At 34.1% G+C, this 72,089-nt stretch overlaps 6 protein-coding genes across 6 annotated transcripts; 3 read left to right on the top strand and 3 right to left on the bottom strand.

The window, feature by feature from the left end:
* Positions 1-6,092: 6,092 nt before the first annotated feature.
* LOC110719388 (AT-hook motif nuclear-localized protein 22-like) lies at positions 6,093-8,601 on the top strand. Its single transcript, XM_021898316.1, has 2 exons — positions 6,093-6,671; positions 7,072-8,601. The coding sequence occupies exon 2, from the start codon at positions 7,117-7,119 to the stop codon at positions 8,062-8,064; it is 948 nt and encodes a 315-aa protein (XP_021754008.1). The 5' UTR covers positions 6,093-6,671; positions 7,072-7,116; the 3' UTR covers positions 8,065-8,601.
* A 5,848-nt stretch (positions 8,602-14,449) lies between these two features.
* Positions 14,450-17,723, bottom strand: LOC110719259 (putative cyclic nucleotide-gated ion channel 8). Its single transcript, XM_021898154.1, has 6 exons — positions 17,133-17,723; positions 16,836-17,048; positions 16,269-16,576; positions 16,043-16,154; positions 15,666-15,902; positions 14,450-15,554 (listed from the first exon to the last, which is right to left on the bottom strand). Exons 1-6 carry the CDS (start codon positions 17,697-17,699, stop codon positions 14,835-14,837), a joined length of 2,157 nt encoding a protein of 718 aa, XP_021753846.1. The 5' UTR covers positions 17,700-17,723; the 3' UTR covers positions 14,450-14,834.
* A 3,283-nt stretch (positions 17,724-21,006) lies between these two features.
* LOC110719386 (protein DETOXIFICATION 56) lies at positions 21,007-22,649 on the top strand. Its single transcript, XM_021898313.1, has one exon. The coding sequence runs from the start codon at positions 21,054-21,056 to the stop codon at positions 22,533-22,535; it is 1,482 nt and encodes a 493-aa protein (XP_021754005.1). The 5' UTR covers positions 21,007-21,053; the 3' UTR covers positions 22,536-22,649.
* Positions 22,650-22,768: 119 nt separating this feature from the next.
* Positions 22,769-31,688, bottom strand: LOC110719387 (ATP-dependent Clp protease ATP-binding subunit CLPT2, chloroplastic-like). The gene is made up of 5 exons (XM_021898315.1): positions 31,320-31,688; positions 31,186-31,221; positions 30,982-31,091; positions 24,168-24,347; positions 22,769-23,171 (listed from the first exon to the last, which is right to left on the bottom strand). Exons 1-5 carry the CDS (start codon positions 31,550-31,552, stop codon positions 23,011-23,013), a joined length of 720 nt encoding a protein of 239 aa, XP_021754007.1. The 5' UTR covers positions 31,553-31,688; the 3' UTR covers positions 22,769-23,010.
* A 19,300-nt stretch (positions 31,689-50,988) lies between these two features.
* On the bottom strand, positions 50,989-54,017 carry LOC110719155. The gene is made up of 5 exons (XM_021898059.1): positions 53,739-54,017; positions 53,286-53,559; positions 52,168-52,223; positions 51,537-51,777; positions 50,989-51,458 (listed from the first exon to the last, which is right to left on the bottom strand). Exons 1-5 carry the CDS (start codon positions 54,015-54,017, stop codon positions 50,989-50,991), a joined length of 1,320 nt encoding a protein of 439 aa, XP_021753751.1.
* A 7,951-nt stretch (positions 54,018-61,968) lies between these two features.
* LOC110719385 (ACT domain-containing protein ACR8-like) lies at positions 61,969-65,180 on the top strand. Its single transcript, XM_021898312.1, has 7 exons — positions 61,969-62,300; positions 62,653-62,698; positions 62,813-62,927; positions 63,028-63,095; positions 63,243-63,812; positions 63,914-64,018; positions 64,332-65,180. The coding sequence occupies exons 1-7, from the start codon at positions 62,239-62,241 to the stop codon at positions 64,692-64,694; spliced, it is 1,329 nt and encodes a 442-aa protein (XP_021754004.1). The 5' UTR covers positions 61,969-62,238; the 3' UTR covers positions 64,695-65,180.
* Positions 65,181-72,089: the final 6,909 nt, after the last annotated feature.

The raw sequence follows: 72,089 nt of genomic DNA, 5'->3' as shown, positions 1-72,089 counted from the left end.
AGCTGTAATTTGCATTTTTTTTAATGGCTACAATTGACAAATTTTCCTAAATTTTCATATTTTTTGTAAGGAAAAGTTATTGTATTACCTTTTGAATAAGGGCTAATTTCAAAATTTTAATATATTTATCATATATAATTGAAGTTGTATGTTTACAAAAACATATAAAAACAAAATGTTGCAATTTAAAAAAAAAAAAAAAAAAAATCAGATCGATTACTTCGTACTTTGTAATTCAAATGGTTTAGGCCTCCAATCCCGTTCCTTCTTGTAATTACTACTATCCAACCACAATAGGTCAATATTATTTTAGCAAAATTTAATTAGGTAGGAGCTGGAGGAACAAGAATAGATAAAGAGAAAGTCAGAACCACCACAAAGGGAGAAAAATAGAATAAGGAAAAAATGATTAGTGAATATTAATAAAGATAATTGGGAGATTAGGATAAATCATAAATAGGCTTATTTTTATTTGGCTCTTGTATCTTTTATATAAGAAAGTTGAACTTCAGTTGATAATCAATTTACTAGGTTGAAAAATTAATATATAGTAGCATCTGATCTGAAGGTCAAATATATCAAATATTTTGCTTAAATTGGTGCATTCTAACATACTACTCAATTTGTCCACTTTCCATGTTATTTTGGGCCTTTTGGCTATTATTGTTTTGTGCCCCAACATGCACAATGCTCACTGCATATCCGATGAATGTATTGACTAAATTCAAAGAGCATATATAAAAACTTAGATAAATGATCATAATTACTAAATTCAAAGAACACATAAATTTATACAAATGAACATAAACCCTAAAAAAACATAAGAGTTAAAACAAATTAACATGAACCTCAAAAGCAGCAAAGAACATGTAGTTTTAATTTAGTCAAAGAACTTATCTTATTTTCACATTTAAACCCATAGAACATGTAATTCAAACCCAATATGCATACATTGTAGTGAAAAAAAAATATATCGGTTCGAAAATGTATAATTTAAAATATCTATAAAGCAAAGATCATATAGCTCAAACCCTAATAACATATTATTTTTTGAGAACAAAACTTAATAACATAATTTGTTTTGACTGAATTTACCATGAGCACTATGCACCCAGGTACAAAAAATAATTTGCCCTTGCCCAAGGCTTATGTAATTCATCGTGCTACTTAACATACATATGAAGTATAAAAAACTACTACGTAGAAAACATATATTTCGTATGAGAATTAAGGTTGATATGGTATTTAGAAGTCTCCTTCTACCATACACGCTTCGCATAATTTTATATTACTTTGATTACTTTAGGTTTTGTTTAGCTTGTAAGTTTATTTTTGCTCATTCGATCAATTTTCTTAGAACAATACACAAATATAAACTTTAAATTCCCTAGTAAAATACCGCATCATAAATGAATTTTTCGGACCCACAACTAAATAAAGTCTTAATCTCAACTTACAATTATCAAATTTAATAATCAACCACTTTACAAAAAAATTGACTACATTCCCATGTGTTACATATAAAAAATTACTCTGAAGGAAACTTAAAACCCGAAATTTCTATAATTCTACTCATTTCAGGTATAAGTCATAATAATTCCACTTTCAAAACCAAAGATCAAAGTGGTAAATTTTATTTTATTTTATTTATTTATTTATTTATCTTTTTATAGGAAATCAAAGTGGTAAATTAACGTACCACGGCCAAGTACATAGGAACAAGATGATTATTATTAAAGGGTCAAACTAAGTGAAGCGCAGAAATTCATACAAACAGTGAAATCTATTTGTTTTGTACTCTTTTTTAATGATACGACGTTTGATGTGATGTCTATTCATTCATACGACAGTATATACTCACCTATCAATGTTACTGACTACCGGTAACTAACGTACAATGTACTATATCATAGGGATTTCAGGGAGTTACCTTGTATATCTTACAGAAAGTTTATTATTAACCAAGTTGTCAAATCTTAATTAGCTCCATATTTCATCCACCTTTCCTTTCAAAGTTGAATATTAAGCGTAGGGTATAAGGTAAACTCATGCTGCATTCATATTTCAAGCCAAATAGTCTTGTGTCAGGGGATGTTATCAGAGCTAACGTAATCAAAGGTCACGAGTTCAATCGTCATCTACACCCACCTTCAAGTAAAATATTTCGCGTTGGGTACGTGGGGAGCTCATGTCACATCCACACTTCAAGCCAACATGCTCTCATGTGAGGGGTGGTTTAGAGTGTATAAACTAATCCTGACTTCAACCATAAATTTAAGCTTTTAGTTAAATTGGTCTTTTAACACCTAGTGATTGTTTAGCAGGTTGAGAATATTGGACTAGCCACCCTACTTCCAAGAAAGTCTCCAACGACACCTAGAAAACCCTAATGAGGGCTATAAATACTTTGGGACATCTCTAAAGCATGACAGAACGTTCTAAGCTAATGTTCTAAGCATTCTACATTGACAGGCTTATTGGTTATAATGCTACTCATATACTCCCCTCGTTTTTTAATATTTGTAACACTGACTTTAATATTGTTCACATTTAGATTCTTAAAGTTTAATTACTTTTTTTTAAATGTTCTTATGAAAAGTATTGTTAGATTAATCGTAATGTATATTTTTAAATATTATTTTTTGTTAATACTTTTCAGTATATTTTGGTGTAAACTGAAAAGAAAGTCGTAAGGTCAAGTTGTATAGACGAAATTTGATCTCATCTCATGAGTACAATAATTATTCAAAACTTTAACCAGCTTCGTACTTGCCAAATCAATATAAAATATATTTAAAATTAAAAACACGTGTATAAGTCAAACGGTTGTTACGAGTAATCATGAACAGTTGGAGTAATTTTTTTGTAAAACTTTAATTGCGTTGTTTTGACTACGTGGTTAGTCAAAAATTAGCGCAAATTGGTATGTAACGGGGTGGACAATCAAAGAGGAACGCGATAAGATGAAAAATAGAGGAATCAATCAGGTGACGAGTATTTAAATGTGGGTGTGGGTCCCACCTTCAACTTGCTGTTGGTGTACAGACATCAGACTTGCTTAATGTGGGCTCCACCTGCGCTCTCATCAGCCGTCCCAAAGGGCCCCACCTCCGCCCCCCTCTCAACATCCATCTCTATATGGTTTATGGTAGGACTACATTTATTCGTCAAACTTAATTTTGTCATTGACTCATCATTTTTATTTTATCACTTCTATTTTATTTAATTAACCATTTATGTTGTCGCTTATTATTTATTTTCATTCAACTACTAGAATATTACAAAACAAATTATCATTCTTATATTCTTATAACAAAATCTTAGGTGGGAGCGAGTGGGAGTCGTAAGATGAGGAGATTAACGACCAACGGTGTTAAAAGAGAATTCAAATTTCTATCTGAAATAAATCTGTAAATATATCTCCTCTTATAATATATATATATATATTCATTTATTTATTTATTTTAAAGTAATAAAAGTAAAATATTAAAGTGGTACAAAAATAAATGCGTAAAATTGTGAGAGTAGATAAACTGAAATGTTAATCTTAGAGATTAACCAGGACTTCCTCAATGTTAAATACATACATATTCATTTATCATACACTATAATTTTCTTAAAAAATGTTATCCAAAATGACTTTAAGACTTTATAAACATAACATATTGACTTACAAAAGTAATAGAATCAACTTAGAACTTAACCAACATATGTAACAATTTATTGTATATTAATGAATGATAGATGATGATAATGATTGAGAAAATGCTTAACATATGTAAAACTTATGTGTATCATCATCACACAAGTACCATTGATAGCTTGCTTCAAAATAAACTTAGATGGAGCTCCTAACCCTATCAAGTCATCTTACAAATCTCACCATACACCCATGCATATTAATTATGGATCTTTATGTACAAAAGAACTAATAAGATGCGATTTTTTAAGTTCACAAGTAACCTAGCTATGAGGATCATGAAGAACTATAATTCTAAACTCATCACCAAGCTTAGATTTTAATTAAATTCAAGATCACGATGTCTCGATTACATATTTTTTTACTATGTTACACCTATAAGTCCTCGCTGTTATACTTTCATGTTTGGTTTAGCAAAACTACTTACTACGTGTACATATTTCACAACCAATTGACGATGATATATGTTCATTAATTTGGAGCATTATAATCTATGTTTTAGAGTATATGTTCTTTTGAGAGAAGGATAATGTATATCACGCTTTTACATGTAGGATCTAATTTATGTTGATAACTCTATAAGCAAATATTTGAACTACTTCGTATTACTTTAGGATATAAACAACGATTGACTAAGATATTGACAATTTGTTTTTCATATTCTTTTAGTTATGTAACATACCCAATATCTTAATATAAAGAATAAGCTATAGATGATATATTGTTCAATATTTCAAAGTAAAGATCCAAGTTTCGTCTTAAACAAAGTTACGATTTTTCAAACTACTTTATCCATGACTAAAGAACAGACAAGGTCAAGCATGCAAATTTATGGAAGTAACTAAATTTGACGACAATATATTCAAAGAGAAAGTAGATTTGGGATTAAGTAACTCTAAATCGAATAATTTTTTGCTAAAGTATATACAATATTCACACTTACACTTAACACTAGCTTAATTAGCCCTATAATTAAAAGGTATCTAAAAATCAGGTTATTACCATCTATTTTGAGATCGTTTAATTAGAAACGAGTGCACGATTAATTTTATAGACACTCTTATGCCCTATTAAGTCTCACCCAATAATAGCTTCTCTTAGGCAAAACTTGTGGTAACGTGTTGCTTTTAGTTATTGGGTACGGAGTAACAAGTAGGTATCAACTAGTATCAGGTAAAGGCCAGTTGTCAAATAGTTGATGAATGATAGTATCAAATTAGTGTTCGCAAAATCGGAACTATAATAAGCTACAATAAAAGCTATTTATCTAAAATATATATTGACAATTGCTACTCGCTATATATGAATGCTAATATATACAAGTATAACGACGTTGTCATACGTTATCCAAGCGCTTTCTCTATTAGTATCTACTACCTTGCCAAACGTTCCTATTTTTTCCGACTAGTGTTTTTGTCCTAGGCAAAAAAAGGCCTTAAAGAAAAAAAGCTACCTCCAAACAAGGCCTTGAAGAATTTTTTTTCACAGATGTCATGACATCTACCAGTACCCAACCACATAGAGTATCCAGTTCGGAATTTTAAATTTTTATGATAAATTCCTTATTAACTCAAGTCTAGGACGATACTTCTTATTAGATAGGTGCTTATTAGCTTAATTAGTTTCCTAGAGATGGTAATGATGAATCTAAAATGAACGTGTTAGGAAGCTTTATTTGCTTAATTAAGTGTCCTTGGGTTAAATAATGGGCACACATTGAATTATTAACCTAAAAACGTTGTTTCAAATTAAAAATATCTTACTTTAATGGATGTATAACTTACACTGATTAGACTCTTGCATGATTGGTGAAAGATATTTTAGTACATACCTGGCCTCGGCCAAATATATATCAATAGGGTCATTGATGAAGAATATATGATCAAATTTATTAGGTTGAGTCGATTGAGTCTGATAACGGCCATAAGTCATATAAATACAGTTTCTTTTAGGAAAATTATAGATGATCAATAAGTGTATAAATTTTCAATAGAGTTAGTAAGGGTAAAGCCTACTTATTTAGGCTACAATCGCAATCTCAATAGAGAATACTGCCCTATTGGCCACTTTGGGATACAACTAATTATCATGTAACCTTTCTTCAAAAAAAGTTATCATTTAAACCATGTAATCATTACACTCATTGATTATATATCAATTTAGGGATCCTACACTCTTATTTCCTACTCAACATCTCCAAAACCCTTTTATATCAATCATCTCATTAACAATTAATGCTAGTCATGTACTTGTGAGTAAGCATAATTCCAAAACTCGACTTGCACAAGTAGGTGCATATTATATGCGTGCCGTTTCAGTCGCCAACACTATTAACAATACTTTGTATATATACAAACGGAACCAACGAACACTGAAATATAATTTTCAAAATGTAAAATGATGCTAATTAAGACTATAAATAAGTTGTAATTTCAAGCCATCAATTTATTTGTAAAATGGAAAAAAAGAAAGTCAAACAATCTAACAAAAGAAGAAAAAATCTAGTAAAATGAACAAAATCAAAAAGAGGCAAATAAAACCTACAAGAGGAGGATATAGTTGAATGATGGTTTAGAAACTATTGGCCTATACACTCTCATGATACAACTGACATAGACAGCAATATTATTAGAGAAGAAAAGAGGGAGGCGCAAGACTTGAAATTAAATGGACCCCATTTATTCTTTACCCTTTTTTTTTATTATTTTTTTTTATTTATTTTTTTATATTTACCAAAAACCCAACCTCCCCATCATATCATTAACTCATTTCTCTCTTCCTCCTCTCTTCATCTAACCCTAACCACCTCTCTCCCAAAAACACCCATACTCCCTTCATCCTTCCATTTCTCTTCTCAAATCTTCATCTTCTCTAGCCAATCCATTCGGTTCCGTTTCGGATCGATTATTGTATATTATTGCTCCTTTCAGACTTGAGTACCTAGCTACAATTTTCAACTTCAAATACTATGGTGAGTTTATTATAATCTTCTTCTTCAATTCTTCTATGCTTCAATAGAATAAAAAAAAAAAAACACCTTCGAAAGCTGTAACAAAGCACCAAAGTTTAGCTAGCTAAGCCAGCAAAAAGTTAGATAAACCCAAAAAAAGTTTGTCAAAAAAGTCTTCTTCTTAGCTTATATTGCTTTGATTGATATACTCATATATATTACATACTATACATCCAACCCATCCGTTGTACTTCCACTAATTTAAACTTCCTTTCCGCTCCATTTCTTAACCTTTATACCTCCACTATGTTTGCTAATCACCCACTAATTATACTTGTCAAGATTATTTCTTGCCTTGTTTAATTTCTTAATTATATTAATTATTACTTTCTACAAAGTACTGTATTTCCTTTATTTTCAGTTCTTAACAAGTTGATCTAGCTAGGTAGGCTTGAGTAATAGTTGGATGAATATGGACCCGATTTCGGCATCGGCACATGGGCACTCACTTCCACCTCCTTTCCATCTCCACCCCCACCAATTCCACCAACTCCAACCTCAGAACAACTCCGAATCTGAACTCTCCCCCCGCCTCGGCGGGGTTGGTAAACGAGAGCGAGACGATGATACTACGAGCACCACCGATAATACCGGCACCGACAACCAAGATTCCAAAGATGGAGGTGGAGATCATCATAATATGATGACGAGGCGGCCGAGGGGAAGACCTGCTGGGTCTAAGAACAAGCCTAAGCCGCCTATCATCATTACTCGAGATAGCGCTAACGCGCTCCGAACTCATGTTATGGAGGTGTCCGATGGTTGTGACATAATGGAAAGTGTTGCTACCTTTGCTCGCCTTCGACAGCGAGGTGTATGTATTCTTAGTGGAACTGGGACAGTTGCTAATGTGACTATACGCCAGCCGGGTTCGACCTCTAGTGGCAACGGCGGTCCTCCCGCCGTTGTCACGCTCCACGGGAGGTTCGAGATCTTATCATTGGCAGGGTCGTTTCTTCCACCTCCTGCTCCGCCCGCTGCTACGGGGCTTAGCATATACTTAGCGGGCGGGCAGGGACAAGTTGTGGGTGGTAGTGTGGTGGGGCAATTGTTGGCTTCTGGTCCTGTTGTTATTATGGCTGCTTCTTTTAGCAATGCTGCTTATGAAAGATTGCCCTTAGAAGAAGACCAAGAAGGCGGTGGGCCTATGGGAGGAATGCAAGGTGGTGGAGGTCAACTTGGCGGCGGTGGTGGTGGTATGGATCATCAAGGGATGCCGCCGTCAGCTCAGCAGTTGCTTGGAAACGATCCAAACGGAGGGGCCGGGTTGTTCCAAGGGATGCCGCCTAATCTGCTTAACTCCGTCCAAATGCCTCCGGAGGGGTATTGGGGCTCTGGCCGACCTCCATTTTAAATATTCCCTGCAGCTGGAAATATTTATCTGTAATTTGAACCGCAAATGTGACAACTAATTGTGGATGGGGGTGCTGGTCACGTGATGAACGCAATGCAAGGACGGTGCAATACAATGAATGAATCACCAAGAAAAGAAAGGTCAGTCAAGTATTTCGCTTGGAGAAAACTCTTTGGTTAATTGTTGGTAGTGCAAGCTAAGTAGCTATCAAGAGGTTCATTTTAGGAATTTTTCTTTTTTTTACTTTTCAAATTTTACTTACATTGTAGGTAGAAGATGAGTGCTGATCGATGAGAAAAAACTGTTAATTGCCATGTGTTTTTAATTTTATTTTTGTTTCTTTTTGGGGAGATTTAGGTTTGGTGCACCCATTGCTGCAATTTTTTTCTCCTTACTTTTAAGTTGATGGTAGTTTGTTGGTCATTGAAGTTGGTGTTTAATTATTTTTGTGAGATTGCATGATGCTTTTATTAATTTTGATTGAGGATGATATATCAATGTACATTGTTATTCATTGGAAATTATTCTTGGTCCAAAGCTCATTTACTCACAAATTCCAACCATAATCAACATCCTTTACATATTTGTATTCTTCCTCTAACTTTCCTCTTAACAACCTACTCGTATTTGATCATTGAACATTAATAAAACAAGTTGAGAAAAAACAAATCACATATTTAAACCACACGACACTCCATCATATGAGAGCAAGGATTGTCCGTTGTCCCCAATAATATAATAACACGTACACACCACCAGGCCACCTCCCATCTATATCCGAATTTAGTTGTCATATTACCGACTTCAGAGGGGGGGGGGGAGTAAAAGAAAATAGGTACCAACATTCCTTCTTTCATGCATGAATGTAAATCCATATGGTGGAAGATAAGTAGAAAAATAAGAAAGGGTAAAAGACCTCCGAGAAAAGGGGGTGGAGTGAAAGTGTGCGCAGAGTAGCATTAAAAGCAAACGAAGAAATCAATGGAAGTGAGTGAGGAGTATAGGATGGCTGATAGATTATTCCATTTACGAGAATGAATGAAAATTTAAATTTGAGAAAACATAAAGAAGAGAGAGAAAGCAGTGGCATGCATAAATGGGTTAGTCGACAAGATGGTGAATGAGGATTGTGGGTGCTGAGTTGCACGTGCACTGCCGTTACAGTTAAAACAGATGAGAGCTCCTTTTCGAGGTAGTCAGGCTATGCAACCCCAGTAGTAGAAACACCTCTAAAAGGGCGGATTGGAATTCAAAGAGTATTGCTTGCTTCAATCTTAAGTGATTACCCCACTTTTTAATTTCCATCAATGTTCCTATTCCCCCTATTTCTTGTTTTTGGCTCTATTCCTATACTATAAGCTGTCCAATCTTTTGGATTTCATGTAGGAACATTGCGGAGTTAAACTTTATATTAAGGGCCGGGATAGTCTTATGTGATATTGTTCATCTGTTTTGTATATGTTATTAGGAGATTATAAAGTTAATTTATTTTTCATTTTTTTAAATTTAAATTTAAGGAAAAAAAATTGTCAATTCTATTGTAAGTTATTGTGAGATTGTTTTATAAGTTGAATTGAATTAATAAAAGTAAAATTAATATAAGACACCCTTAATAATCAAATTAGATGCATGGTTTTAATACTAATTATCAATGCTATACCATTTAAGTATTGTAAACACACGTGGTTATGTACGAGAGCATGACATTAAGATCAAAATAATGTAAAATATGTTCTATTATCACATAAAATGTCATGTTCTATCACATATGTACTTGTTATTCATTTTATGTACTTGTGTTCTTTTGGTGCACAATGAACATTAAGTGACATTCTTTTACCCGATGTGGTGCATTTGTGCCAATAGTCTAGGCGTTGATTAACAAAAATAACCTAAAGAAGTTTTATATAGTATATACAACATTATAAGTCATTATTATGCCTTAAACATAGGCAGATAGCATATATTTGTATAAATTACAATTTAGATTTATCTATAGAAAATTAAGTTAAACAAACAGTCATACGAATCATAATTGTCAAGATCGGGATCCTACTTTGGATCGAAAGGGGTGGTAGGATCGAATCGGTAAAATCGGATCGTAGGATCGTAAGATCCTACAAAAACTCATAAAAGGGGTGATTAAAAACTATAATACTACTTGGTACATGTGATTCGGAGTAAAATTGATGCTAAAACCAATAATTTTGAAATATTTAGCCATGTTTAAGACAATGCTACTCAAAAAATAATTTAGATACAAAATTATCTAAAAATCTAGTAAGATCAGATAGGATCTGGTAGGATAGTACGATCCTACGCAATCCTATCCGATCCTCCCATAACTTGGGCTGAAATTCCTCGCCATTTAGTTAATTTGTAGGATCGGGTGGGATCGTACGATCCTACCGATCCTATACGATCCTACTACGATCCCACCTTGATTGCGATTTTGCTAACGATCCGGATCGTTTGGTAAAAGTTGGATCTACGATCCGGATCGCGGTTTTAACAACAATGACATGAATCATTATACGTATAAAGAAATTTAGTCTAATTTCAATACTTTAAGCTAGTAAAATAAAAATAAAAATAAAAGAAAAAATAATAAAGAAAAAGAAAAAAATAAAGAAAAAAAATAAAATAAAGCTAGTAAAATCAAATTTGGATTGGAAGAGTGCAAAGTATGGAGAAAAAATAAATCAAAGGGCTCACATATTTGATGTAAAATTATTAGGACAAAGTCATATACTGGGTATGATCCAAGTTGATTATTCATCATTAATTTGATAATATACGGATTGGTTTTATCACCTTTGGCTTTGATAATATTTGATTAGTTGTGTTTCCATTAACATGAAAATTGATCTTCAACTTTTGATGTGATATATCACATAATTAACCACCAACATATCATTAGTAAAATGGCTATCATCCATAACCAAAATAAGTAGATGACCTATATATATATATTTGATCTTATGTGCATTAAGAACATTTAATTTATTAGCCAAGATATTTTTTTTTTTCCGATGAGCTCTATCACCACGTATCACCATTGAACTCACAGTTTAAGCAGTGCTAATAATAGTTAGGTTCATTGTAAGCAAGGTAACGAACAATATTACAAGCACAAAAACTCAAAAAGTTTACTCGTTAATGGACAATGGTAGTTCTTCGTAATAATCACGGTGAAAATTAAAATCTCATATCAAATCTTAGAGATCATTCTAATAAAACCAATTTGTTAAAATCTCATATCAAATCTCATTTAGAGATCATTCTAATAAAACCAATCTGTAAAAATCTCATATCAAATCTCATTTAGAGATCATTCTAATAAAACCAATCTGTAATACATCGAATAGTTTATGAGACGTTGTAAGTAAGCTCATATCTTTATCTGTTTAAGTGACCGAGAAAACGAACTCACCCGTGTCCGGAGTTATTCCTAAAAAGTAACAGCTCTCCCATCTAGCACTGTTAAATTTCAAACCGAAATCGTTTAACTGTCCAAAATCAATCGACCCAAATGAGAACTGAACCGATTAAAAACCAATTTTTTAAAACCGAAAACTGATCCGAACCGTATTTTAGTAAGCCCGAAACCGAACCAATCTGAATAATGTTAAATCGTATAAGAATCGAACCCGTTAAGGAATCGAACCAATTCTAAACCGAACTCAAATAAAACCGAACCGAAATGAACTAAACCGTTTCTAACCCGAAACCGTTTGAACCGCGATAAAAACCATTTACACCGAACCGTTAACAAACTGTAACGTGTTTGCACCAAACCGTGTACAAACCGAACCATTTATGAACCGAACCATTTATGAACCGAACCGTTTATGAATCAAACCACTTACTATAAAGGGAAGATTATAAATCACGTTAAAATGATTTTATATAAAATCTAATTATGCACACATGTTTACTACAGATGCGGAGTACATTATTGTTTTCACTGACTTTTTTTATGTAATTATGGATTAAGCAAAAATAATCTTTGTCTTCTCATTAAACAACATCATCAAAGTGCTACATATATATTGTACTCAGAATTATATTAGACCAAAGCTGGCCTAATCCAATTCTTATGATGTACTCCTGTTATTGTAATTCTCAAAATTTTAGAATAGATGATTGCATCCTTTGATCTTTCAAAAGAAAATTAAAGTCAATACAAAAATTATAATAAAGAATAGGATATTTTGGTTTTTAGCACCACACAAAAGTATGAAAATGGTTTTTTACACCTCCAAAAAAAAAAGTTTTATTTTAACACAAGATAAAAAATTAAAACTTTGAAATTACCACCATTTAACATAAAGTTTGACGGAAAAGTGAGGTGAGTCCCACAATTTTGTTTTTCCAACAATTTTCACACGACATTCTCTCTGATTTCTTTCTCTCTCCTCTCTTTCTCCTTCATTCTCTCTGATCTCTTTCTCCTTCTTCTTTCTCTCTCCGTCTGTTTTTAGCAATGTCCGACGAATTAAACAGCGAAAAACCAGCAATTCGAAGGCTTGGAATTCGAGGGTAAAGATCCGAGTGTGTTTGTAGATGAAGATTCGGCTATTTTAGGCTGGAATTCGACAATTTTCGCTGCTCAAAGTCCGTCGAATTCGCACCCAGATCCCGGTGACTTTGCAGGCAAAAAACCGGCCAAGTTTCGGCAGTAAAATCCGGTGATTTGGAAAGAAATAAGGGAGTTAGGGTTAGGGTCATTGAACGCCGGTGATTTGGGCAGAAATCCGGTGATTTAGGCATAAGGCATATATCCGGTGATTTAGATGTTCTGATTTTTTTTTTCTTTTCCTTTTTTTTTTTGAATTTTTTTTCTTTGAATTTTTTTTATCTCTGCTATCGCTGCCTTCCTCTCGTGCCTCCAGTTAAGGTTATTGAACGCCGGAAAGTGTCTGGTGGTGGTGGTGGTCCTAATGACTATGAGTACTGGGTATGATTTCTAGGTATGATTTCTCTCTTTCTCGCACTCTAATTTTTATTTTATTTTATTCAATTTTTTAGGCATCAATTTGTTGATTGGCGGTGGTCCTTAAATTTTGTGAAATGCAGAGGTGAAAATTGGAGGAAAAACAAAATTGTGGGACCCATCTCACTTTTCCGTCACACTTTCCGTTAAATGGTGGTAATTTCAAAGTTTTAATTTTTTATCTGGTGATAAAATAAAACTTTTTTTAGGGTGTTAAAAACCATTTTCATGCTTTTGTCTGGAGTTAAAAACCAAAATATCCTAAAGAATATGATTAATTAATTCATCAATTGAAAAATAAACTCCAAATATTCTAGCTTGAAACCAACCGACCCAAATGAGAACCGAATCGATTAAAAACCGATTTTTTGAAATCGAAATCTGTCTCGAATCATATTTTAGTAAACCCGAGACCGAACCGATCCGAATACTGTTAAACCGTATAAGAACCGAACCCGTTAACGAACCGAATTGGAAAAAATTGAACCGAAAAAGAATCAAACCGTTTCTAACCCAAAACCGTTTGAACCGGGATAAAAACCGTCCATACCAAACCGTTAACAAACCGCAACCCGTCTGCACCGAACCATTTACTACCCAAACCGAATTAAAATCGCTTAAGAATAAACCGAAACTAAACCGAACTGATAATAATTTGAACCGAACCAAAACCGACCCGTAAGGCACTTGAACCGATTTCAAACTGACTCATTTTCAAACCGAATCGAAACCGAACTGTCAAACCGTTTTGACAGTGCTACTCCTATCAAATATGAGTCCACAAACTCCCCACTTGAATGGAACATTTGAACAGTGAAATTTGAGGATAACAAATTAATTTTGTCACTACTAATTGACGATGTATGTGCTTAAGCTTAAGCGAGTTGACAGTTGAGAATCAAAGGATTGGACGAAAGTTCTTAAAATTCCTAGCCCAAACATACTTCTATTTCTAAAAGAAGACGGGCCCACTCATGAAAAATGGTCCATTACAAAATCCATTAGAACAATTATAAATCTTGATAGTACCAATAAATATTGTTTATTTCATCTTTTCTTGAAAAACTAAAATCAAGCAAACTTTCTATTTAAGAATAAAAAAAGTTATAGAGCATTAGGAAAAAGTCATTGTTATTAAGTATATAGGGACAAGTTGTATTGTTTTTATTTTAAAAGAAACAATAGCTTTTTTTTTGTCTTTTAGTAAAATAATTTAATAACAAAAGAATTATTGAAAAAAACGTGACTTAAATGAAGTGGCAAATAAATTTAATTAATCATGTAAAGATAAGTTTTTCTGAAATGCATAATTGAGGAGAACAAAATTTTGCGATAGAGAGATTGTGAACAAGAAGGAAAAAAAGGTGTGGGATTGGAGAATAGAAAATGCGAAGAATAAATTAGGGGGTGTTTGGAAGAATTCAAGTAGATTATATGCAAGACGTCAAACAAATTTTGTTCCTCACGATTTAACCGAGTAAACCTAAATTATAACAAGATCAGGAGTCAAATTCTTCGTTTCACCTACAATCGTCAAGTTCATATGCTTTATCTCTCTTTGAGGCCTCTTTAAATTTCAATTATCTTTTTTTTCTAGGCAATTTCCTCTAGTCATTTCAAAATGTAACACACAAACGATAGAGTACATTCAATATCATCTAATACCATTCAAACTATATAATTAACTATACAATTTAATTGACCCGAGCAAAACATAGTACAACTCTACACATAACAAAGATTATACTGCTAACTAAAACAATGACTACAAACCTCAATCAATGTTGGAAAAGTCAGGTTCAGGAGGCTTCTGCAACGCCAAGCCGGTGGTGCTGTTCCCACTACGAAGTCTATGAACCCCACGAAGAGCATTCCTAGCAAACCTCGAGGCAAAGATGGTAGCACCAAGGCTAGAACCACTATCATCACCCTTGGCTCTACGCTTCTTACTTGACCTCTTTTCCTGTTCCGAATAATCACCATACTCCTCTTCCTCCCCTTCTAATCGTCGAAGCTCAGCTATCTTCCTCCTCATGTGGCGTCTCCAAGCAGCTTGTATAAAGCAAGCTGCCCACGTCCGCCACTGCTGAGAGTAGAAACGGAAGGTGTGCTGCACCTGTTTACTGTGAAGCCTTCTAAACTGACCTGCAACAAATTTCAGCTCCTCTGCTCTTAAGGCGAAGGCCTCTACTTCTGTCAGAGCTTTCACAGTTCTTGTTGACAGTGGTAAGTTTATGCTGGATTTTGGGTCTAAGGCCCATGTTAAAAGCTCTTCACCACAGAAGTCTCCTTCCTTTAACAATCCTCGGTTGTAAAATCCACTTCTTCCACCATCTGTTGTTACACTTTCTAGGTGTCCTCTTATGATGAAGATCATTTCGTCGACTGGATCTCCTTCTCGGACAATGAAGGTGTTTTCGGTGTATAAGCTAGGCTTCAGTCGCTCACATATGGCATCGAGCAGTCGTTCATCCATATTTGCAAATAAGGGAACCTAAAGATACCACCAAGCACAATTGAAATACATATTAAGTTGAAGTTAGAGCTACCAAAATTCAAAGAAATCAGTCCGACAGTTAGTATAGTTGACAGTTCAGACACTTACTCTTCTGACTAGATTCAAACAAAGATGACGTTTTATGTCCCTTCTAAGATCTTTTGGCAGACTCTGAACCAAGCTTTCTTCATCAACTCCTCGTGTTTCTAACCACTTGTATTGGTTATATCGTCTAACTCGTTCCCTAAGAACTTGTGGAAGTAAACGATGATGCATCCATTGCTCTGAATCGCGCCTCTTTATTCTCATCTCCTCTAGCCTAACAGTAAGCGATTGAAGATACGTCTGCAAACGACAGCATGAGGTTACAGAGTTAAAAGTCACATCTCTTTCATGAATTACGCCTATTTGGCTTAATAATGTGTCATTTTCAGGTAAAACTGACGAGTGATCGAACAAAAAATCGTGTACAAATTAAGAATTACCTGCATGTTTCCAATCAGAAGTGCAAAAAGAATAAGTCCGGATATAGCAAGACATATAGAGAATATAATTTCTCCTGGATAGGTACTAGTTTGTAGCCCTTGACCCAATGTACTGCAGAAATTGATGTTTTTGAACTGTTAGTGCAACAAATTTACGAGTTCAAAAGTAAGGCTAAATAGCTAACATATTTAGCGGAACCAAAAATGTTACGTGGTCGCGAATAACCTTAGATTTTGAAGACCCCACCAGAGGCAGTAGCAAAATTTATTGACAAATGTTTGAGATTCGACGATTTTAGAGGATTGTGCTTGTGTATAGATTCCAAAGTTGAAGTTTGAATCTTCTTCCTCAACTGAGCACATCTTATTAAGAACATCGACACTAATATTTTTCCACACCTCAAAAGTTGCCATATCATGATTCCCACAATACAAAAAATCGTTATCACATTTATCACCTTGACTTTGACATGCATTTTTCCAACATGTGTCTATACGTTCCACAGCAAATAAATACCATAGCGCCCCGGCTATCTGCAATGATGCGTAAAATACTTAGCATATAGCCTTCAACACTAAAACAAAAAAAACATGGCCATTGTTACCAAATTCACCAATACCCCCACAAACTACAAATTGGTACATGGTACATGGTTTAGTGGTACACTTTTAGACTAATTTAACAAAATCAGGTAGCGAATTGTCTTCCCATGTCTGTTCCACGTACCAAAACGTACCACAACAAGACTAGAACGCACTTACAATGATTGTAATAGCAAATGAACGCACTTACATGACTAGAGAGCAAGTACCAAAGCAAGTAATAAGCAGCCCCAAGCCAAGCACTTTCAGCAAATACACCAGCAGTCTTTTTCAAGTCAGAAGTCAGAGGATAAAACCTGGCAAATCTAAAAATGTATTGTGCAAATACAATTATTTGCAACCATTTTTTTGTCTCTAGTATACCTTTCCCTTGAGCTTTAACAAGGTATTTTAAGACCACAATCTGCACAACCAAGAACGACGAATCAATGGTGTAACATTGCCTCTATTTGACAGCATCAAGAAATATTACAAGTACATATTATACCTGTGGTAAGGGCAGAACAGCTAACAAATCTATGATGAAATAGCGCAGTAGGTAACGTTTAGCAATTTCTCCGGTATCAATCACAAGCTCACCACGTCCAAAGACCCGAGAGGATGGTGCAATGTATGCAGTACGGAATTGAAAAGCCATGTGAATAAGATAGAAAGCATCAATCATGGTACGCAAAGTCGTAGTTGTAACAGCTAACCCATAGTCCATGCCTAAGCAATTCTTTTGATGTTCAACTATAGGTAGATAAAAGAACAAAGGATCTATAGACACTGCAATGATGCAAGATATAACGAAGAATCGATTCCATAGAAGAAGAGATTTATCTTGAGGATCAAATACTTTCTTGTCAGACACTTTCAGATCTTCTGGAAACACTGCTCGAGTAACCCCTGATCTTAGTGATTTACCAAATGTCCTTAGTCCACGAGGTTTCATCATTCCTATATTAAAAGACCTTGTTGAATTTTGGGACTTATAAACACTACGTTTCAGTCCTTCTATGTTGAAGGCGAAACGATTTGTAGAGTCATTGTTCTTTGTTGAGAATGAGTCCATTTTATTCAGTCTGTCAAAACATAAGAAATCATTATACATGCCACAGTTTTAAGTAAAATCAAGACTAGTAAAATTATGTCTAAAAAAAGATGTTTATATATTTGATATAAAACTTGTTTCAGAATCATGGTAACAAAATCCAACACGAACAATTAGTATAAGAATGATCAATGATGCTAAAGCAGAGCAACCTATAGCTTAAGTTGATAATGAACATAAAATCCAACAAGATAATGAGTTCACATACCTTATGAATTTTTCTCTTTGACCATTCATAACCTGCGACTTGTAAGCCGACATATCTAAATTCGTGGAGAAGAAGATCAACTAAAGCAAATTGAGGATGTAAGCTCTTTATAAACTACAGGAAATTGTTGAATTTGCTACTGAATATTTGTGACTGTCAATACTTCAGTCGCGAAACTAATTTTTACGACTGCCTATATCAAATGTCACCAACTTGACAAAATAATCCTGCACTAGAATTGTACAAGTTATGCATAGCAAAATCGACTAAAAAACGTACAGGAGAACCTTATTACAACAATTTGAATGACTCGATGTCTAGACATTGTGTCGCTTTTGGTTGAACACATTCATTTTAACATAAAAAGGTGTCATAATGACACAATTGCAAGAGTAATATATGCTCTATCATATGAGCAATGTGGAGTATGCACAAATGAAGGAGTCGGGAGCTTCTTCGATTTATTCGATTTCTAGAGAAGCCGTGCCATTTTATTTAATAGTTTTGTTGTCAAAATTTTGTGTAACAATAAGAAATAAATTACGTTGAATTGAACATAACAAATGTACATGTGCAATATATAAACAAACACATTACAATATATAAACAAACACATTACACAATACAAAATTGTAAGTTTCTTTATCTAAAACGTGACTAAATTTTTTAGTAATAATCGTTAGCATAAATTATTTGATTATCTCAGGACATGAAAGATAAAATAAAATCGAGAGATAGAGAGGCGCAAAACCTTAATATGTAAAGGGCATGATTGAAAGATTACGGCACCAAAAATTCAACACCAGAATGAAGAGGACATAGAGATGTTAGAGAGAAATTTTCTGGAGATGCAGGGGGGGAGGAAGGCAAGGAAGAATCTGAGAGCATTTTTAGCAAATTAGTTAGGACCTTTTTTTATTACTTCTATTAAAAAATAAAAAAATAAAAAATCCTCACAATTTAAAAATTTATTAAAGACAATAGCAATACTCCATTCAAATAAAAATACTCCAAGTCTCCAAATATATATATGTTGTACTCCTTTTTTTTTTTGTTTTTTTGTTTTTTTTTTTTTTTTTGAGGAACTCCGTAGTTTATTACGGAATATTAGCTTAGAGTACTTTGTGTTGACCTAATGGCTGGTGGTCCTCTTCCTTTCACTCGGGTTTTAATTTTAATTCCAAGCAAGAGTAAAATCCCCAATTCCCCTGCTAGCAAGATTTCTCCTTAAAAAATAATAATAATAATAATAAAAATAAATAAACTTTTATGTTGCCATCACCGATTCACCCTAAAAGGTTATCAAAGGTTCTAAGCTAACGAAATACTTTAAAACGGGATATGAGTCAACTATATCATAAAAATTATGTGCGAGTAGCAATTTTTATTTTCTATTCGTTAGGTAGTTAATCCCTCTGTTTTTTATTACTTGTTCTATTTATACTTTTTGCACTATTCATTTGACTTACATGTTTGTGATATTTACATAAGAAAAATTATGAAGTAGTTTTTTTGGATACTAGCTGGAATCGTCTCAATAAATAGATTATTAATTTTCAATTGTTATAATTTATATCTATTGATAATTAAAGATATTACTAATCAAAGATTTACATCGGTATACAATGAAGCATGTAATAAATACGGAGGGAGTATCATATTTGTTCTTGCTCAGTTTCATGGAAGACGTTTTAACGAACTAATTGCCTAGTTGCCTTGAATGGGTGCAACTTCTTTAGTTCTTTATAATGGCAAATGATACACCCTCTTTCACACTAATTAAAGTTAGAATATTGGATTGGATATGTTATCAGCATTCAGTCGATCATCAAGTGGGGCTGCTTTTTTTTTTTTCTTTTTTTTTTTCTAAGCTTTCTTGATTTGCATTATTTTATAATTTTATTTCCTGTTGTTTATGATTGGAAATTGAATGTCTCGAATAACAAACAATTGGACAAAACAAAGAGGTCAAGCTTTAACTCCACCAAAAAAAAAAAGGGCAACTTTAATGGCCAATCAATATATCAACTAGGGCAAAAATTACTTAATTTTGTCCTTAGTCAAATTATACTTGTTGGCCGTGTTCTCTTTTCTAACATCTATCCTTATAATTATTAGTGTGATACGTATTACATAAATTATCATTTAGTTTTAAGAGCATGAGTTTTGTGATTTTAAACAATTATATAGTACGGAGTATATTTTACGAGTGATGGGATCTCGCTAAGCAAATAATTAAAATAATGGAACCCGTGTTCCTCATTATCATTAGATATATAGCACTATAGCAGCAGCGATGGTTTTGTGAATGTGTAGAGAAAACAAAGGAGAGCAAGTTAATTAACTAGATAAATATTTCGAGATAGCTATAGGTTTTATCTAGAACATATTATGTAGAATCCCATATTATAGGATTATTTTGCAATAGAATCATGTAGAACTCTATTATTGTGTAGAGTGTTCTAGAGGTGGGAACGTTCTAGCTCGGAAAGTTGCATCCTTACGGGTGAAGGTGGCCTATAAATAGGCAGCAAGGTTCATTTGCAAACCAATTGTGTATTTGTGTGAATGCGAGTAGTCTTTTTTCTATACTCTTGTGTTCTCACACTGAGTGAATAAGGGAAACTCGTCATTCAGGCTTGTCAAAAGTGTGCGCGCATAAAAAGTTACAGGATTTGTACATGTACACAATCTTACATATTACTTGTGGGCATGCTAACGGCACAAAGGAAATAATCTTCATTTTTGGAAAGGAAGAGATCACTAATATTGTAAAAAGTTGAGCAAAGGAACTAGGGAGGTATTTTTGGCAATGGCCTACTTATGATTCATCTTCTGTCATTACACACTTGATGATATAATCTTCATGCATTATTGTATTCCCTATTTTAATTCCACAATGACACAATCTAAGCTATCTTTTCTTTATTTTTTACACAATTTCTTTACCAACTAGAAAACCATCACAAAACTCATGCACTCACGCTTAATCATCCTTTATCTGACCACATCCCCACCCCCTCACTATCTCCCCTTGCTTATTTATCAAAGTCTATTCCACTAACTTTGCCATACCATACCATCCGCACCTTCAATCTATAATAACCATGTCTACAACACCACCGCCAATACCGAAACTAGAATCGGAAGATAATCATCCATCTTTACCTCCTGCAGCGGCGTCATGGACAACATACTTGGTCCAAGATGTTCCTGCTGAGCTAAGGAAGCAAAGGGGGATGGCGGTCCCACTGGTGATGATGAACTTAACGTGGTTCATCAAGCAGGCAATCACGGTAGCCTTCTTGGGGCGACTTGGTGAACTACAATTGGCTGGAGGTGCACTAGGATTCACGTTTGCAAATGTCACCGGATACTCTATACTGACGGGCTTGTGTGGAGCCATGGAACCGATATGTGGTCAAGCATATGGTGCACAGAACTACAGACTACTTCATAGGACCCTCTTCATGGCAACTCTTTTGCTGCTCGTTGCCACCCTTCCAATCTCTATCCTTTGGCTGAATATTAGCAAAATTCTTCCTCTTTTTGGGCAACAAGAGGATATGGTAGCTATGGCTCAACGCTATCTTCTTTATCTGCTCCCTGATTTGATGGTGAACGCCTTTCTTTGCCCTCTGAAAGCATACTTGAGTGCTCAGGGTATCAATGTTCCTATTATGTTAAGTTCTACTCTTGCTGTAATTTTCCATGTTCCCATCAACATACTTTTGATAAAAGCAAAGGGTGTTGAAGGGGTAGCCATAACAGTCTGGATAAGTGATCTTCTGGTAACTTTACTGCTCGCATTCTACGTGTTACACATGGAACTGAGGGGGAGAGAAAAGTGGCAGGAAGGGGGATGGTGGGATCAGGGTATCAAAGAATGGCGTGCCTTGCTCAGCTTATGCGGGCCGTGCTGCCTGACAACCTGCTTAGAGTGGTGGTGCTACGAGATCCTAGTCCTCCTCACAGGGAGACTTCCTAATGCTAAGGAAGCCATTGGGGTGCTTGTAATTGTGATCAACTTCGATTACTTGCTCTTTTCGGTGATGCTCTCCCTTTCTGTAAGTGCATCAACCCGGGTGTCCAATGAGCTCGGGGCAAACCAACCAAAAAATGCTTACAAATCAGCCTATGTGTCCCTCATAACAGCAGCTTTTTCTGGATGTGTGGGGGCCATGGTCATGGTGGCAGCCCGGGGTTGGTGGGGCTCACTATTCAGCCATAGCAAGGGGGTAATCAAAGGGGTAAAAAAAATGATGGTCTTGATGGCTATGATTGAAGTGGCAAACTTTCCATTGACAGTTTCCGGAGGGATTGTCCGAGGAACAGCAAGGCCATGGCTTGGTACATTTGCAAGCCTTGGTGGGTTCTACTTGCTGGCTTTACCTTTGGGGAGTGTCTTGGGTTTCAAAGCAAAGCTCGGGCTTGGGGGTCTTTTCTTGGGGTTCTTGGTAGGTGCATCAACCTGCTTGATTTTGCTACTGGTGTTTATATCAAGAATTGATTGGGCCAAAGAGGCAGGCAAGGCTCAAATACGTGCCGCAGCCGGCGAAGAGTTTTTGTCAGATGAGGGCTCTGTCTAGGAAAAAAGAGAGAATTTTGAAGTTACAGCGTGATACAATTGATCAGCATTCTAAAACAGAATTCAGACAACACAAAAAATGTAATTTATCTGACTGAAGGAAATCAATGGATTTAGCAATGATTTAATCTTCTATGTCCATGAATCACTGCCATATGTAGGATACAAATGTAAATGTAAGAGACAATTGTATGAAATTTCTATATACTAAACCCAAAAAGGTACAAACAATTGTAATTCGGATTTTATAATTCATAAATTTTGGAATAATTGACAATCATGATTTTCCCATCTGAAAATTTTTCCATTGAGGGGATGGTAGTACACAAAAAGCATGTGGAGTGAAGGGACTTTCCGCAACTGAAGAATGAACGAAAAGCTATGAATTGAGCACGTTACATGAACTCAGTCACCATTCACATGCTCTCTAAGATCAAAGAATTACAATGTTAGCAACATCGAAAGTTAAATATGAATTACTTATCTTCATCAAAACCAGGTTTAGAGCCTATTGATTTAAGCTTGTTGGCCTTCTCGTCATCGAAGCCTAGGGCAGCCAATATCTTATGGCCAGGAGATTCCTCCTCAGACCATATGCCAAGAAGTAAATCAATTGTCGTAATTACCCCATTTTCATCTGCGTAGAGGACAATGCCTAACGAGTCAGCTGAAGTTCCATTTCTTTTTTCTTTGTTTAGAATCAGCAGTCTAAATTTTTTTGATAGAAAAAGTTCATAACAGAAACATAAGGTTATCCATAAACAAAGGTGAAATCAACATCCAATAGATAGTGGTAGTGTGTCGTCAGTACTCACTACTTTTTACAGGTGCAATCCACAACAAAAGGATATTATAATCGACCCCTTTAAAGATTTGGTTGGAAAATCAGATAACGACATAGTTGAACTTCAGAAGTAATACCAAACAAAATTTACAACATTGCAGTAATTATCATATCTATTGGCAAATATTTTACGGAAGAACAATTTTTGGGCAAGTTCCCTTGAGATTAGTCTCACTAATACAGCTGTTTCTAATAGATACTTCCTTTGTTCTTTATTACTTGACCTATTTCATTTATCACGCTTGTCAATACACAAATCTACCCCATCAATATCTTAAATTCTTGTTAAGTAAAAATTATAACAAATACATATTATGATAGGATGTATTGAGATAACTCAAACAAGATCAATATGATTATGTTTTAACTTATGCATAGATCACAAAAAACACTCATAGATGAGTGTGTGAATAGTGTATAAGTCAAACTAGGTCAAGAAAAAAAGAACTGAGGAAGTAAGTGACAGTTCATTACAAAACACAGATCCCCCACCAGCCAGTCGCCGTCACCAGTAATTGACAGCTACATCACTAGCCTTTCCCCATGACCCCATTTTTCCCCCTCTCCATTAAGCTTCAATCAAACCAAGCAACGAAAGAAGCTATCTTTTTATATAACTTTATTGGTCATCAAGTAGCAAACTTTAAGCTTAAAGAGATTATTTATTATTGACAACACTAAGACCCAGTATGCCATCATTTCAGCAAATCAGTAACATTTAAGATAATTGTAACACCAGTACAATCAAGCATGCTGAAGAGCTGCAAGATAATTGGACAAAATGCATACCCGATTTCACCTTCTGGTTCAATGCCCAATCAAGTGCTCTTTGAGCGGATTCAGTCAAAGGGGGATGCTCCGGGCTGAAGAAGTACAAATCACCTTTTCCAAGTAATTTTATACTTTCCTCTTTGACCTTAGTGAGTGTGATTCCATTTTCCCTTAAAAACCTTGAAGCAGGACTAGTTCCTGCAGAGAAACAAAGGTGAAGCTCCAGTTGTAAGAGCCAACGAAAGATGAGTACTTTAAATATTTAATGAACCTAAAAAATTTTAGACAAATTGATGATTACAGCTTATGGCTATATCTCAAGCTAAAAAGATTGTTTTGCATTTTTTCTATCTTATTTTAAATTTGTTTATCCAATATTCTATGGAAAAAATTAAAAAAGAGGGAGATAATATACCAGAAAAAAGCTCCTCACAAGAGTAATAATGACAACAAAGATACACTTACTAAGAAATCGCAATGTAAAGGGCAAGAACATTTTGAAGGAAAAATAAATCAACTGATTTTCTGAGTAGCATTCTGCAACAACTTAATCCTTAGGAAAAACTCCTGAATAATCCTCATAGAACATCTTCGAACTCAAGAACAAACACTGTTTACTGATATGAACAATTTCCAGTTCAAATGCGATAGACAGCAGTAATCAACCCAGGATCTCACCATTGCGGCATGAAATTTGTGATAGTTTGGTCCTTCAGCAATTACAGAAAACGAACTCTTAGATCAAGGCGGAAGAAACCAATTATCTGCAACCAGCTCAACATTGTTGCCATCATCTGTGGCTGCACTCTGGTTTACAAAAGCTAATCCTATTAAATAGCTTATGTGTCGAATTCAACATACACAGTTGATATTAGGAATCAATCAATCAAAGCCTTAATCCCATAAGTGGAGTCGGCTACATGAACCAAAATTGATCATTTCAAGTAGTCATCCACAAAGATCTTCCTCATCCATCCCTTACGATCCAATGCTTCATCCTCATGCAAATCCATATACTTCATATCCTTCCTAACTCCTTCCAACCAAGTCATTTTCAGTCTACCTCTCCCTCGTTTAACCCCTCCATGGTCCCACTCTTCGGACCGGTGCACCCTCGGGTCTCCGTCTTACATACCCAAACCAACGCAGGCGATTTTCCCTTAGTTTGTCTGCAATGCCTGCCACACCTACTTTTTTGCGAATAACCTCATTTCTGATTGTATCTCTTAGAGTGTTCCCACACATCCACCTTAACATGCGCATTTCTATAATCTCCATCTTTTTAATGTGCTTCTTCTTAGAAGCCCAACATTCTGTACCATAAAGCAACACTGGTTTTATGGCAGTCCTGTAAAATTTTCCATTCAACTGTAAGGGAATGTTTCGGTCACATAACACTCCCGTAGCTGCTCTCTATTTAAGCCACCCCAACTTGATCTTGTGGGCCACGTCTTGATCAATGTCACCATTTTTCTGGATGATCAACCCAAAATACTTAAAACATTCACTCATGGTCAATTCCTTTCCATCCAAACTCACCACTTCATCACTTCTCCCCCTCTCAGTACCAAAGCGAGATACCAAATATTCAGTCTTACCCCGACTTAGCTTAAACCCTCTAGATTCCAACCTTTGCCTCCATTGCTCTAACTTGGCATTAACCCCATCTTTAGTTTCATCCACCAAAACGATATCATCCGCAAACAACATACACCATGGAACCTCATCTTGAATTGGTCTAGTTACTTCATCTAAAACCGTTGCAAAAAGAAAAGGGCTTAATACAGACCCTTGATGCAATCCAATTGTAATGGGGAAATCTTTTGTCAACCCTCTACATGTCCCACATTTGTTGACACATCTCGATATATATCCTTAACCAGGTCCACGCACCTTCGTGGGATACCTTTCTTCAACATTGCCCACCAAAGTACCTCTCTTGGCACCTTGTCATATGCCTTCTCCAAATCAATAAAGACTATATGAAGATCCTTCTTCTTAACCCGATAAAACTCCATCATTTGTCTTATCAAATGGATTGCTTCCATAGTAGATCTTTCAAGCATAAAACCAAATTGGTTATCCGAAATATTTGTGCATGCTCTCAACCAATGTTCAATCACTCTTTCCTACAACTTCACAGTTGATATTAGGAATTAGGAAGACCGAAAGAATTGTCATCACATCCATACGGATATTCAACTTCATGATTATAAACACCTAACTCAGCTAACAGCTTCGAAGACAGCCACTGCATTACGACCTTTTGGGTTGATACTTGTCTACTTTTCCTTATAATTATAGTTTCTACTTTATTACCATTACTTTGCTTTTGTTAAAGGTAAACGAAGCCATATAGGATAACCAAATCAACCAGAGAGAAAAAGGCGCAATAAGGAAACACGGAAAATGATATCCTGCAGAGTATAATAACTACAACATAAAATCTCTAGAAAATGACCTTCCCCCCCCCCCTCCCCTCCCCCCCTTTAGATCTAATGCTCAATACCCCAAGAACCTCAACTTCTCATCAAGCATTAGTATTGAGTACAATAATCTCCAATTTAACAAAAGACGCTTGAAGCAATCCTTGAATAAATATACAGTACAACGATCCAAAATTTGAATAGTGACATTCATAGCATGTTTAAGCTTATATTCTCATACATCATCTTTGTTACTTCATCTGAAGCCCTTTCCTCTCTAATTAGACTATTGTATTAGGAAACGGACCCAAAGTTGGAATTTACTTTGCTTATATTGATATACATAATATCAATAGGAAACTTTCAACGTCCCCACCGCCAATATAATCTAACCTCCAAAGTTCAAAGTTCAAACTACCTTCACCATGTATATCTCCGGTAGCTCTAACTTTAATGCATAAAAGGGCCAGTTGGCACACAAGTGTCCATAAAAGAAAAGACATTCGATAACATCTTTTTCCTAGGCTGGTGTTCAGTTCATTGTTTTCCAATATCCTTTTCCCTCTATACATTTTCAGTTGTCTCCAATGTCCTCCAGCCTGATTCCCATAACCCAGCCCCTAAATGTTAGATTCACCCAAACACCTCCTACCCTTTCTTCACTAAAGGCATCATCATTGTACACCCATGACCCACTGGCATCGCAGCTTTGCAAGCCGATTTCATCATCACAGCCACATGCCCGCATCCATTACCCACCATACAAATTCAACCTCCATTCGGTTGAATGAATCTGTCGATAGAGATCAAACAATCAATTTCAACTGAGGTAGTGTTGTACAGCAAGAGGTGCAAACAATGGCACCATCATCCCAGAGATTATAAGAGTTATGTCATATAACCACCATGGATGGGGCCATGCACTTCGCCATAATAGAAGTTTTGACAGTTATGGTTACGGTGGATGTGCAAAGGAAAACTAGAGAGGTGAAAAGAGCAGCATAGTTTGGTTAATATGAGGGTTTCAATTCCCTTCTCAAACCAAACACTAACTATGGAATATAATTCTTCCCCTACCCAGATCCTAACTAAACTATTAGGGAATCTAGAGATTATTTTCCCAATCCTCCACATAAACACACACCCCAACACACACATTTCCCATTCTCAATCATTTCCCTTTCTCCCACCTGAATAAAAAAATCCCTTAATTTTGAGCTACATTGAGTGATAAGGTATTTGGGAGTGTTATTTGAGAATGGAGACTTAAGTTAGAGATCCATGCACAAGATCCTTTCAACCCCCTCCATTCATTTAAAACTATCAATTTCAACTGAGGAAATCTCGAACAGCAAGAGGCAAACAATGGCATCACCCCAGAGATTATAAGAGTAATGTCATACAACCACCATGGATGGGGCCGTGCACTTCGCCATGATGGAAGTTTTGACAGTTATGTTTATGGTGGATATGTAAAGGAAAACTAGAGAGGCAAAAGCAGTGGCATACTAGAAATTATTTTCCCAATACTCCACACACACACAGACACAAGACACAAATCTCCCTTTCTCCCACTTGAATCATAAAAATCCCCTCACTTTTTGAGCTACGTTGAGTGGCGAGGTTTTTCGGAGTGTTATTTGAGAGTGGAGACTTAACTTTGAGATCCATTCACAAGATCCTTTCTCCATCCCCCCTCCCCTAAAAAAAGCTGGTGAGTCCCATGAGATCAAAGACTGTGGCATTCCTAAACATTCCTTGATTGACAAAAACCACATATGTGTAAATCCATCACTTTGAGATTTCTCCTTCAATAAAAAAGGTGAATAATACTTTTTCCATGAAGCATAATTGGCTACTTAAGATGGAATTGTCTCTACTCAGTCTCTTTACTTATCTTCTTAAGGTTACACATCAACTCAATACCTAGATTTCTCCTATATTTTTCATTTTTCTACTATTCTTAGATGATCGGATCAATTCAATGACAGTAACCTAAGAATAACATTAGAAAAACTATATGGATAACAAGTTAGATACCTAACTAAGCCTAACAAAATCAGCTCAAGCTAGTTAGCCCTAAATTTCAACTTGGTCAAGTTAAAGAGCCTATGTTAATTTGGTAGAAATATCTTCATTTTCTGACACATTAATATAAATAACCCTGAATAAACACCCATGCATTTAGGCTCTAAAAGTTTAATGCTTATTCTAGTTCCCATAATATTTGAAATTTAAAAAATTACTAAAATTTTGAACAACGAAGAAAAGGTGTTCCAATGTCGGGCCAAAACAAGTTGAGTCACAGCTAAGATTATCTCATTTACACCCTTAAGCCTAGCAACAACCAAATTGACTCTAATTTCTATAAAACACATTTCTTCATTATATATTAGTTACAACACTTTTTTTGCCTCTAGCGTACTACTTTGGCTATTAGTCTATTATTATCTCAAACTACATTATAAGTACAATTAAGAAAAGCTAACATGTTAACAATACACATTAAAACAAATCTAACAAGATTCCACTTGACTAAAATTATTTCTAACATACCAGTGAGCAATGACTATGTTTTGGGTCTAAATTTTCAAGAATCAAAGTGTTGCAACTACAATGTAATATCGAACGGAGAATTACAAAATATGAGTTAAAGTGGGGCTACAAAAGCAAGAAAAAAATGAGTTTTGTATTATTTTATTGAATTGTAAAATGGCAAACCGCTAATTGTTTAACCTTACAAATAACATTAATAATCTTAATACACTAATGCCTCATCTTAAAGGGATTTCCAAGCTACTATAAGAGTTGATGGCTAACTGGCCTTCTCAATCTTCATCTTTCACATAGCTTCTTTAGCTTTCTCCTATTCCTGCTTGAATTTGATGCAATTAGACCACATATACAAGTATCATTATCGTTTAAATATTGTTGAGAGGGTGTTTGGTTCACTAAGTGGTATGGGTTTGGAATCAAGAATGAAATTATGCTTGCATGGGGTTGAAACTTATACTTAATACCGTGGGTTTGATTTTGTCAGGGAATGAACATTTTTCTTTTATTTGACACCCAAAGGTATGGTATAAGTCACACCCAAATCACCCACCTCCCCCCTTGGGTACTTAAACCTCACACCTCGGACCTAAATTACTTACTTTTGAACCAAACACCCCCTAAAAGCACATATATAAAAATTCCACCGCATGGCCCACATCTACATATCGTCAACTTCAACCGCAAGAAATCACATTTGGTTCTTTAGCGTCCTTGAGACCTTAATGCAGGACGACGATTAATTTTGACTCTAATGTTCTAACCTCTTTTTCCCTTGTATTTCATTTTCCTAAAACTGCCTATGACAGCTTTAGACAATTTCAAATTATATTTTTTCCTCTTATTATTGCCATGATCCCTTTCTCTAGGAATTAGAAATCTAAGGCACTTGATAAGTTGAAATTGATGAACAAAAAGACAATCACCACAAAGGAACCATTTCCATTAGTATGAGTATGACCCTACACATCCATCAACTTCTCCATAAACTACAAGCTAGTAAGCAAGCCACCAAGCCCTAATAAAAGCAAGCTTAACAAAGGAGTGATATTCTAATAATCTAATTAAACCAGTAAGCAAAGATAATAGCGATTAGTGACACTATTCAAAAATTACTAAAAAAAAGATACAGTAATAAGCAAAGATGAGGACATGGAGCAAGCCAATGCACACTCACAAGCATTATTTATGCAATCGGATAAACAAACAAATTTGAACAACAAACTTTAGTGTAGCATATCACTAACATATGTTATTAGTTATCCTAGCTTCAAAAGGCTGATGAGGCAAAAGGTATGACAGCTTAACGTTCCATACGGTACCCAAGAAAGGTCTTTGTTCTTAGCTGCTACCTAAAACTACTAACACTCATAAACAATCAAAAAGCCTTAACCACACAGAATAACTAACCTTGGTTGCTCACATAACTTATATCTAACAGTAAAGACCAACCAATACAGATTCTCTCACTAGCATTTGGCAAGTTTGGTCTAGATGAACAAATTTTCACCCCTTAGATAACAAGTAGCTAGGATCTTTTCGAAAGATCAATCCAACAACAATATTCAATCCAGATAGTCAGTATATTTTTCTCCATACATATAACACTAAGGAAATCAATAGTCCTCATTACATTGGTTCCCTTTAAATTAGGATAAGGAAGCATGAACTTAATGCATATACAATAATTGTCATATCTTACAGCAGTAGCATAATTTGTTCAATTTAAGCAACATACTGACATACACAATAAGTAACAGAACTCGAAAATCGAAACAAGAACTTACATTTCATAACCATATACAAGTATATGTTTTATCATCCCCAATTCATCAAATCATCAAAGGACTAACCTTCTATAAGTACACCCATAAGAAGGGCTTCAGTCCCAGTTGTAGGGTATTTGAGCTTCCTAGCTTCCAATTCACCCATTGCAAATGACTTTATAGCCCTCCCTGACCACCTATTTCAACTCATCATCAAAAACCCAATCAACACAAAAACCCATGAAAATTAACTATAAAATTAACCAAAAAAATATACAAATTTGAACTCACTTGGGACTTTTATCACCAACAACCCCATTTGGACTCCTGCCCAAACAAAAAAAAAAAATTGAAACTTTAAACCCTCAAACCAAAATTAAAAGGGTATTTTCAAAAATTAAAGAAATGAGAATGCAAAATCTTACACAGTTGGGAGGCTGACGGTGACAGCAGCAGAAACAGGGCGTCGTTTGGTTGAAATTGAGAGTGAATGAGATGTTCTTGTTGAAGAAGGATTGATGAGAGAGAAAGTAAGATTACCCAGAAATGGATTATGTGAAGAGAGAGAAATGCAATTAGATGAGTTTATTGGTTTTCTGAACTCTGGGAATTGCTGTAATTGTATTGTTCTAGAGAGAGTGTGGAAAGTGGCAGCCATTGTTGAAGGTTGGAGAAGACGTTAGAGTTTGAAGAGTGTGGGAGTATTTGTGGATTGGTCTCAGACAGTCTTGCTCATTGAAGGTGTAAACGGCACCGTTTTCGTTTTAGTTTTAGTTTTGGGTGAGTAGATCTGGGCTTTTGGGTGGTTGAAAATGTGTTAGATTGACAATATAACTTAATAAGCCATTAGAGATTGTAAAGTTTAGCTAATAAATGATGGATCATGGGATGACCTGTTTAAAACCCAATCCATCATATGTTCACTTCTAGAGGTGTGTGTAGGCACAGAAAATTTGTAAATGTGTCATATTTAGACCTGTTAATTCTTGACCCAATTCGGTAGCCTGATTTAAGTTCAAACTCAAGTTACTGAGAGAGAACTCAAACCCGACCTGACCCAAACAACCTGAAATCGATCCAATTTGACCCATTTATCATCTTTTGTAATAACCCAAATGATACAAACCAATCGAACCAAACGACGCTAAATTTGACCTAAACCTGACCCATTATCCCAAATTGGCAGGTCTAGTCATATTAGATTTTATATTATACGGTAAGATACGGGATGGGCCCCCACCCTATCACAGGAATGGGGGGTTGGATGAGGAATCAAACCCCCACCACTTGGGGGTGATGGAGGGACTAACCATCCCTCTATCTCCTCACTCTTCAATCTCATCATATTAGATGTTGTATGGGTCGAAAGTCGAATTATTGACTCAATAATTATTTAACTACAATATCAACTAATTTTAATTAATTTAGGTAAACGGTTTAAATTAGCCTATTTTAATTCTTATAATAATTAGGAAAAATTGCCAAAAATAATACAACCTTTGGGCCGCTATTTTTTAATAATTCAATCTTTGGATTATACATGAATATTACAAAATTTGGGAGGTCTCAATTTTAAACAAGACAAAAACTTGTAACCGGCTAAACAAGTTGTCCATGACACATGTCGTTATATAATTGGTCTAAACTAATAATTTATTTTTAAAAAAAAAATTAATATTTTTTATTAAAAAAAAATAAAAAAAAAATAAAAAAAAGAAGAAGAAGAAGAAGAAGAAGAAGAAGAAGAAAAAACCCCCAAACCCCAACCCCCGATCAACACCCCACACCTAACCCCTCTCTCAGCGAACCCCGAACACCACACCTAACCCCTTCCCTGTCGAACACCACACACCCAACCCCTTCCCCCGGCGAACGCCACAACGGCGTCATGAAGTCACGAACGCAAGGAAAGGTTCGGGTCTGGGGTTTGGGATGGGTACGGCAGCGATTTTTAAGGCTGGAAAAGGGGAGGGGGACAATAATCGGGGGCTAGGGAATTGAAGAGGTGGTTTTTCGAGGGGTTGGGGGAAGAGGAGTGGTGGCTATCGTGGTTGTTGTGGAAGGGGCCGGGAATGGGGCGGAGATGAAGGGGAGGGGACGATTTGCAAGGTGGGGGAGGTATGGGGTGGGTTTGCGTGGTGGGGCTGGGTTTTAGGTGGTGGGGTTGGGGTAAGGTGGCTGTCGGAGGTGGCTATGGTGGAGTGGAGGTGGAGCAATGGTGGTGTTAGATGGGAGGAGAAAGAAAGGAAAAAAAACATTTAAACCAATCATAGAGCGTCACGTGTTAAGGGTAACCTGTTTATCAGGTTATATTCGATTTTGTCTTATTTAAAATTGAGACCCCTCATAGGTTGTAATATTCATGTATAATCCAAAAGTTATATTATTTAAAAATAATGGGCCAAAGGTTGTAATATTTTTGACAATTTTTCCTAATAATTAAACTAGATTATTTTAAATGGTGCATACCTAAAAAAATATATAAATAGTATTAAATTTATATATGAGATATGCGTTTAGAATGGTTTAAACCCATACCTTATGTTTGTTTTATTATATTAAGATTTTCAAACTCATATCTCAAACCTCCAAGGTATGGGGTTTGACTCATACTCACACTTTTAGGTATTTAATAGAAGAAAAAAAAAACTTCATTCCATAATTATACAAAAAAATATGGTATTACAGTACGTCACTACAAGAAAACAGCTGAATTCCGACAGACTTTTACCGTCGGAAAATGGCATACCGACGGAATTCCGTCGGAAACGGTCTCTCGCAACAGCCCTTGTCGGAAATTCGACGTTTTCCGAGGGAAATTCCGTCGGAAGCCGCTTCTCCAATGGAATTTTCGACGGAATTCGTTCTGTCGAAGCTGGTTTTGACTTTAACCAAAATTCCGTCGCAAAGTTCCGACGAAATTTTCCGTCGTTGCTGAAGTGGATTCCGACGGAATATTCCGTCGGAAGGGCATATTCCGACGGAAATTTCCGTCGGAAAATTGAATAAAAAAAATAAAAATAAAAAAGCCACCCCCTACCACCACCAGCCAACCCACCACCCCCTGCCCTGCCCCCTGCCACCAACCCCCTGCCCTGCCCCCTGCCCCTACCCCCTACCACCCCAGCCCACCTACCCCCTGCCATGCCCCCAGCCCACCACCCCCTGCCCCCTGCCACCTAATCTGTGGCTTATACACACGGGTGTACAGTGCTCATCATACACCCGGATAAATAAAAAAAAGGCGGAAAGAACATCTTGTGTTTCATAAAGAACATACATGTATTTGACAAAGAACATGGTTGTATTTGACAAAAACATGCATTACCAAAGAACATAAAGATATAATAAAAAGAACGAGATAAAAGCTTGATAAAATTTTCTGAAAAATTACACATTATTAACGGGAAAAATTTAGAAGTGATAAATAATCGAGTAGGGCTGGGCCATATCATAATTTCTCGTGCTCAAACCCGTAGAAAAGTAGCGGGTTTTCGGGCTTTTTTCGAACCCCGATCGAGTTTTAACTAAAAATGCATTTTTAGGTTTGCCCAAACCCACCCTATTTCGGGCCGGATCGGGTCGGGATGTGAGTCATGCCAATGTTGATCACCTCTTAAAAAATCCTTACCAAAGATATCATTTCCCCAAAAAATAGTTTTCTATCTCTCCAAAAAAAATTCAACTTCCCATAATAATTTAGTTTTTTTACTCTAACATTATTTTCAATTAAAAATAATTTAAGATTTCAATATCAAATTTCAAAATACCAAATGTTAAAAAGAACATAATTTATATTGTAAAGTACATATAGTTAATACCTAAATAACACACTAATCAAACTCAAAGAATGTGCGATAATAAAAGTAATTTAAATATGACATGATAATAAAAAATAGAATTTGGGCGTCACTACGACCTTAAAGAACATACACGCCAAATTCAAAGAACATACTTTGTATTATTAAACCCAAAAAAAAATATGTTTATCAACATATGTTAAATAACATAAGTTATAATGTAAAGAACATATAATTTTACTCAAAGAACACACTGATCACACTCAAATAACATATTAAAGGTATGTTCTTTGTCAAACATAGGTATGTTCTTTATCAAACACTATATGTTCTTTCCGCCTTTTTTTGTTTACCCGGGTGCACCATGAGCATGGTGCACCCGGGTGTATTATCTAATTTTCACCTGCCACCTACCACCTACCCCCTGCCCTGCCTCCTGCCATCCTCGTCACCAGCCATCGCCCATTGTCCAGCCACCACCATCCCCCACCCTCACCCCCCACCAGCAACGAAACCCCCGCCCACAGTCGTTGAAACCCTCGCCGTCCAACCCACGTGTCAGACCCAAGCCCAAACACCGCCCAACCACGACCACCCTTTTATGTCATTGCCACATTCAATCAAGCACATTTCCATGGCAGATGTTTTACCTTGTTGAGGAACATCTTAACCCACCTCCCCACACCGAAACCCACCTCACCACCACCGAAACAACCACCAAAAACACAAAAAAAAAAACATAAAAAACATCCATGCTTCACCAACACCATATATTGCAAAAAAACCAGAAAATTCAACAAATTAATTAAAATCAAAATTTAGAAGAAAAAAACGAGAAACATACCTTAATTTGAACAAAAAAAAGGTCGAAATTGGGTTTATAAGGTCTAATTCGACCATGAAAACTCTAGATCTAGAGTTTTCATGGTCGAATTTGACATGAAAACTCTAGATCTAGAGTTTTCATGGTCGAATTTGACATGAAAATCTTGATTTTCATGAGTTGCCATTGAATTTCTTGAAATTATCTTCGATTGCCAAAGAAAACGAAAAAAAAAAAAGAGGGGAAGAGGAAAGAGAAACAGGGAAGAGGAGAGGAAGGAGAAAGAAGGGAAGAGGATGTGCTGGAAATTCAAAGGAGAAGTGAGGAAAGGAAGGAGGAAAGGGAGGAGAAAGAGGGGAAGAGGAAAGAAGAGAGGAGAGAGAAAGAGAAGGGAGGCGGGGAGAGGGAAAGAGTGTATGGGTTAGGGTTTCCTTAGGTTTTAAAGAGAGTTTTTTTTTTTATTATTTAATTATTTCCGACGGAATATTCCGTCGGAAACTTAAATTTCCGACGGATTTTAATTCTGTCGGAAAATTAATGTTTCGACGGAATAGTCGGAAACTTCCGACGGATTTTGTTTCCGTCAGAATATACATTTTCCGACGGAATATAAATCCGCCGGAATTTATAGCATTTCCGACGGAATTTTGTATCCGTCGGAATCTGGCCTTTTTCTTGTAGTGCGTCTTGTGTGCGACTGGCCACACCATGTTGTCGCTTATAGAAGAACAAAGTAGCCCCTGCAACACTGATCGAGTAACACATGTAATACTGACCGAGTAACCCCTACAACACTGATCGAGTAACACATGTAATACTGACCGAGTAACCCCTACAGCACTGACTAAGTAACCCCTGTAACACGGATCAAGTAATTCCTATAACACTAACAAAGTAACCCCATGATGATTGGTCACACCGTGTGGCCAGCCACATATAAGAATTTGTAATGGTATTAAGAATCAAATTCCAAACTCTCTTTTAAATAAAAAAAGAAAAAAGAAAAAGAAAAAAAAAATAATTAAGTTCCAAACTCATACTACTTATGGTTTCATTTCTAATTCCAACCCCATATCAGTTTGCGAACCAAACACCTTTAATAAACTCAATGAATACCAAAACCCTAAATGCATCCCTAGCCACCTCTGTAAATCGAGCATCTCTATTTCATTTTGGAGGAGGGAAATCAATAAACATCAAGCGCATCACAAATTTGTGTGTTTCCAATTCTAGCTACATTAACCATCAACTCTTCGAACCATCAACATTATCTCCATCACTGCATTCTCTCTATTATAACGTATAGTTGACTAATTTCACATAAATCAAAGTAATAATTTAGTGAAATTAAAATGATTTTATTTGTTTTTGTTGAATGATGTTTGATGAACACGATTATGAAATAACCTCATCGACTACCTCCTTGTTATAAGTTGAAAGTAGGGTGCTAATCGAGTTGAGCAGCTCAGCTCGCGAGCAACTCGAATTCGACTCGGTCAAAACTTGACTCGATTTGGCTTGACTCGAGATGTTAACGAGCACAAGTTTGAGCAACCTACCTAACTCGACTCGATAATAAATTTTATTAATATTTAATTTACAAATAAAGTTACCATGTTTAAAAAAATTGACACTTAATAAGAGTTAATTTATATTATATATCAAAAAAAAATAAACCTTTAATAATAAACAAATAAAAAAGAAAACTACTAGTATTTAAAGTGAAAAAAAATAAAATAAATAAAGGTCCATAATTTTAGAAGGACCAAAACCTTAACGAGCGGATCGTGAGCTACTCAATTCGACTCGAAACTTTAACGAGCACAAGTCGAACAGGTTTTATTGACGCGAAATTTTAGCGAGCACGTGTAAAAAGTTTTCGAGTCGAGTCGGGTACCCTTCAGCTCGTGATTGACCTGCTAGCACCCTTATATACCTGACAGTTTTTTGTTGTCGTAAAATGCCGACATATTTTTACGACAGCTTTTCCGTCGCTAATTCTTGATATAATAAAAAACCCTATTTCTGCTTCCGCTCTTTCAGTCCCCACCAACCAACACAAGGGTAAAATAGAGAGAGAGCAGCAACAGAGGTAACTTATCTCTCCTTTAATCTTACATATTTTGATTCTATTTACTTTTAATTTCCAAACTTAAAACACTGTTCTTATTTTGTTTACATCAAATATAGTTTTTTAATTGTAATTTTCTAGATCCGTCAACTTTTCGCTCTTTTTAGGGGTGATTAAGTAATTTTAAATTTTTTGTTGAATACTGTTAGATCTAATCTAATGTGTTATTATTCTTAAAATTAATTCGATACCGTGATTGTATGTCAATGTATTTGTGAAAATTGAAATGTTATTCAAAGTACTAATTTGTGTTATGATTTTAGTACTAATTAGTTAAGGGTTGATTTGTTAATTTTTTAGGTAATTTTGTTGAATTGTGAGAAATAATTAAGTAATCTAGAGAAACATTTGAGCAGAATTGAAAGAAATTTTGTTGAATTATTGATATATTGAGCTGTTATACTAATTGAGTTGTGTGTTGGTGTTTAATTTTAGTTTGCATTGAAATTGAGTTGTAATACTAATTGTGTTTTGGTGTTTTTTTATTACAGATATTACTCATTTACTTGAAATAATTATTTAAGTAAGTTTATGGTATTAGAGATTGTTTTATGTAAATAATAACCGTGGTTAGTGAATGCTATAATACGGATCGAGTAATTATTTAAGAAATGGATGTGTTTGTATTATTGTATATGTGTGTTCATTTAATAAGTTAAATTTATGGTTTCAAATAAGGGTAAAGAGGTGAAACAACACTTATAGACTAGTTAGTAATGATTTGGGTTATTTAAATGGGAATGAAGCATCTATTTGGTAAGTGGTCTTAATGTTTTTTAACATGATTTTCGTGACTCAAGTAGAATTTGTTATCATGAAAAGAAAAGAGCGCGGTTGGATGTATGACAGATATGATGGGCGTAAACCACGTAATCTTAACCCCAACTTCTTAAACGGGGTTGATGAGTTCATTGAATTTTGCAAACAACATCCCGAGTACAAAGGCTTAGATCAAGTAAGATGCCCATGCGTTTTATGTAAGAACAGGCATCTCTACGATGCTGATACAGTTAAAATTCATTTGTACAAGAAGGGATTTATTCCTAATTACTTTGTTTGGTATAGCCACGGGGAATTCTTTACGGAGTCATCGCCGGTTCAATCAAATTCTTCTCAGAAAACAGTTGTTAGTTCTTGTGTATCGTAGACGTATGGAGGATTGGAGGTTGGATTTCATAATAGAAAAAAGAATGCTGAATTTTACGTAGATTTGTTATACATGTTTGATCATACTGTAAATATTACAGGAAAGCTATGAAAAGAATCTTGCTGACTGCCATGAGGAAGACAATGTTATAGATTCGAGTTTGTTTTTTATGGTCCGATAATATCAATTATATTGTTGTGTGTTACTCTGTATGAGTAAAACCAGTAAATGTAAGTTATAGCCAACTGTCGATGGGAAGTAAATATGTCCAAATCACAAAATTAAAGCACTAATTATTGCTTAAATAAGAGTAGAAAAACCGAACTCAATTTGCTATTGAGCATTCTAGGTGGTGAAAGGTGGAATTTCTGCCCAACTACCTGTATCTTTCCAACTAAAAAATTGCAATGAAGTCAATTACAGTGACTACATGCACCCCCATTCAATTTTGCCAGTGTCTTGTTATAGTAACTTCTCATATTTCAATTTTTATTATTACTTGACCTAATAATATCAATGTTCAAAAAATAGATTGCAATTGCATTGTACGTACTAATTATTAGTTGAATTTTATAGATTATAAAAGTGGTAAAATCATACCTTTTCACTTTTTTACTTTATCTCAAAAATTGAACAAGTATTTGTCTTCAAAACAACACTCTATAATTATCATCAGTGGCGGATTCAGGATTTCCGAGATAGTGTATCACCATCAATTATTGATCATTTGTGAAAGTACAATTTTTTTTTTCCATGTCTTGTTCATAATTAATTTCAATCCAAAAATTATATATATATATATATATATATATATATATATATATATATATATATATATATATATTTCACCAAATTGATTTCAATCCAAAAATAGGACACAAAAATTCATACCACAACCAAATACAGTACTTAAGAATTCAATTTTACAAGTCGAAAATACTACAAATAACATGTTATAAACAAATGGTACAATAAAATTATTATATTGAATTAACTTTATGATTTTTTCATTAATTGATAAGCTTTATGGGGAAATATTAAAATTGGTTGTACAAATATAAGATATAAAAAGGGAAAAAAATTATTAAAAAATGATACAAAAAAGTGAGATAACTTAAGAGACCAGTTATTAAATATAACTGGTCTCTTTAATGAAAAAAGAAAGTAGCGCAAAAAAATTGCGAAATGCAATAGCAGCATCAAAGAGACCTCTTATATAAATAACAGGTCTCTTTAATATTTATTTGTAGCAATAGCAGCATTAAACAGATCGCCTATCTTAATAAGAGGTCTCTTTGATATTGTTTGTTGTTACCAACAGCAGCATCAAAGAGACCACCTATCTATAATAAGGGGTCTCTTTGATATTTTATTTTTTAAAAAAACTGTGTCACCGGACCCACTATGACTAAAGGTGGGTCCGCCCCTGATTATCATCTTTTAACATAAAAACCTATTTTATCTACATTTACAAGATGATTTATACCATAATATTATCGTGATTAAGCCAAAATCATGATATTGGTCGAACTTGATTATGCACGTGACAAAAATGTAATAATGAATAAACACTCTCTAGCTTATAAGTCAACTTATTTGTTAAGAACTTTAATCATGTTTAGCCAATTTATACAATTTCTTAATTTCTTACACAAACTAGTTAATGTTGTTGGCAAACATTGAAGAACTGATGCACTAAAAACACATGCACATAATTCATATGGTAGGTAGTTAGAAATTGAAAACTAATACAAAACTTTAACTTGTTTTCCAAGGCAAGCCCACTGCCACGTAAGCTAAGCCTCGATCTCTATAACTTTGCCATAAACTTACGCTAATTCTTACTCATCACACGCTGGTTAGTGGTCACTACTTATTAAAACTACTTTAATTACATACTTTCATTTTATTTATTGTAATATTAATATCAATTACTTGTATTAAATATGTAGCAACATTGTCCAGGTTGATTTCACGTCTTTTCTAATTGCATGAAGTTAACGATACCCTTTAATCATCACGTGTTATAAGATAGAAGGGTATAATATCATTTTTATGAGAATTGGACGTACCTTATTTATGGAGAAAATAGAATCCTAGGAATTGAGCAATCATAATTAATTCATAAATATTACAATAACTAACCTAACATCTCACTCATGTGAGTTCAATTTTTTTAGCATGTGTTTGTTAGGTGGCTCAAATGATTTAAATTTGTAATCTTTTAACAAATTTGTTAAGGTGATTATATAGAGTATGCATAATGCCTAAAGAACATAGAGGTTTTATAACACATTTTAACAGACACCCTTTTATGGAAAATGGGGCAAATAAATAGGAATAGACACTACAAAAATTTGGCCTTTTAGCGACAGGTGAAATCCGTCTCTAATTTCTAAAAATTCGTCGCTGGACATAGCTAGCTACGAATATATCGACAGAATCACTCCGTTGATAAAAACCTTGTCGCTAAATGGATTTAGAGACGGAAAAAAAAAATTGTCGCTAACTTTAGCAACGGCAAAAAAAAATCCGTCCCTCATATCAGCAACGGAAAAAATAAATCCGTCGCTCATATCAGCAACGGACAAAAAATATATATCCGTCTCTAAATTTTGCAACGAAAAAAAAAAAAATTCCGTCTCTACATTTAGCAACGGGAAAAAAATATTTTGTCTCTAAAAGTAGAGATGCTATTTGGTTCAACCTGATCCATTTACCACTCCAAAACCTCACTCGAGTCAACCTAAAGAATTGCAATTAGTAGGAGTCGAACCTGTGACCTCAAAGTCACATGGTGAAACTCTTACCAACTATACCAAATACTATTTGTTTACTTCTCACACATAATTCATAATAAGTGAAAGAAATATTAGAGACAGAATTGAAAATCCGTCTCTAGTTTAGCAACGGAAAAAAAAAATCTGTCTCAAGTTTAGCAACGAAAAAATAAAAAAATTATAATAAAAAAAAAACCGTTTCTAGTTTACATAATCCGTCTCTAAAGTAATATTTTACATAATTCGTTTTTAAAATTATTTAGAGACGGAATTAAAAATCTATCACTAAATTAGGGACGGAATTAAAAATCTGTCGCTCGTATCAGCAACGGAAAAAAGAATCCGTTTCAAAAAATTAGCAACGGAAAAAAATCCGTCTCTAACTTTAGCAACGGAAAAAAATTCGTCCCTAAATTAAAGACGGATTTTTTTAATTCCGTCTCTAATTTAGAAACGGATTAAAATCCGTCGCTAATATTCCGTTTTGATATGGACATTTTTTTGTAGCGAGGGAATACGTACGTATTTTGTCATTTAGTGAACAATATAGACTCAATTGAAAGAAAAATAAAAATAACTTTATATTCATATATTGGGTCGTACGTAGATCATAAGTTCGCTTAAGTTATGCTCGGTCCAAAAGTTGTGTACTTAAGATTCAGTCATGATTAATTTATATTTATAGAATGTGTTAATTACCGATGAGTCTTGGTCATCATGTTCATCTTGACATAAATTACTTTACTTAGCTTGGTCAAGTTCTAAGATAATTTGTACAGAGTATTAATTCACCTTCTCATAAGGGCCATAGCACAATAAACAGAGGGGTTTAGTTTTTTCACTTCCAGTTTCATCAAATTAAATTGCCTTAACAATACATCTATGGAGAAAATAGTTCCTTAAACTTTATATATCATCCTTAAGTACGCAAAGCTCCCAAATTGATGAGTATATATGTTGTTATTTCGTAATAGGAACCTCCCAAATTTAATCTAGAAAGATTAATATTTAATTTGCAACGTTAATGAGTGACTATCACAACATCATGATAATGATCCATATCATTTTTGCAAAATGCACGCTGATATCTCAATTTTCATAATTACTACTATTATTACTTATTACGAGTATATTTCAATCCGTATTACATGATCATTGTAAGAGTAAAATGTCACATAATACATTTACTAAAAATAGGATATGTATTTATGGCCTGATCAAAATCCAAAATATATACAATGATAGAGTACTACTACTACATACTTATTATGAGTTTGTGTAAATTTTTTTACAAACCTTTACAACTTTCACAAGTATATTGTATTATTATCATACTTGTATGTTACTAAAAACAAGCATTTTTTTCGATTATATACAACCAACCTAGATCATTATTGATAGGATCTTGTATGATTATTAGTAGCAATAATGTTTTAAGGTTTATTATTGGCTCGATTTCCAATGAATTACAGAAAGTTGTTCCAAGGTAATGAGAATGTCATGAACCCATAATCTGAAGCAGAATGACTTAAGTGATTAAATGAGTCCAACGTGCGAGCTGACACTCTCACGTGTTATCCGCTTTGACTAAATTCAAGTTACAACTGTAATGTAAGCTAAGATTACATTACATGTACTAACTTACTGCCTCACCACTCATATCAACTCATTAATTTAATACCAAGTACTATAATACAGTATATGATTTGGATATTAAAAATTTAATTCGTTCCCCCTCAAAATAAGGCCATGATTCTTCCCCCATACCATATAATATAAAACAAAATACAAGTAAGTTTGATTTCATGAGCTGGAAGACAGTTTTACATGATTTTACGGAATAATATACTAGTGATTAATGAACTTGGTTCCGCTAATCACCGCGTATTGTCGTGCAAGTACTTTGACATGTCCTAGCATGATAGTTGCACGTCCTACTTTAGGTTGTTTATAATTAGCATAATGTAACCCTTCTAAATTTGTTTAAATATTTCTTAAGGGACAACGTGTTTTTTTTTTTTTTGTTTGAAAAGGACAAAGTTTAATTTCCTACGTTTAATTAAATTAGTTTAGAAGGATTTTTTGGACATGTTAGTCGCTAAACAAGTCAATATAAATTGTACCTAAGCTATAATGGATTACTCTCTTTGATGCCTTTAAACTTTTCCATTTCTGACATAATAATATTTGGCCTTATTAAATTTTTCAATCTCATTTGGATAGATTCATAAGGATATAATATTATTTTCAAAATCAATTAATAAAACTTCACTGTTATTTCTTTGTGCCAGATTGAGGAAAAACAAATTGCATGATTCTAGTGGCAATTCAATATATAGGTAATTAATTTACCCATTGAAGAAAAAAAGTTTTTTTTTCACAATCTCAAATGCTTGATCCTAGTGGCAATTCAGATTTAGGCCCATACTATGGGAAATGCTGCAAGAGAATAGGCAAAACATTCATGATCAAGGTATAATGTTTATTAAATTAGAAATTAATTTAGAATCCATGCTTTAATTCAATTAGTCCCCTTCGAACAACTATCATGTAAATCATATAAAATTTTTGTTCTTGTTTGTTGATTTTTTTTATCTTTCTTCCGTCTTTCATAACAAGGTCAGTACTTGATCTTGGAGGTTGAAAAAGAAAACAAATGAAGAAATATTACTAAATGGATAGCCATATTCTTAAACAACAAACTTTTATATAAATTCATTTTATTTGGTATGTGTTGTTATTTGATACATCATATATGCTTGAAGAATGACAAGCATAGCTTTAATATAATTAAGTTTGTTTAATTAGGTTTGTTAAAAAAAACTCAATATAACATTACTTTAATCAGTTTTTGTACAAGTTTCGCATACTTGTACGAGTATTATTTAGGTGCGTACATGTGTTTTGGCTCTTTCATGCACAACGCCGTTTTTCCCTCATTTTTAATAGAATGTTCCTTTTTATCCTATATAACAACGAACAATCGTATTTAAATTTTGATATGTTTAATAATACAGGCATAATACTCAACTTAATGTTTCAGTAAGTCAATCAATGTACAAATAAACTAAAGATCGTGGCCAATCAGCCACCCCAAAAAAAGTCTAAAGATCATGACCACTCGTTAAATACAATTAATTAGTAAGGTACACTGCAACATACTTACTTCATAATGTTGTATGACAATATCCTTTTTCCATTTAGCTATATTTCGTTCATTTTGAAAATGTACTTATGATTTATTTTAAATAAGAAAATGGGATGACTTGCTATAAGTAAACGTTTATTCTATTCACCTTCGCTTATTTGAATTAATCTCATAATTGAACTTATTTGATGCTTAAATTTTTTGTGTGAACTTAAATAAATGTAATAATAGCTTATTTTAGTTGTAATGGAAAGCTATACAAAACGCTCATAGTTTTCTTAATAATAAAATGGGAAGAACATTTAGGATTGAAGGGAGTACCATTTATCAAGTTTTCTTAATAATACACAAGTACAAATGATAAACTATAATTAAACTCCTTTTGAATTTAATCATTTTATACAAACAACTAATGTAAACAACTAGTTAAACCAATTATACAATTAGATATGTTAAAGTCAAGAGAGATTGGAGAAAACGGCTTAAGCTTTGTATTGATTATAACGACAATATATATACACAATACAAAAGGAAACCTAACTTGCCTAAAACTCCCAACAAGATAAACTTGACAATATACAATATTAACATAAATAAACCAATAGACTTCTAATACTCCCCCTCAAGTTGGAGCATGCAAATCACGAATGCCCAACTTACGTAATAAGAAACCAAACTGTTGTCGTCCAAGAGCCTTCGTAAGTATATATGCCAACTGATAATTCGTCGAAACATAAGAAGTAGAAATATTACCCTTTAACAACTCATCACGAACAAAATGACAATCTACCTCAATATGTTTCGTACGATCATGAAATACCGGGTTTTTTGCAATATGCAAAGCTGCCTGACTATCACTAATCACCTGCATAGACTTCAAATGAACAACCCCAAAAGAAAGCAGCAATGCTTTCAACCACTTCAACTCACATGTAGCAACTGCCATAGATCGATATTGGGCTTTGGCCGAAGAACGAGACACAGTACGTTGTTTCTTATTCTTCCAAGAAACAGGCGAGCGACCTAGAAACACAAGATAGCCTGTCAAAGAACGCCGAGTAAGAACACGTCGCCCAATCACTATCACAAAACGCCGTCAACCGTAAATCCTTCATAGGCCGCAACAAGATGCCTTGTCCCGGACTACCCTTAAGGTAGCGCAAGACACGAATAGCCACATCCCAATGAGAAATCTGTGGATCACTCAAAAATTGTGCCAACACATGCACCGAATAACTCAACTCTGGTCGAGTGACTGACAAATAAACCAACCGTCCAACCAACCGACAATACTGATCTAGATGAGCAAACGGCTCACCCGTAGCATGTGCAAGTCGATGATTCTGCTCCATCAGAGTATCAATGGGTTTGCAACCTAACATACCTGCCTTAGTCAAGATATCCAAAACGTACTTTCGTTGAGAAAGATAGATACCCTCCGAACTACGAGCAACCTCAATGCCCAAGAAATACTTAAGCACACCGCAAATCCTTCATATAGAAACATTTGCACAAATAGGCTTTAAACCGAACAATAGCTTCGTGAGAGGACCCTGCAATAATCAGATCATCGACATAGACAAGAAAATGCAAAGATACACTGCCCTACACATAGCTAAATAGGGATTAATCGGCATATGAGTTTTTAAACCCAAAACCTCGTAGAGCACTAGACAGTTTCAAGAACCACTGCCTTGGGGCTTGTTTCAAGCCATACAAAGACTTCCGCAACCTGCAAACTTTGCCAGGCGTCGGAGTGTCGTACCCTTGATGAAACTACATATATACTTCTTCATCCAAATCACCATGAAGAAACGCATTATGAACATCCATCTGATGTAACTCCCAATTCAAAAATACAACAACAGCTAGAAAAAGACGTACCATACCCATCTTTGCAACAGGAGCAAACGTCTCACTATAATCAACTCCGGCAACCTGTCGATTGCCATGAACAACCAAACGAGCCTTAAGATGTTCCACCTTGGACTTGTCAGTATATTTGATTTTGTACACCCAACCACTGCCAATATCCTTCTTACCGAGAGGAAGATCCTCAACGGTCCATGTGCCATTACGCTCTAAAGTATCAATCTCATCTTGCATTGCCTTACGCCAACCAACATCTTTAACTGTCTCTTTGAACGAAGACGGTTCCTTTCCCTTAGAGATGACCGCCAAAAAACACATGTGTCTCATAGAAAAACTATTATATCGAACATGACAAGCTATAGGGCAATTAAAGGTTTACCTGAAGAACAAGATTTAGGAGGGAGGAAAATTGATGTAGCGGGGTCTATATTTTCAGTAATAACAGTGTTCGTAACATAATGTCGATGCCACGAAGGAGAACGTTTCTCACGATGACCACGACCAAGAGTTTCCAACGAACTCCCCCTTAAATCAAGAGTAGTAAAAGAAATATCTTCGTCAACAATAGGTTGCTCAACCACATTACGGGTTTGCGTGTCGTCACCTCCGAAAGGCGAACCACCGTCAACAACCACCACCGACTGCCGAGCAGCCGCTAACTGGGGTGCGGACTGCTCAACAACGGTGGCTGCCGTGCTGACTGCCTAGCCAGACCAGGCTGGAGCGCTGACTGCCCAGCACTGGCTGGCTGAGTACTATAGTGTTGTCGTGTTGCTGCTTCGCTGATGTCCAGACCTGCGGGCACTGGTATCCCAGCAGGCTTGTAATACCCCGTATTTTTATACGTATATTAAATTAAAGTATTATTTTATGGCGTTTTAAATTATTTGAAATGAATTATTTATGGTATTTTAATAATTTAAAAAGGTTTATTGTAATTAAAAATCCTTTTTTATTTATTTATTTATTTATTTTGGAAATATTTTAATTCATTATTTAGAAACTTTGGGGCATATTTATTTTATAAAAGAAAGTTTTAAAGTCAATGGAGTTTTAAGGAAAGTCAAGAGTCAATTTGAATGGGAATAGGGATCATTAAGGGTAAAAGCGAAAATTAAGTTCAAAGGGTTTGAGAGGGAGTATAAATACCCATCTTATGATCAAATGAGACTGTGTCCAAGGTAGAGAATATCCAAAGGTAAACTCTTTCTCTCTCTCCTCTTATTTTTCTCTCTCCTTAATTTTCCCCTTTCCCTCACAAACACTCACACACACACGCACACTAGGGTGGCTAGCCACCACCGCCACTTTCCACCAGTTGGCCACCGCCACCAGCAGCAGAAGCCACCGACGTGGAGGGCAGTAGCAACCCTCTCCCCCGTGCGTGCGGTTGTGTATATATATATATATATAAATTCTTCTTTTGTTTTAAATCAATCTAGCTTTGATTAATTATTGTTTTTGGGTGTGTGTGATGATTTTATAATGTTTTAATAATGATTAATATGTATATAATTTTCAGATTTGGTGTTTGAATTAAAAGCCCTAAATTAGTAAACTCTAGGTTTCTAAATTGATGTTTCTTGATGGAATTTAATGGTGGTTGATTAAAACTATTGAAATTAATGTTTTTAAACTAAATTAAAACAAGTTTAAGAGTTTTATAATTCTGGAATTTTTTATGTAGAGGCTAGAATTAAGTTTTCTTGAATGTATTTTAATTACTCATTATTGAGAATAAAAGTAGATGGTTTTAATTAATTTTCAACATGTTTTAGAATATCCAAAAGTGTTTTTAAAGTGTGTATATATTGCTTGAAATTTATTATGACTAGATATTAATGTCTCTTTTTAATTTTGGGTTATAGGAGACTTCCAAGTGAGTGATTTCATGTAGTCCTGGCGATTTTGAGATCATATTCGAGGTACGTACGCGTACTCGGAATTTATTTAGCACGTAGAATCATGCTAGGAATTATTTTAATTGATTACAAATTAGTAGGTTGGAATTGGAGAATTGAATTGGATTGTTGAATTGGAAAGGTTTTTGGTGAATTATGTATGAAGCATGGATGGTTGAAATAATTTATTTATTGGATTTGGTGATCATGGAATATTGTTATTGAACCACACTTTTATTATTGGCATGATTGAGAGCATATTTAATTAACTAAATGTTTAATTGAGTTTAGAATACTGAAAGGGAATTTTATTATGATTCATATAATTTTTATTGATGCTATAAGTATGAGAAAGGAGCTATTTAAATGTCCATGTACACAAAAAATAAAATTATATTTTGGTGCCTAAGTGCACTTAATGTGTTCTAAACACTGAGGGATAGGATTTGTGGTGCATTATGCCCTTGAGGTGTTAATTAACGCCAAGGTAGTTTAAAAAGGGTTCAACATTAAATTAAATGTGGTCAATAATTATTCAAGAATTAAATTGGTATGTTTGATTGCTTGAATGATTTGTGATGATTGATTGTGTTGTGGAATGAGAGTCATTACCAAGTTTAAAATATGTAAACAACGTAAAGTGATAGAGATTACGAACCAAAACTCTTGGAACGTATATACCTCGAGTATGAACATATGAGGGGAGTTATGGGGTTTTATATTTAACCATAGCTTCTACTGGGAGTACAGGATGCTGTATTTTCCTTTTTATCATGCGCAGGAATTCCGCCACTTACGAGTGGTTTTTTTTTTTATTTTTTATACTGGGACGGTTAGCTCTCGTGTTAGTACCCCTTTATTGGAGAGGTTAGGGGGAATACCGTTCGGTGCGTAATCAAATTATATAAGCAATGGAAATGTCTATTAAATGAAAAGTGTGTTGTATGCTTGTAAACAGGTGAAACAAAGTAAGTTGTGTGATGCTAGGATGTGTGTATGTTAGTGCGAATCATTTACGCTTATGTACTCAGCATTGCTGATTGTGTGTATCGTATGTTTATTTCGCCTTATCTTTATCTTCGCCCTACGACGACTGGCGAGTAGTGGGGACAAAGTAAAGAGAAGGTTTTCAGGTGATGGAGCATTTTCATGATGGGCATGAGTAAAGAGCGAATCTTGTTTATTTCCATAAGAATATGATGTGTTTAATTTGCTTTATTATTATATATTTGCTTGTGAGACTAACACAATGATTTTAATATTCGTTTGGGTTTTGAAAAAGGGCCTACAATGGTTCCAAGTTGTAGGTTAACTACGTTCAACTTTGGTTTGTCTTTACTTTCGTTTGGTTGACTTTTAAGTGTTGGTTTTATTTTTGAGTGGTTTTAAAAACAAGTCTTTTGCTTTGTATCTTTGATAATTGCCTTAGTCATTCTCACGGTGGCGGTAATGTCATAGAATTTCCTATTTCGTATTTTAAAAAGGGCAAAGCAAGTATTTTAAAGGAAAGGAATTTTTAAGGTGTTACAGGCTGGACAGTAGCGTCTTGGGGAATGCCAGCCCTTGAACCTGCGGGCGCTGGAAACCGTGCGGGGGGGTGCTCGGCAGCGTACTCCGCAGCTTGGTTGCGGTTGGGCTGCTGCTCCCGCAGCCGGGTTGCGGGTTGGACTGCATCGACTGTGACTCCCCCCCTCATGCACACCAAATCTAGTCCCCACGACCTCCGTATCGTCATCCCACCCTGGTGGGTTCGAGAAGTACTTTTCCCATAACAACCTTCGTTCATCCGGAAGTGATTCAAGATATGGAAACTTATCTTCAAAAAATTGAACATCCCAACTCACAAAAAAATCACTTTTATCCAAATTAAAAAGACCCCCCAACCTTTCTTTCCATGCGGATACCCAACAAAAATACACTTCTGGGAGCGAGAGTCAAACTTATCCTTAATCCGAGGACGATTCACATCATAAGCAAGACAACCAAACACCCGTAAATTAGCATAAGACGAAACTTGACCAAACAAACACTCATGAGGGGTCTTACCATTGAGAACTGGAGTTGGAGTCCTGTTAATCAGATGCACAGCAGTCATCACACACTCACCCCAAAAATACTTAGGCAACTTTGCTTGAAACCGAAGAGCACAAGCCATATTTAAAATGTGACGATGTTTCCGTTCAACTCTACCATTCTGTTGAGCCGTGTCAACACACGACGTTTGATGTAAGATGTCTTCTTTGCAAAGTACGACCCCAAACTAAGAAACTCTTGACCATTATCACTACGAACCACCTTCACTTTCTAGCAAATTGAGTCTTGGCCATAACACAAAACTCACGGATCAACAGTGAAGCTTGATAATTTCCAACCATCAAAAACACCCAAGTAGCATGAGAAAAATCATCAACAATTTTTAGGAAATAACGAGCATCACAATGAATTAAACCAAAAATTTGAGATGCTTTATTCATACTCAATGGAAAAGAGTTTCAGGGATGCTTCCCTATAAAACAAATTTCACAATCAAAAGAACAGCTAGAGTAACTACTATAAGTACTACGACTACTAGAAAGTGTCGGAAGAGAGCTCACAACTTGCATGGATGGATGCCAGAGACGCCTATGCCATAACAAACTTGCATCTGAAATAACCACTTTATTCGCCTGTAGATTCCGAGCACGAATCGGACGAAAAATATAGACCCCATCACACTGCCCCTTCGCTCCAATCAAGTTCCTCAAACTGCGGTCCTGAATAATGCATAGCTTGTCAGTGAACATAATAAAATAACATTGTTTTTCTAACAATTGAGACACATATAACAAGTTACATTTAAGAGCAGGAACATATAAAACATTATCAAGAGTTAAACCATCCGACAAAACAAGTCTTCCTTCTTTAGTAGCAGTCGTGCTCTTCCTGTTGGGCAAACCAACAGGCGAAGAAATATCATATAAATCTGTAAAAAGATCAATGTTACCAGACATTTGATTTGAAGCTCCAGTGTCAATGAGCCACTAAATAGAATCATACGTACCAAGTTTGTTTCCGTCCGACGAGGAACCAGACTTAGCACCCTTTACCGCAGTCATGATTTTCTTCCATTGAGCATCAGAATTTGTCGGAACACTCCCATGATCAGAATCAGAGACCTGCTCATTAGCAACTCGAGAGCTACCAACAGCACCAGCAAACTCACCCTTGCCCTTACCAGACGACTGACCACCACGACCTCCACCTGGAAAGCTGTGTAGCTCATAACAATGGTCCCTATCACACTAGTAGAAAATAGTAAATGAGAAGCGGTTCAAAACCATAATTGGAAGCGGTTTTTGAACCGCTTCCCATTAAGGGGCTTCCCATTGTCGCATTTAATGGGAAGCGGTTCAAACCGCTTCCAATTTGAAGGGAATTGGAAGCGGTTTAATGCTGAACCGCTTCCAATTATGACATTTAAAAAAAAAATTGAATTTTTTTTTTAACAAAAATTAATACACAAATAAAAACACAAGTATAAAAATTATATTTTCATTAATAATTAATTGTAATATTACATGATAAATATTCAACACCAAAAAAAAAAATACAACCAATATTAAAACCACCCTAATCCGCCACTACTGCAGTCGAAGCCACCAGCCCGCCACCAGCCGACGCTAGCAGCCCACCCCCGTAACCAAAGCCAACAGCCCACCACCGCAACCAACACCACCTCGCATCCAACCTTCAAAAAGCAAAATTAAATTGAAATACACATAAAAATTACGAACCCAAAACCGTAAAAATTAAAATACCCATAAAAATTAAAATAGCCATACATATTGAAATACCCATAAAAATCAACATCTTTATCTATAATCAACAAAAAAAAAAAAAAAAAATACCCAGAAAAAATTTGAACCCAGAAAACATTAATAAGAAGATTACGAACCCAAAAAAATTAGTACGAAGATTACGAACCCGGAAAAAATTAAAAAAAACCCAAAAAAATTACCAACCCAGATCCAAATTAATACGAACATTACGAACCCAGAAAAAAATTAAAAAAAACCATAACAAATTTGAACCCAGAAAAGATTAATTACGGACCCAAAAAAAATTAAAAAAAAAACAGAAAAAATAAAAAAAAAAACCAAATTTAAAAATATAAAAACATTAACTAGATTAAAAAAAACCCAGGAAAAATTAAAAAAAATCTCAAAAAAAATTTACACGAATCCAGAAAAAACAAAAATTTAGATCTAAATTCTTACCTAAAAAGCTTGGTGGTTGCTCGGTGGGTGTTGTGGGCTGCTCAGTGAAATCGGAGAGATTTGGGTAATGGGAGGATGAAGAAGAAGAAGATGAAGAAAAGAGAAGAGAGAGCAGACGTGAGAATGGAGGGGAGAGAGGAGAAAGAAATGAGGCATAAATGAGAAAGAAGATGGAGATAGAAAAATGAGAGGAGAGAGAAGAAGGTCGTGAGAAAGGAGAGGAGAGAGAAGAAGAGCGTAAGAAATGAGGGGAGGGAGGAGAGAGAAGAAATGGGATTTTTATATTAAGCATCTTCTGGAAGCGGTTCACTGTACAAACCGCTTCTAATTACACGATTTGGAAGCGGTTCACCCATAACCGCTTCCCATTTGCTTGATTTGGTTTTTTTTTTAAAAATAAGTGTTTTTGGAAGCGGAATTCCATAACCGCTTCCCATTTGTGGCTTCCCATTTACTTTAATCTGCTAGTGTCATGACCAGACTTCTTACAATAAATACACTCATTCCGCTCCGATGTTCGACCGAAGTCGTACCTGTTGTATTAAAACCGACAGTCATAGAAGAAGAAGAGGTCTCATGTGCCTCAGACACCAATTGCTTACGCTCATCAGCAACAACTTTAGCATAAGCAACATTCATAGTAGGCAAAGGATCACTCATCAACAAAATGGAAACAACATAACCAAACTTCTTAGGATCCAAACCAAGACAAAACTGATGCAACAACTCATTTTCATGCAACTTAGCATATTCTGTCGCAGCAAAACAAGTACAAGCAGGCAATTTCACATAACTAGACAACAAGCTCTGCAATTTATTAAATTCACCATGATAAACAACAACAAACGACCCCTTTGCTTACAATCAGCAATATCATGCTTAAGTTTAAAAATACGGGGATCGTTACCAAGAGAATAACGATCACGTAAGTCATCCCACAATGTTTAAGCATCATCAAGAATAATAACATTAGAATGAATACTAACATCAAGAGTATTATAAATCCAAGCAACAACAGTAGAATTAACAATACCCCACAGACGATAATCCGCGTGTGTAGCATCGGGCTTGGCAATAAAACCATCGACAAACCCGAGCTTGCTCTTGGAACGAAGGTTGTTGTGAATCGATCTCGACCACTCTTCATAGTTGTGGACAGTAAGCAGCACCGGAAAAATCACCAACTGAGAACCTTCACTCGGATGAAGGTAATAATCTGTGAACGGCTTGTACTTAGGAGGAGGAGGAGGATCTCCTTCACCCATCGCAATAAGTCACGAGCAACACCAAACAAAAAAAAACAACTAGACCACACTACACCAACACACCACACAGCACGCAACACTACTAGCGCACCACAACAGCAGCACACCTACAGAGCATCGCAACCCTAAACACACGCACACCAACAAAACAGAAAGTAGGATTGTAAACCCTAATTTCGAATAAACCATTGTGGAAAAAAAAAATTGAAGCCTCAATCTCAAAACAAAACAAATTTAATCGCGGAAAATAAGAATGGATGAACAAACCAGGATCGGAAAAAAAAATCTCTAAAAATTAGAGAGGTTGTGATACAATGTTAAAAGACCAACTCAACCAAAAGTTTAAGCTGATGGTTGAAACCCAGGAATATATTTTATACTCTATCACACCCCCTCACACGAGAGCTCAGGCTTGAAGTGTGGATGCAGCATGAGCCCGACCCTCCTCATACCCAACGCTTAATATTCCTCTTGAAAGTGGGAGGTGGGTGAGATTTGAACCTGTGACCTTTGTGTCATGCTGGCTTCAATACCATGTTAAAGTCAAGAAAGATTGGAGAAAACGGCTTAAGCTTTGTATTGATTATAACGACAATATATATACACAATACAAAAGGAAACCTAACTTGCCTAAAACTCCCAACAAGATAAACTTGACAAATATACAATATTAACATAAATAAACCAACTGACTTCTAATAAGATAGCCGCCATGCCATCTATTACAAACAACTATCAGCTAATGTGTAATTGCTAATTGTCAAAAAAAAAAAAAAAAGGCAATATTTACTACTTTAAAAAAAATTATTGTTTTAATACGTCATGACATGTTAATGATTTTACATCGTAAGGTCATCTCAAAATTGGAAGTGTCAATTCGGATGATCGGATCGGATCTGATGAGGTCGGGTCAAGTCAATTTTTAAAGTTGAATCATGCTAAATTATTATGTCCACACGAGTCTAAATCTAAATCGAATATTTTTCGAATCGGGTCGAAACGGATGTAATTTTGACACCTCTACTCAAACGTATGGAGTAACTTCCTACAATGCTAAATATCATCAATCCAAAATCGAAGTAATACTAATGCAAATATTAATACAACTCCATACTAAAGTGTCCTATACCGGGAATATGGGGATAAAAAAGAAGACGAGGTTCAGACATGCGACATGCAAGGCTCGTGATAGGGATGTAAGTTCATGCCCCCCGCTATTCATTAATTAAATATACATATCCACTTTCTTACTCTTCTACTCCACTATTTAGTGTCTTCATCCTTCTGCCATGTTCATTTATTGGGTTAACTAAGTTCATTTCTTTTGTTATGTTCAGCTCACGTTGTTGATGAAAACATGCCCGCATTGTCTCCCGGAGTTTATTGCGGCGCCCTTGTATTTTTTTTTCATTTTATTTTATACTCCACTTGATAAAATTACAGTATAATCCAAAATATCTATCTACTCTATCACTAGCCCACCACTTTAGCTTTTTGAATTTGGCGCCCTGAGTTTAGTTTAAATAAACGTCTTTTTCAAACGGTCAATTCCTAAGAAAAAGCTCATGCTACTCTTTAAGAGTTTCTCTCCCAAGTGTTCCAATTGGATTTTGTAAGGGGACATGATCTATGATTTTTATTCACAATTTCATTAATACATTATTTTTTGGAGATCCAAGTGATGTATTGTTTTTTTTTTTTTTTATTATTATTATTGACTTTCTTGGTTCATGAAAGAGAACCTGTTAATGGTCAGATTTTTAATGTACTTGTACTCATTTTTAAGAATTCATTTCATTAGTTTAAGTATTTACACTTAACACTTTTCATAGTTCATAATATCGTTATTTAGAACATACTCTCTCTAATTCCTATTATTTGTTAGATTTTGACTATTGTGGTCAACTTCTTAACAACTTGACTATATTGTGTAAGATATTGTTAGATTCAAAAAATCCATTTTATAATTTTTACATAAATCTAATTAAACATATCCATGGTAAAAATATTCATTTGAAGACCAAAAAGTTAAAGTGTAACAAATAAAATAAATGAAGGGAGTGTAATCAAAGTTTGCATTTTGCAATAAAAAATAAAAAAATAATAAAAAAAAGTCAAAACAAAAAGAATTTTTAGTAATATATAGAACATATAAATAGTGTAAAAGACAACGTATTGAATAGATAAAATATATTTTCAATAGAAAAAGTTCTCTATCCTTGCATTAAAAATAAAATAAAATAAAAATCTATCCAATTGGTAAACTTTAAATATAGGATCCTCACAGTTTTATGCTCCACTACATAATTATTGTAATTTGCTAGAAAATCAAACTCTTAATATTATAAATTATAATTTCTTGGAAGTTGAAGATAGAATTTTTTTCACGAATAATCAAACGATCACAGCTACCGTTAGTAATTCTAACATCAGCAACATGTAACAACAATAAATCTATATATAGGTTGTTAAAAACACTACGAAGTATATAATTTTCAATATACTTCCTTTGTCCCAATTTACTTGCAACATATGACTGGACACGTTAGTCAATACACATATTTAATTATCGATATCTTTTATTCTATATTTATAAAATCTATAATTTAAAAAGTTTATATTAAAAAACTATACATTAAAATAGGCCCAACAACATCTTACCTGATTACGTTGACTTTCATATCATAGCTAAAAAAGATGGTCAAAGTGAGATGTGTGAAAGGTGCAAAAAGTCAAAATGTTGCGAGTAATTTGAGACGGATGTTGTATATAAAATTAGGTTACTTGTTTCTTAAACAGATATAATAATTTAAACTTAAATCAATCTTTTTTTTTTCTTCGTTATACTTCACTTCTGCTAAGAATAAGGGTGTGTTCTACTCACCTGATTTTCACTTATCTAAACATAACTTAACTTATCTAAACTTAATTGAACTTATCTGAACTGATCTGAACTTATTAAAACTTATTTAGTTATAATTTGAACTTGGGTAACACTTATCAAAATTTATTTTTCCTGAACTGAACTTATATATTTTTCCTAAAGTTAACTTATTTGAACTTATATTAAATTGACTGAACTTATTAAACCTAAAATAAGTAAAAATAAGATGAACAAAACAGACTTTAAATAATTGAACAAGTTATCAGCTGAAAACTCCAAAAATATCTTGGCAAACAAAGAAGATTTTTATAATTTAATTTTGTTTAATTAAGCAAAATATCTCAACAAATTTGTATAGAGAGGATTAGGGATTTTAGGGCCTTGGTTGTGCTCCATGTGGCATACAAAAAAATTGAGCTCTTCATTTTATCAAACGTTACTTTTTTTACACCAAATTCTCAAAATTAAAAAATAATATGGGCCTCCATTCCAAAGGTCAGAATTCGATGGACCCCACAAAGATTACCCCTCCAAACATTCTGGACATTTAACACTGCCACGATTATTGCCGCGTCCCCACCGTTAGATCCGGCGGGAATTTCAACCGTTTTCCCGCCATTAATGCACTTTCCAATTTCCATCTTAAAACGACGTCGTTGAATAATACTCCGTATTATAATAATGCCGAATTTATTCCAATTTTATTTTAACCGTCACATAATAAATGAGCTGTAAATAACTATTTTTGGGTTTTTGCCCATTTCTTTCAGTAATAATACAGTAGCACGTTGTGAAGAGTAAAGTGGAGCTGACACATGTCAAAATCATGGGAAGACGTGGTGAAGATCATGTGGTAAAATGCAAGTTTTAATTTATTTGGTGTATGATTTGATTCTTTCTCTTTCTGATTTTACAGCTAATTTTGATCTCTACAAAACTTGACTTGTTGACAATTACTCGTTCTTGTACGTCCATGTTCTTAACAGTCCAATTTAATTTTTTGAACCATACATCTTTAATTGATAGAATCAGCATTGGATTGATCTAAATTATGATTAATTTTATCATTTCCTACTTGATACAATCAACACTATATATGGTAGAGAGAATTTCATACAAGTGACGTTTCTTTCATTGATTTTTGAATGCTGATAAGTTTAAATAGGTTTAATTATACTCATATTCAAATACTGATTAACAGAATTAATCTAATAAAATTTCAGATACATGATTTGATGTTTTTAATTAGATGAATAGAATGGCACATCAAAGCATATACAATCAATATAAAGAAAGCTGTAATTTCACTCGAAAAATCTTTGATTTCAGAACTATATTCGGTGAATGCTTAACGATTCGATGTTTCTAGATGGATCCAATTGTTTAAAACCATTATTTTAATCATTAGAGCTACCATATTCCTCCTTGATACTAATCAATATTATATTCCCTCACCACGAGATACTAAAATTTTCCAATCAACATTTTGAAAACAAGCTAAAATTAATTCTACCTCATCCATTGAGAAGCATATTAATATTGTCGGAGATTATGATCTGGTGCAACGCAGCTCCACAGCACATCACAAATGCACCGTTATGATGCTGCCACGTAGGTACAAAAGTAGGTCATTACAAGCAGACACAACACAACGTAGAACCAGAAACGTGTTTTCTGATTAGGTGCATGTGATGCTTAGGATCAAAGTCATCTTACGTGGGCCCCACGTGGAGGGTTCTATTCTATAGCAGCAATTTTGGACCGTCGATAACTCTGATCATACGAGTATTTCAATACGTGGCCCCCATCTACACCGTCTAAAATTGAAGCCACCAATCAAGGAAAAGAAGGCGGATATATAATGAGGCTCCACAAATCCATATAATATAAAGTATTTGAGAGTAATTGATGTAATTAAATTCGTTAATTATAGATGTAATTACAATTAAAGTACCTAAATCTTCTTAGAATGTGGAAGAATGTCTAACGTGTGCTTTACAGTTCACTTATTCCACTTTGGGTAAACATTAGTCATTAAAAAGGTTGGTTTCTATTTTTAATCTTATGTTGTTGTCTTATTAAGAAATGACAACTATATCCTATATAACTATATAAGTATATGGTTAGTTCATTTTGGCTTGTTACAACGATCAAATGTAGAATTAGTACGTGTACCGTGCATTGATCATGTACATGTAATATAGGTGTGAAGGATATGCTAATCATGGAGGATTAGGTACATATTAGCTCAATTCGTTGTTACATAGTGATGATCTTGAGCAAAGATAATATGCTTATTATGAGAAAGTAATGTTACATCATTAAGCAGAGTATAGCTCGATAATATATTGGATAATTTCATTTTAATTCTAAATATATTACATAATAACTTTATTTTTCTTACATTCTACGACTTATAGGTTAGTCGAATTTGGTACAACAATCCATCATTTAGTGTATTTTTTGTTGATAATTTCCTAATTTGAATTTATGCATTACACTATGTAAGACTTACCATAAAATCAACATGTGAAACTAGAGCAATTATATATATATATATATATATATATATATATATATATATATATATATATATATATATATATATATATATATATATATATATATATATATATATATATATATATATATTATGTATTGGAGTAGATAATATAGAAATATATATGAAAAATCTTTTAACGGTTATTATCTTGTACTTTTTATTAATGAGTTTGCAATAAATTAAGAATTAAATCAAAATACATTTAACATATATAATTCATATGGATAAAACAAAAAATAGTAAAATAGAAATGGACCTTGTATGAATTATGAATATGAATAATGTGATAATAATTCATGTAATATGAAAATATATTCAAATTAATTCCAATCGCTTGGACATAAAAATATATATTTCTACTTCTATTAAAAAAAAACAAAAAAAAAATAATGAAGTACTCCGTATTAGATAAAATTCAATGTGAATCCATAGAACTATGTTGAATTGATAAAAGAATCGAATTCGAAAATGTAGGATAATGTTGTTAATGATGCTTTCTTGTACTGTAATTATATCACATATTACAGTGCAAATTGATAAAAGCATCAAGTTACCCAATTTTCACTTCTCGTATGGAAACATAAATGATTGTTCCCCCAACGATGCAAGAGCCAAGAGCCACATCAGACTAATCAAATTTGTACGTGAGATTCGCCTTTCGATGCTAGCTGCATGGAGTATCTTCAATTACACTCTGATTTCGACATGCATTTTATCTACTTTTTCATTAGTCTTAACATCAACGAATTCCATCCATAATGTAACGTACGTGAGAAATGAATAATGTTATTTTAATTCATCATAATACAATGGTAATTATCTTTTAACTCTTAAAGTCATAAAACCATCTAGGTTCTTAACAAGAAGCACGCCTTAGAGTATTATACTATTTATTCATACAAATGAAATCAATAAAGGTAAAGAATACAATCGAGGTAAAAAATCACATAAATCCTTTTTATTCCTTTTTATAATAGGATCGTGGTAGATCATTGATTGATATGTTTGCATAAGCAGAATCGTGGGTGATTCCTTACACATACATTTGATTTTATTATAAAAGGATACTTGTGATATTGTGGATATGTATGCATGTATGTTTTGTATATTGATAAGAATCTCTGTTTTTTTTTTTTTTTTTTTTTTGAATAGTGATAAAAATCTCTTAATAAAATAGACTCATCGTATAATTATAGATGAAAAATATGAACGTACGGTAATTTTATAGATGTCTACGGACATATGTTAATATACAAGTATAATTATTTCATGACACTTTGTCAATAAATTATGGAAAGAAAACATAATTAAAAATGATGTAGAATAGTAAACATAAACCTTAAAAAAGGAAATATATTAAGTAGCTATCTGATATTATTGAGGCATATAATATAAAATCTCTTGATGATTGCATTTTCTGGTGCAATAAGAAAAAATCTCATGATGATAAAAGGGAAAGCATAAATGGGAGATTTTGCAAATAATATTGGCAACAGTTCAAAAATATAACATTTTTAGATAATTTTATTTATTAATTAATTAGATATTTTTATTTATTTTTTTGAGGGGGGGGGGGGGTTGATTTGCATGAGAATGTCTCTTAGAGTGGAATTTAAGCAAAGTACCAATTACGTAAATAAGCCACGCGTCATCCTAGCTGGAAATTCCAACCAACCTGTAAAAAATATTTATACCAACAGCCAACATAAAACTTCTCTCATTGGTTGGGTTGCTGCGGGCCTGTAATCTCTTTTAGGGAGAGGTTAAGGCAAAGATTCTACATGGTAAATATTAAAGCTATATTCGGCTCAAATTTTAAGAATAATGGAGTAATTTTTAGTAAATATACTACATAAGATTAACAAATCAAGTAATGTTTAACAAAAATAAAAAAATAAGCCGAGAAGAAAGGAGCCCTAACCAATCTACCTCTATGATTGTTTGGATTATGCAATAATCAAAAGATTTATCATTTTTAGTTCTTCGCTGATACAACTGAAAGTATTGATTGTGTTATGTTGTTAGATAATGTTAACAGTTTACAAGACAGTATAAAAATGTTTGTTAAATGAGTTACTGGCTCCCCACAAGTCAGACGTAACAATCGCGCAATTACACTTATAGTTATCCTTTAATAAGTTAAAGTTTTTATAAGTAGATACACACAATATGTGCAACACAGTGTATTACACACGTTACATGCATCAAAAATCAAAATGACTAACCGTACATAACCATCCAAATCACGAATGTACTTAATTACCTAACTAAATACGAGCAGCTAAAGACGCTTCAACGTATAATCATTGTTAATGTAGACGGATTAGTATTAAGCTTAAGTTAGTTAAGCACAGGAGATAATCCGAGCGGACCCCATACAGTTAGCGTAGAGGCACAGTCGTGGCCCACGGCTTAGTAAAAAACCCGACCCTAAAAAATTATTGTCTTTTTTTTATAAGTAGAAGAGAGACCATTAAATTATAAAATAAAATTAGTTACCATATTAAGAGGAGAGAGAACTTAGGAAATTTCTGAATATAAATAGTAGTCTTTATAACAATAGAGAAACCGTGCTTTCCGCTCCTCTTCCTCCTCATTCCTCGCAGTAGAGAGAGAAAATTTCACAAAACTTATTATTCTTCTCCTTCGTCTTCCTTCAACCTAGGACAATCTCTCAACTAACTATCCTCCTATTATTCTGGGTTTTCTGTGTTTTATTTTCATCAACGACGTCGTTTTAAGGAGAGAGATTATCAGATTGTTATTTTTTGGTTATGGAGTGGCCTGCTTGTTTGAATGAATTCGAGAAGCTTCTTTTGCGCTTAGATACCCCCAGGTTTGTTCTTCTTATTATCATTTTGTTTTTATTTTTTCTGGAATTTATCATTTTGTTAATTTTATGGGAAATTTCTCAATTTATTTTCAAAATGCTTGATAATCATTATTATTGTTATTTTAATTTTAGACTTTTTTTTTTGTTGCTTCTTCTTTAAGATAGTCGGTATTTCCAGAAGCTCGCCATCTTTTAAAATTCTCCCAAAAAAAAAAAAAAAAGCGACCGGCCACCGACTTTTTCCGTTCACACCTTCAAAAAATTTTGAATTTCAAAGCCCTTAATAAAAAATATAAAAATAATTGTTAATTTTTTATTTTCTGATAATCTTACCCTTAATGTGATTTTTTTACAGAGTTGCAATTGACAATGCTGTTTGTCCTAATTCCACCCTTGTTAAGGTAATTTAATCAACCTTCTCTAATTAAACTATTTTCTGGGTTTTTATTTAGTTAATTTTTTGATAATATATGTTAATTATAATAACTAATTTGATTTTATTTTATATTTGGTAGGTTGATAGTGCTAGAAAACATGGGATTCTATTAGAAGCGGTTCAAGTGATTACAGATCTTAATCTTTCCATTAAGAAAGCTTATATTTCTTCCGATGGCAGATGGTTCATGGATGGTGAGTAATTAAAATTAATTTGAGGTTTTTAAGATACCCATTTTCATTAATTATTATAATAAAAAAAACTTAATCCTGTTTTTAATTTTGTGTTCTGCAGTTTTCCATGTAACTGATCTTAACGGAAACAAATTGAAGGATGAAAGCGTTATTAGCTACATGGAACAGGTAATTAACTAATTTTTCGGTTTTCGTTGTTTGTCTAGATTTAGTTGTCGCATTACTGGTTTAAATTACACTATGAACATGATTAATGATTCGGGATAGAGGGGTGATAGCTGATATGTTTCCTATTTTGGTTGTGTTGATTGACAGTCACTTGGTAGCATTCATTTTACAAGATCCTGCGAATACAAAGGCGTTACGGCTCTAGAATTAACAGGCACAGATAGAATAGGTCTGTTATCAGAGGTGTTTGCTGTATTGGCGGATTTGAATTGTACTGTAATGGATGCTAAAGTATGGACTCACAATGGAAGAATTGCTTCTCTTATCTATGTAAAAGACTGTGATTCCGGGTGCCAAATCGAGGATTCGCAAAGGATTAGGAGAATTGAGGCGAGGTTAAGGCCGGTTCTTAAAGGGGATAATGATATTAGGAGCGCTAAGACTACTGTTTCGATGGCTGTTACTCATACTGAGCGAAGACTTCATCAAATGATGTTTGATGATCGCGATTATGAGAGAACCCTGTCTACCAGCTCTATGAAATATGATTTTCCGGATGTTAGTGTCCAAAATTGGAACGAGAGAGGGTACTCGGTTGTGAATATTCAATGCAAAGATCGGCCTAAGATCTTGTTCGATGTTGTTTGTACCTTGACAGATATGGAATATGTTGTTTTTCATGGCACAATCAATACTCAAGGGAGCCGAGCTTATCTGGTATATATTCGAGCACCTTCCGTGTTTTGTTTGATTGTAAAAGGATGATTTTCATTTGCGACAGTTTTGTTAATATTGCTCTGTTTGATTTTGTTTTTCAGGAATTTTACGTCAGGCATACAGATGGTACTCCAATTAGCTCTGATGCTGAAAGGCAACGAGTTGTTCAGTGTTTACAAGCCTCCATTCGAAGGAGATCATCTCAGGTATAATCCTGATTCATTTCCCTACATCCATCTACGTTACGAATTTAAAAATTATACTTTGAAAGTAAATACATGTAGATGTCTAACAAGGTATATATCCATGTTTTTCTTACCAAACAGAACTCTATCTAGTTATCTTGTTTAGCCATTTTAGTCTAATTACTTGATATTAGGATATTAGCTACCACTTTAAGGGCGTAACATTCATTTCACATGGTGTTTGTCACCTAATTGTTAGGCAACTCTTACCAATATTATCATCTAATATTATGAAATGACAGTTACTGATGTTATTTGTGTTCTGTTATTACAGGGTGTGCGACTAGAACTCTATGCAGAGGATCGTCCAAGTCTACTAGCAGATGTAACACGAACATTCCGAGAGAATGGCCTTAATGTTGCTAGAGCGGAGGTCTCCACAACAGAGGATATGGCTCAAAACATCTTCTACGTAACAGATGCAGAAGGATACACTCCGGATTCAAAAACAGTCGACGCAGTCAGGGAAAAAATCGGGTTGAGTAACTTGAAGGTGAAGGAGTTGCCTCTAATCTATCATCAAAGTCCGGAAAGGGACGAGGCAGGAGCAGGCGTCGGCGGGGCAATGTTGCTATCACTGGGGAGCTTAGTAAGGAAGAATCTATACAACCTGGGGCTCATCAGATCACATTCTTAAAGCCAACTCAAAGGCACATAAATTTGTTGTATGGGAAAAGTGAAGAATGAAGTTCAGTGCATACCCATTACCTTTGGCATATACCTTGCTTCTGGTTTGGGCAAATTAGTCCCTACTTTGTACATAAAAGTGGAAATTAAATTAGTATTAATTAGAATTAGTAAGTACTATTTAGATCTAGAGGCAGATTTGGTTAGTAGTAAGTAGTTGGCAAAGGAAAACATGTTAGTGTGGGGGCCTGTGGACCAATTCAAAAGGGTAAGTATGTTGTTGAAAGGAAGAATTTTTGAAAAAAAAAAGTTGGGAAAAAAAAAGGGTTGTTTGAAGAAATTAAGAATAGTTGGTCACATTGCTTGAAATAGGGGGTAAGATTAGGTTTTTTAGAGGTATAATTTGGTTTCATACATCAATATCTTTTGTACAGAAAATATGCTTTGTTTAGTTCAATTGGTTGACCAGTTTATTGCGACAAATTGACTTCAATTCTGTCTTTCTTCTTATTTTTTATTTTTTGATTTCAAATTTTTGTGTTAAGTGGGACCTTGGAAGAGTATTGTTAAAGTGGATTTTACAATTATGAAATTGGATTATTGCTTAACTAGGTTAATGGTGGGGTTATATAGTGGGGTGTGATTTATAAATCGAGACTATGGGTTAACTACTTTAAGTTATAGTCAATTCTAAAGAAATGGTATTTGCATATTGAGACAAGGTTTAGTGAGCAGTGAGCTCATTCTTTTCTTACGTATTGGATGAAGTTTGGGTCAATTTCAAGGCTTTTGTGTTGATAGCTTTTGGGTTTCGGATGGGGTATTATGTTTGGCAAACTCTTGTACGGTCGACGAGTGTATTTCGGTCATGAGCTATTTGAACTCAACTCAATCATATATATGCTCGATCGAGCTCAAACTCAAGTTAAATCTTTGGATTAAGATTTTGACAAGTAGAATCAAGCAAAGTAAAACTCAATATCAAGAGAGTAGTAATACTTCGTAATATTATACGCAACACCTAAACTTTTGAAATTAACTTAACTAATTTGAGCATTAATTTATTATTAATTTTAGGATAAACTACATAAGAAATGAGGCTAAGCTAAGCCTAACAGTTTGAAATAGAGGCAATATCATCCACTCCCTCTAAACCTAAAAATTTAAAATATTTGTGTCTTTTGCCGACCTTTCTTAAATAATTGCAATACTTTTTAGTTTGACATCAAACAACTATTTATTCTATTGTTTACTCTTCAATTAAACCCCACATATATACTAAATATGGGGTATTGTTTTTCTCTCTAGTATATAATCTCACTTGCATGTTGGACTTTCACTTTCATGTACTTTATCCATTTGTCCACTTAAAACTACACACGAATATAAGTGTTGCGATTATTTAAAAATGTAGAAAATAACACTCTTTTTTAAAAGGACAATCTTTGATTTATATAAGAAACTACAATATCAACTTTTTATAATATTGTACTTTAAAAAAACACTATGTAGTTATCCTTTTCAAGAATTGCATTATGAAAATTCAAACCTCATAGTGACAACATTAGGGGGGTAAACATAGACCTATTCATTTCATAGGACGTTGTCAATAATATACATGAAAATGGCAACATTTCGCTTTTGTGTGTTGTTATTAACTTTGTCAAATAGACAAACACACCATCATGTTGTCGAATATGGTTGATACTAATTGCTATTGTTGCTTTCATCGATTGCGTGATCCAAACACCTTATTATAACTCTTTGTCTCTAACAATTGGATCATCTATCAATCTATCATTTTAATTTTTAATTGATTGATAAGGTCATTACAATATAATCCATGCTTTTAGGAGAAATTGTTGTCAAGAATTGATAATTCTGTCAATCAAAAGCCAGGAACACAAATTAATCTAATAAAAATATGAAATACATGTTACTTATGTTAGATTTCTATGAATTTGGACTTTGTAATTTTGCCCCTAATATGATGAGATAAAGAGGAATTGAATAGTACACTACTTAACTTGTAAAGTGAAAATTGATTGAGGATTCGAAAATCAACACAATAAGGGCTGAAAATTTTCGCCCTTGAGTACATATTGATAAAAAATACTAGCTTGTTGACTTATGTTATTAATGTACTCCGTATTTAATTTGTTTTATTAAAGGCATAGCAATGTAAGTTAGAAATATAATTAGATTATTTTTTTAAAAAAACTTTAATTAGAGCACAAAATTGATGTAAACAAATTTAATTTAATCTATTTATGTACCATCTCAAAAGACTTTAATCAACTACCATAACATAATCAACTACCATGACATATCAATGCTTAGTAAAAATTTTGATTAAATGTTTTACTCAATTACATTTAATTTAATACTCCGTAAATTTTTTTTTTGAAAACAATGAGACATATTTTATTTACTTTTTCCAATATTATCAAAGTTCTCATTATAGTTTAATAAAAATAAAAATGTACTGAAAACCATAAAATCTCAATGATGAACAGGTATGGTTGTAGTTTTAACTTTTTAAATTATTTTTCCATGTTTTATTTATTTATTTGTTTAATTCACAGTTATAAAACATACTTCATGCTTCTTGTACAAAATGTACTATTAGTTTCTGTTAAAACATCTTCCGTGGGTGAAAGAATTTTGCTCAGACTTTGTACTTGTTGAATAACTGTGAGCTAGTCAATGATGAATAAAGCAGTAATAATTGGACTTCTCAAACGGTATAACTAAACGCCTTACATATGAACTTAAAAGAAATTAGCACCAATTATATATGTAGACATGATTACACAATCATGCAGTATACTAATTACGAGTATATATAAATAAAAGAGGTTGTTATAGTTAATCCTTGTATGTGTGAATGTCAGTTATTTTAGATGGTAAAGTATAGATATACTTCGTATTAAATATAAATCTCGACTTTATCACTATTCTTAAGGAATACTCCCTCCGTTTTTAAATACTTGCTTTATTTCTCCATGTGCGGAGTTTTAGGATAAATTGGAGAAAGTAATAAAATATGGAGGTAGTTGGGTAGGTGGAAGAATAAAAAATTGTTAAAAGCAAAAGTAGTTGAGAGAATTGGAGGAGACAGAATATGAAATTAGTAAAATACTTGTATGATTTATATTAGGTCCACTAGTTGAGAGAAATGAATAAAATATTGTAAAAGTTTTCCAAATAAGGAAATGGAGCAAGTATTTAAAAACGGCTGGAAAAAAAAGTGGAGCAAGTATTTAAAAATGGAGAGAGTAATTTCGTGTAGGTATTCCATATTTCTCATTTTAATTATAATACAAGTAAAATTTACGGGGTATATATAATATACTCCACCCTGTAAAATGAAGAAAAAGCAATACAATGGATGGAAGATCCACTAATAAAAACTCAAAATCCACATTGGAATAAGGATAATATAAAGGCTTGAAACAAAGGCATGGAAATGGACAGGAAACAAATTAAGCATGACGCACATTACCACACAAAAAAATGAAAAAAATAGTAGAAAGATTATTATTGTTATAATTATGTTCAAAAAAGCAGAACTAATAGAAGCAACTTTTATATCTTTATGTTGTAAGATTGGACAAAATGCTGAATCCTTCAGAAGATCCTGCCTACGCCCTAATTAACGGGAAATTTATACTAATCTAGCTACTTGCTTGCTGCTGCTGCTGTTGCTGCTGCACTTGCATGTTTCTTTTTGTGACTCAACAATCAACTTGCAATCTTGCATGCTTCATTTTATTTATCTAGGATACGTCAATCAATTGGACTACTAAATTAAAGTCTTCCTCTCCTCATATAATATGCGTTTTTTTTTTTTTAATCATATTAGGTTCTATCGTACTCCGTAGTTTTATAAGTCCTTTTCATTTAATAAGAAATCCATGCTTTATCCTTGTGGCATTTGTCATAGTGTTTCATATGAGGGATAAAGATAGGAATGAGCAACCATGATGATGTATAAAAATAACGTTAATTAATTAATGATTTATAACGTGCATTACAAACTCCAACGTTGCAATTGATAAAAATTGGAGGAAGTATATAAAACTATACATACCTATTGGCTATGGTAGACTTTGAGGGTTGCATAGAGAGTTGGCCACGAGTTATGCAAGTTGAAAGCTACACTTTGAAACATACTAATTTTAGCTCATTTTTTATGATTAAATATTATCGAGCTGAGCTTTGAACAATAAAGATTTTAGTTTAAATGTTACCGATATCTTGAATATAACTAAGTCAAGTTGAAGCTCCACAATCTCACGTGCACTATGTTATCATTTTTACATTGTATATAATGTTGTGTTAAGAATTACCTTATGACTTGTGTACATAATTTTACAACCACCAAAGTCCAAATATGATATTTTGATACATTTATTGTTAAATTTTTTAAATGGACGTAAGGCGTAGTTATATTGGAAATTTTCCAAAAAAGGTGCAAATTTTTTTTATTTTTTATTTTTTTATTTATTTTAGGAAAAAAGGTGCAAAAATTTAAGGGAGGAGCAATATGAGAATGCATGAAAAGAACACAATTACACAAAGAATGAGAAGAAAAAAAAAGGTAAAAATCAAACCGAGTAACGATTTTTAACGAACATGCAGGTATTACAGCTATGATTTACTAGGTCTTTTAGGATTATATAGGGTGCGCCTTCTAATGCAATACGGAGTAATATGACGTGCATAAAAATCAATTTTAACAAAAATCTTTCAAATAAATGTTAAGAAAAAAAGGGCATAAAAAGACACATGAGATGCGCGTGGCAAAAATTAGGGGTGGCTGTGAATACGGCGGACAACTCGGGGCTGCTTAGTTGGCAAGTACACTGTCTATCTGACTCAACTCCCTATATAGACAGCTCATCACGTACTCTGCACCTGCATTTCTTCTGTAATTGGCTCTTCTTTTTATAATCGTTGACTTTGACACTTTGACTGTCTTTTCAATTCTTGTTTGCTCAAATTCTCATTTCGGATTGCTCATTTGGGCCTGTATTAGTACGGAGTACTTCCAAATTACGGGGTAATTTTTTAAAGAAGAAAATCTAATATGGATATATATAGCTTTTAGGGCTTATTAATACGAAGTACTCCCCCCGTCTCTTATTTAGTGGCCTGTATTCTATTTTTGAGTAGCCAAAATTAGTGGCCTATTTCTTTTCAAAGAATTTACTTTTTGACAAAATTACACTCTCTTTTATGAGTTGTCATCATTTTTCTTTTATTTTTATGTATTTTTAATATCATTTTCTAACACTTTCTCTCTCTTCCATAATTACCAACTAAGTATATTTTCTTTCTCTCTATCTCTTTCTAGCCCCACATGCATATTTGTACTTTTAATCATTAGTTTTAAAGATTCTATAACCATCTAAATTCCCGTAAAAAAAATACCAAATAGGCCACTAATTAAGGGATGGATGGAGTATAAAATAACTTTTCTTATTTGGTACTCCGCATTAATTTTGGGATGTATGACAAAATTATGCGCAAATCAATGCAATTAATATTATATTTTCATTTGTTTTTTCTATTTTTAATTCCTTATATGGACTGTATAACATTTTCCATCCAATAGAATAATAGTAGGTTTTCTGTGTGGCTCAGTGTGACCAGCTAACACATGACAAAAGTAACCCCACCAACCTAATAACCCCTCCGTCCAAATAACCCCTGACCAAGTAAGCCCTCCGTCCAAGTAACCCCTGACCAACCTAGTAACCCCTGATCGAATCAAATAACCCTGACCCAATAATTCCTGACCGGATCCAGTAAACTCTGACCTTTACCATAAAAGTTGCATAATAATTTCTTTTCAAAATTATAACAAGAATACGGAGAAGTCTAATAATACTCGTAACTTTCAGTAAAGTGTTACGGAGTATGTCAAATCAAGATGCGTGACATTAGATCATCCTATTTACTTATTTATGACAAAAAAAAAAGATAATTTTCACACAAAAAAATCTGATTACAAAAAAATTAATTTATAAAGTATAGAAATCATATTTCACAAATTTCCTTGCAATATAGTTTCGGCTTTAATCATTTGAGGAGCCAACAAAATCATCATCATTTTCAAAAATTAGATGAATTCCCCACCTTTTGATCTCAATTCCGGTGACAGTTTCACTCCTCCACCTTCTCCTTATTATATCTCCTTCGTGTAATAAAGAAACCAAGGGATTATATGCCTTGAATATACACAGATAGAACTGATCTTCTTGCGTGCGAAGACGAAGAGAAAGACGGCGACGGCGGAGACGAAGACGACGGCGGAGGTAACAGAAATCAATAGGAAATTGGAATGAAATTGATGAATTTGTACCTGAATCTATTGAAATTTGGGGGAAATGTTAGGGTTTGTAGCTTCGAGGAGATCTGGGTTGGTTTGGAGCTTCGACAACGAAGACGACAACGCGGAGACGAATACGACGACGACGGAAGTCGGTGCTCCGGCCATTGATGATTAGAAAGAGAAAGTTAGAAAGAGAAAATGAGAGGAGAAGAGAGGAGAGGAGAGAATAGAGGGAGAGAAAATTAAAGAAAATAAAAAATTGTAGCTGGCCATACGGTGTAGCCAGTCACATGGAAGTTGGTGATAGAATAACGCCATGTATAATCTAGTTTGGAAATGTATGATAAAATCACGCATTTTAAAAAGATTGTCTTATATTTTCGATTTTAGCGAATTGTGTTTTAAAGTTCAAAAAAATTACACTTTTATTTAAATGGGTATATTGATTTTTCGACGGAATTAATATCGTTGGAAATTTCCGACGGGATTTTTATTTTTTTTAAAAAAGAAAAACCCAACAACCCTAATTTAATTAGAGCAGGCGCACCTTAGGGTGAGTTTATCGGGGTTTTGGAGTGAGTCTTGAGTAGAGTCTCAATCAAGACTCAAGCGTTAATGTGGTACAAGATTCATGTGAGTCTTGGAGTGAGTTTGTAAAATTAAAACTCTTCTCCAGACTTGCATGTGACCAAAATTGCTACAACATTTTTGAGATTAGCCAACCAATTCTTGTCACCTCATCACCTAACATGCAATTCAATCCAAACTTCACAAGAATCAACGGCTACTTGCAGGTGTAATTTGTATATATATTCCAACGGCTACTTGAATGTGCTCCAACTGATATATTGCAACGGCTAAAATTAACGGCTACATCATGATCAATTTGTACATATACATATGATATATGTATATTTAGCCCAAAAAAAAAGAACCTCTATCAAAATATATCAACAACAAATTTCGCAGTATTATAAAATTATCATTATGTATTTGAAAATAAATTTAGTAATTATCGTTGTGTATTATCTCCTCCATAACAAGTTTTACGATATTAATTTAAAT

The sequence above is a fragment of the Chenopodium quinoa genome, unplaced genomic scaffold, assembly GCF_001683475.1.
Source record: "Chenopodium quinoa cultivar QQ74 unplaced genomic scaffold, ASM168347v1, whole genome shotgun sequence".
NCBI classification, from domain to species: Eukaryota; Viridiplantae; Streptophyta; class Magnoliopsida; order Caryophyllales; family Amaranthaceae; genus Chenopodium; species Chenopodium quinoa.
The sequence above is the reverse complement of the archived record's forward strand: the minus strand, read 5'-3'. Positions and strand labels throughout refer to the sequence as shown.

Excerpts from the sequence above, each read along its gene's own strand:
- LOC110719388 (XM_021898316.1), top strand. The coding sequence starts at position 7,117 with ATGAATATGGACCCGATTTCGGCATCGGCACATGGGCACTCACTTCCA.
- LOC110719259 (XM_021898154.1), bottom strand. The coding sequence starts at position 17,699 with ATGGACTCATTCTCAACAAAGAACAATGACTCTACAAATCGTTTCGCC. Across the intron at positions 16,155-16,268 it reads TGGGGTCTTCAAAATCTAAG|TACATTGGGTCAAGGGCTAC; the intron begins GTTATTCGCGAC and ends CAATTTCTGCAG. Across the intron at positions 15,903-16,042 it reads TTCTGATTGGAAACATGCAG|ACGTATCTTCAATCGCTTAC; the intron begins GTAATTCTTAAT and ends TGTCGTTTGCAG.
- LOC110719386 (XM_021898313.1), top strand. The coding sequence starts at position 21,054 with ATGTCTACAACACCACCGCCAATACCGAAACTAGAATCGGAAGATAAT.
- LOC110719387 (XM_021898315.1), bottom strand. The coding sequence starts at position 31,552 with ATGGCTGCCACTTTCCACACTCTCTCTAGAACAATACAATTACAGCAA. Across the intron at positions 31,092-31,185 it reads GTTGGTGATAAAAGTCCCAA|GTGGTCAGGGAGGGCTATAA; the intron begins GTGAGTTCAAAT and ends GAGTTGAAATAG. Across the intron at positions 23,172-24,167 it reads GAACCAGAAGGTGAAATCGG|ATGAAAATGGGGTAATTACG; the intron begins GTATGCATTTTG and ends TCCTCTACGCAG.
- LOC110719155 (XM_021898059.1), bottom strand. The coding sequence starts at position 54,017 with ATGGGTGAAGGAGATCCTCCTCCTCCTCCTAAGTACAAGCCGTTCACA. Across the intron at positions 53,560-53,738 it reads GGATTTATAATACTCTTGAT|AGCTTGTTGTCTAGTTATGT; the intron begins GTTAGTATTCAT and ends AATAAATTGCAG. Across the intron at positions 51,778-52,167 it reads TGTTGGCTTTGGTTACGGGG|TGTGATAGGGACCATTGTTA; the intron begins GTGGGCTGCTAG and ends ATTTTCTACTAG.
- LOC110719385 (XM_021898312.1), top strand. The coding sequence starts at position 62,239 with ATGGAGTGGCCTGCTTGTTTGAATGAATTCGAGAAGCTTCTTTTGCGC. Across the intron at positions 63,096-63,242 it reads TTATTAGCTACATGGAACAG|TCACTTGGTAGCATTCATTT; the intron begins GTAATTAACTAA and ends GTTGATTGACAG. Across the intron at positions 63,813-63,913 it reads AAGGGAGCCGAGCTTATCTG|GAATTTTACGTCAGGCATAC; the intron begins GTATATATTCGA and ends TTTGTTTTTCAG.